Source organism: Hemiscyllium ocellatum, chromosome 16 (assembly GCF_020745735.1).
Source record: "Hemiscyllium ocellatum isolate sHemOce1 chromosome 16, sHemOce1.pat.X.cur, whole genome shotgun sequence".
NCBI classification, from domain to species: Eukaryota; Metazoa; Chordata; class Chondrichthyes; order Orectolobiformes; family Hemiscylliidae; genus Hemiscyllium; species Hemiscyllium ocellatum.
In genome coordinates this window covers 59919126-59991214 of record NC_083416.1, presented here as the reverse complement: position 1 = coordinate 59991214, position 72089 = coordinate 59919126, and the positions used below count along the sequence as shown (strand labels likewise).

Sequence of the window (72089 nt, the reverse complement as noted above, 5' to 3'; positions counted from 1 at the left end):
TGCCCAGGGCTAACACTCCCTCCACAGTTTCACCGCACAATCTAATCTGACCTTTCTCACCTTGCTACCAGTGACTATTCCTGAGAGTCCCAAAATTTGGCCCCCGCCACCCTAATTCATCCATATGCCTGCCAGCCAATCTGCATACTTTGCTGGTGTTGGATGAAACCTGTGACCTTGAATATGGAAATAACAATCAAGAGGTAAAATTTCTCTGAACTTCAACATCTGGTCTTGTAGCTCACTGGGCCTTCAAGAGCCCTCCTGCAACACAATCCCATTCCAGATTAATATTAGGGTCTTTAACCCAGTTTGTAAAATCAAGGGTGGGGATTGGGGGGTGGTTCTCTGTGATATAATTGAATAGAGAATTGATTTAGAACATTTTAGTCATACAATCAGTGAATAAATTGTTCAGTCAATAATGAGTCAAGGAATAACAGTGTTATGGAGTTTGTACATTCTCCACATGTGTGATTTTCTGCCAGGTGCTATGGATTCATGCCACAGTCCAAAGGTGTGCAGGTTAGCCAGATTGGCCATGGGAAATGTGGAGTTGTGGTGATTGGATGGGGATGATGATCTTTGGAGGGTCAGTAGTGACTCGAAGGACTGAATGGCCTCTTTCTGTACTGTGAGGATTTTATGATTCTGTAAGTCAGAAACGTTATGGTAAAGACTGCATTTTTTCGACCTTGTGTAGATATACAAAGTCTAAAGTAAGTGATAGTCAAGTATTGGTCTAATATCAGTTGTGGGGGAAACTCTCTTAATAAACAATTCAACATCAAGTGGCAATATTTTGAAAATTCTTCAGAAAATCATGGAGAACCAGTGCAAATTTACAATATGCAACCTCCATTTAAAATGAATGTCATTTGTGATGAAATTACTGGTTGAATATATAAAGGGAATGCATCAGCTGGGATACATATCAATTTAAGAAGATATTTATGGAAGTTTTTCTCATGCGTCTTATTAGAAAAATTGAAACATTTGGCATGGGAAAAGCTAACAGACAAAATGGGCTAAGTATTCTTCTTATGTGTTGTAAAATTCTCTAGCTCTATCTTAGCACACCATTTTAGAAATGCATAAGTTTTTAAAATTTAAAATTTCATTTTTATTTATCAAGACCTTTGCAACACCAGCATTAATAGTTTAGCTTCAGTTTTGTGTTAATTCCATTCCTTCAACTCCCATATTTAGGCAGAATAACTCTTCCAAATCACTGTCCTCTGTGCTTTCACCAGCACTCATCACTAATCAGAAATGAAATAAAAACACTTGGAGAGGTCTTAATGGATCCTAATGGTGAGACATCACGCTCTTTGAAAATGCCTGTGAGGTTTCTAAGTTAAACTTGTTGCTCTTCTTGCAGATTCAACATTTCCATTAAATCTATTATAATTTATTTTTACTTTCTTCTGAGTTTTCAGTGGTCAGCCTTTCAGTTGATATCTTAACGCAATGATCATTGGTGCAGTTAAATCAAGATCAAAGGTATCATTCCTCTTAATTATTGATACTCTATTTCATGACATTCTGATGAAGTAAGATCAGCCCAAGCAATATTAAAGTAGTTAAACTAATTTAAATTCTGAAGTATATCAGCAAATCTGCACCACTAGTAAAATTCAAAATAATTTTTAAAACTTGTTTGATTGAGAATGGATTATTGAAATTTAAAAAGAATACAATTTCCAAATAATATGTCATATTTAATCAAATGGGTTTCACCAGGGCCACTTAGTCCCTGACCTTATTATAGCTTTGGTTCAAACATTGTCCAAAGAACTGAACTCCAGAGATAAGGTGAGAATGACCACCTTTGTTATCAAGGCTACATTTGACCAAGTCTGGCATCAAAGAGTCCTAGCAAAACTGGAATCAATGACACAATCACAGGAAACTCTCCACTGGTTGAAGTTGCACCTGGCAAAAGGGAAGATAGTTGTGGTTGTTGGAGGTCAGTCACCCCATCTCCAGAATGTCTCTGCAGATGTTCCTCTGGATAATGTCTAGGCCTACCTGTCTGCAACTGTTTCATCAATAAGCTTCCCTCTAACATAAACTGAGAGTGAGGATATTTGCCAATAATTGCACAATGTTCAGCACCATTTTTGACTCCTCAGATATTGAAACTTACTTGAGACTGAACTGGATAGTTGTATCAATGCAATGACTACAAAAGCAGGTCAGAGGCAATTCCTGTTGTAAGTAACTGACCTCCTGACTCATCAAAGCGAGACCATTATCTACAATGTGCAATGATGTGGAGGAGCCGGTGTTGAACTGTGGTGGACAAAGTTAAAAATCACACAACAGGTGGACTATAACCTGGTGTTGTGTGATATTTTTACACTGTGCAAGTCAGGAATGTGATGGAATACTCTCCACTTGCCCAGTTGAATACAGCTCCAACAACACTCAAGAAGCTTGATACAGTCCAGCACAAAGCAGCTCATCTATTTGGCACCACATCCATAAGTACTCACTCCCTTCATCACTGATGCTCAGTGGTATTAGTATGTTGCATCTGAGATCTAGCATCATAATCCCCATTCCTAAAAAGGACATTAAGGAAATAGTCCCCCCAAATCTAATACTTCCACATTCTGTATAGTTTACTAACATAATGTAATCAGCCATAGTCCACAAAGGACCATAGATATTCCTCTCAAGTAGAGAGTTACAGTTGATTGTGTACAGCATGAGAGTAACCAATCTACAAACATGAAATAAGGTGAGGAGGCTGGCCTCAGTGTTTTACCACAGCCAGTATTGCAATCAAATCCATGCTATTGGTTTCTTTTGCACCATGCTCTTGTCAGCTAGCCAACGGATCTAACTGACCCCTTGTATGGTTTACTAAAGCAAAGGAATAGAGTGCTTTTTTTAACATTAGTCTGAATACTTTGGAAGTGTATAACAGTTTTAATTCTGCATAATCTCTCCCTACGCAGATAATATATGCAATGTCTGAGTCAAAAATCCTTCTGATCTTTACTCCTGCTGTCAGTGCAACTAATGGTGTCTTATCTGTTCTGAAACTGGAAAATCTCTACTTAGTAACCACTTTAGAAAAATCGCCAAATTCTAGTGGAATCAACAATCTTTAGTTACACCTTACAACATTTTTCAGTTCTCAAAACATTTGAACAGATTTATAATTTCTCATTTTCTAGTGAAGTAGCATCAATGGCAAAAGCTGTCACAGACTAACATCCATTTGCTGCATTCTTGACAATGGATTTCAGCAATCTACTGGCAGCAAATGATATTTAAAATGATCCTTTCTAGTATAAGCTGATTAAGAATCTCTTCCAATTTTGAAGCCTGTATTTCTACACTGGGTATGTTTTTCTGTGCATTTATGAACTAAAATAATTCTGTATTATTAGAACGTCTGCACTGTTCCCTGGGGATTTGAAAGATTTCTTTACATGTGTTCTAAACACTATTTCAAATTCAGTGCTGCTGATTTGATCCTCTGGAAGTCTATTGTTATTCATATTTTACATTTCTAATTCTGTTCATTCCTAAGGGACTATAAAATGTTATAGAATTAAAGGAGCAAACCTGAGCTAACTAAATGCAAGTCTTTATTCTAAAGTTGTGATTTTAGAAATATCAGCCTTCCAACTATACAGAAGCAGCAAGAAATCAAGTGTTTTAAAGACGAGAACTAGCACATATGCTAATACTATATTAATATTAATAATTTTGTTGTGGATCCTAAATTTATTTTGGGGGGTAAACAATTCTAGTACATATGATTGTACAGAATCAGTTGTAACAGAGAAATTATATTTGTGTAAGAGTAACATGATGTGGCTTCTTTAATTTTATTCATAGAAGTCATACTCAAGCTTAATTTAAAATTTAATTTAAATTTAAGGAGACACATTTGCCATGACAAATTCAGCAATAAGCAAAAATTAATCAGGAAATATGCTTTAGGCTTTCTGGACATCAGACTAAAACAAGCATTAGATCTCTTCATTTGTGGTAGCTAGGATCCTAGCTCCCATTGTCTATATCCTAACTCACACCAAATCCTGTTCAGACAGAATGAAAAAGAAAAGTGCTGGAAAGTCTCAGCAAGTCTGACAACATCTGTGGAGAAAAAACAATGAATTTTTTTGTCTAATCTGACTTCTTCAGAAGGCCCCGTTCAGCCATCTCTAGTTCTTACAGAAACACCATGGCACCAAATCTGACAGCAAATCAATATTAAAATCATCATCTTTGTTTCAATGCCTCATGGCCTAACCCTGTAACCTCCTCCTATCTTCTCTGATTTTAATCTTTCCACTATCAATTGCCATGTACCAATACACCTGCCTTGGTCCTAAGTTCTAGAATTCCTATTCTAAACCTTTGATTCTCTACCTTGTCTCTCCTGTTTCAGATAGTTCTTAAAACCTATCTTGTTGACCAAATCTTTAGCTATTTATACTGATAGGGCACTCTATGGGTTGGTGTCAACATTTTAATTTACATTGCAGTTAAGTAGTGGACTAGGCTATTTTATTGCATTAAAGATACTGTAAACATGCAAGTTGTAGTTGTAGTAGGTAAAAACAAGGACTGCAGATGCTGGAAACCAGATTCTAGATTAGAGTGGTGCTAGAAAAGCACATCAGTTCAGGAAGCATCTGAGGAGCAGGAATATCGATGTTTCGGGCAAAAGTCCTTCATCATGAATAGAGGCACAGTGCCTGCAGGGGTGAAGAAATAAATGAGAGGAGGGTGGGGTTGGGGAGAAAGTAGCATAGAGTACAATAGGTGAATGGGGGTGGGGATGGAGGTGATAGGTCAGGGAGGAGGGTGGGGGAAGGTACCAAACAGTACAATGGGTGAATGGAGGTGCGGATGAAGGTGATAGGTCAGAGAGGAGGGTGGAGTGGATAGGTGGAAAGGAAGATAGGCAGGTAGGACAAGTCATGGGGACAGTGCTGAGCTGGAAGTTTGGAGCTGGGATGAGGTGGGGGAAGGTGAAATGAGGAAACTGGTGAAGTCCACATTGATGCCCTGGGGTTGAAGTGTTCCGAATGGTAGGCCATTCTGTTCAGAATTTCTGGACAGGAAAAAAATGAACAATTCTTTTCTTTTAATATGGAACTCAAAGAGTTTGTGTGACTTGCATGGTTATGTGGACTGTAAAGCAGTGCATCATGATTGTGGTTAGTATAATTTCATAGTTTAGAAAATGGGCTCTGTTAATATAATAATAATGTACCGAGAACATGTAATGAAGCATTATACTCATCACTGCTGATTTTGATGATCATTGAAACACTTTCAATGAAAAGTTCAGCACATGGATAGGTGGGGCATCACATTATGTAGACATCATAAACATGGACAGCATTTACTCCCATCCCTAATTGCTCAGAGAACAGATAATAGTCAACCACATTGCTGTGAGTCCGAATTCACATGTACTTGGTAAGGATGTCAGTTTCATTTCCTTAGTGAACCAGATGATTTTTTTTCTCCAATAGTTTTAATATTTTCACGATCAGCATTAGCTTCCAAGTTCTAGAATGTTATTGAATTCAAATTCCACCATCTGAAGGATTAAAATCTGAGTCCCCAGAACAATTCCTGGATCTCTGGATTAATAATCTACTCATCAGCTTCCCCTTACATTGACAATGACCATTTTAATCACTTGTCATCAAGCATGGTAGATAATTGTAATGATTGGAATGTAGACTAGGTGGATCCCATTGATTATGAATTCCTTGATTTGGGCTGTTAATCTGGGCCAATCTGGGTGCCCTGGCTGACAGGTATAAACAGGAGTGTCACAGAGTCTCCTCAATCTAAGGGATTGGCTTTGAACTGACTGGTTTGAGTCCATACACTGTGCACATGTAAATAAAAATTGAATTGAATTGAACTGAATTGAATTTATTGTCATGTGTACCATAAGACCATGAGACCATAAGAAGTAGGAGTGGAAGAAAGGCTATTCAGCCCATTGAGTCCACTTCACCATTCAATAATGGCTGATGGGCATTTCAACTCCACTTACCCGCACTCTCCCCATATCCCTGAATTCCTTGCAAGATCAACAATTTATCAATCTCTGCCTTGAAGACATTTAACATCCCTGCCTCCACTGTGCTCCATGGCAATGAATTCCACAGGCCCACCAGTCTCTGGCTGAAGAAATTTCTCCTCATTTCTGTTTTAAATTGACCTCATCTAATTCTGAGGCTGCGCACATGTGTCCTAGTATCTCCATCTGACGAAAACAATTTCCCTGCATCTACCCTTTCTAAGCCATGCATTATCTTGTAAGTTTCTATTAGATTTCCCCTCAACCTTCTAAACTCTAATGAATACAATCCCAGGATCCTCAGCCATTCATCATAAGTTAGGCCTACCATTCCAGGGATCATCCGTGTGAATCTCCGCTGGACACGCTCCAGTGCCAGTATGTCCTTCCTGAGGTGTGGGGCCCAAAATTGGACACAGTATTCTAAATCGGGCCTAACTATAGCTTCATAAAGTATCAGTAGCACATCACTGTTTTTATATTCTAACTCTCTTGAGATAAATGACAACATTACATTTGCTTTCTTAATCACGGACTCAATCTGCAAATCAACCTTTAAAGAATCCTGTACTAGCACTCCCAGATCCATTTGTACTTTGGCTTTATGAATTTTCTCACCATTTAGAAAAGAGTCCACGCCTGTGTTCTTTTTTTCCAAAGTGCAAGACTAGCATTTGCTCACATTGAATTTCTTGGAGCATTCTCCTAAACTGTCTAAATCTTTCTGTAGCCTCCCCAACCCTTCAGAACTACCTGCCTGTCCACCTAACTGCATATCATTGGCAAACTTTGCCAGAATGCCCCCAGTCCCTTCATCCAGATCATTAACCAATAAAGGGAACAGCTGCGGCCCCAACAATTAACCCTGTGGGACATCACTTGTCACCAGCTACCATTCCGAAAAAGAACCTTTTATCCTGACTGTCTGCCTTCTGCCGGACAGTCAATTCTCAATCCGTGCCAGTAGCTCACCTCGAACACCATGGGCCCTCACCTTACTCAGCGGCCCCCCCGAGGCACCTTATCAAAGGCTTTTTGGAAGTATAGGTAGATAACATCCACTGAATTTCTCTGGTCTAACCTACTTTTTACCTCTTCAAAGAATTCAAATAGGTTTGTCAGACACAACCTCCCCTTACTAAATCCATGCTGACTTATTCTAATCCGACCCTTCACTTCCAAGAATTTAGAAATCTCATCCTTAACGATGGGTTCAAGAATTTTACCTTCAACTGAGGTTAGGTTAATTGGCCTATAATTTTCAAACTTTTGTCTTGATCCTTTCTTGAACAAGGGGATTACAACAGCAATTTTCCAATCATCCGGGACTTTCCCTGACTGCAGTGATTTTTGAAAGATTACAACCAACACCTCCACTATTTCTTCAGACACTTCCCTCAGAACTGTAGGATGTAGCCCATCTGGGCCAGGTGGTTCATCAATTTTTAGACCTTTTAGCTTTTCAAGTACTTTCTCTTTTGTAATGGGGGCACAGTGGAAAAGCTTTGTCTTGCAAGCAGTGCGGGCATATCTCATAGTTAAGTAGCATAGATAAGTCAATAATAGGTAAACAGCGGCAAAAGAAAACACAGGTACAGGCAAATGTTAAGGGTTTGTGAGCCCATTCAGTATTCTAACAACAGTATGGTAGAAACTGTTTTGAAAATGGCTGGTGAGTGTGTTCAGGCTTCTGTACCTTCTCCCTGATGGTAGAGGTCGAAGAAAAACATTACCAGGGTGGGGTGGATCTTTGAGAATGCTGGTGGCCTTTCCTTGACCTCAAGATGGATTCTATTGATGAGAGGTTAGCCTTTGTGATTGTCCAGGCTGAGTTCACCACTCTCTATAACCATCTTCGATCTTGAATGGTACAGCTGCTATACCAGGTCGTGATCCATCCAGACAGAATGCTCTCAATGGCACACCTATAAAAATTGGTATGGGTATCCGCCATCATGCCAAATTTCCTCAGCTGCCTGAGGAAGAAGAGATGTTGTTGGGCCTTTGTAACTAGTGCATCCACATAAAGAGTCCAAGAAAGCTTGTTGTGGGTGACCACTCCCAGGAGATTGACACTCTCCAATTGTTCCACCTCTGTGTTGTTTATGTGTAGGGGGGCATGAGTAACATCCCGCTGAAAGTCAATAATGAGTTCCTTGGTTTTGCCGGCATTGAGAGCTAGGTTGCTCTCAGTGCACCATTTTTCCAGGTCTTCCACCCTCCAGTCTGTAGTTTGTTTCATCGCCACCTGAGATTCGGCCGACTATGGTGGTGTCATCCACGAACTTGTAAATGGCATTAAATAAAAAGTATCTTAGTGATGGGGTATCAGTTTCCGTGCAGTTATTTCAATAATGAACTCACAGATTTGTCAGCAGGTGTTGAGAGTCTGACAATCCTCCCCAGAAAGGCAACTGAAGACTTGCTGAGGACAGCTGGCAAAAGTCATTTCAAACATTCCCTTCCTTTCAATGGCAGCAGTGAAGTATAAAAGTGGAGAATGAAACCTTTTTTTAATTATGTATTTCATTTTCCTTTACCTCAGAATGCTTGCCAGAAATCATGCAGAGGAAGTGATTTCTGGCAAGCATTCTGAGGTAGCAAGGCTACCTAAACATTTTACTGGAAAAAAACATGAAGACATCCCATTCATACCATATACCCAACAAATTGCTTCTCCTGAGTTAACGTTAGGAATTTGTTTCTTATCACATATGACAACATCCTTGTTTTTTATTTTCCTCAAAACAGTGTTCATTTACCAACAAATTTCAAAGTACTGGATACACTAATTCATGATTTCTTCAATAACGTCTGATGCACACAATTAAGTTGCTGTTTATGTATTTAAAAACAAAATCTGCACATTTGTTTAACAACAAATTTAAATTATTTTTCAAAACCACTGAAACACAAAATGACAATTTTAACATTAAGTTTTATTAAATGATTTTTAGAATATTTTTAAATGTCAGTATATTCCTCTGCCATGATGAAGTAAAAACTAGAAAATAATCATGCCTTATACACTCAGTAACAAACCAGCCTGGCACTAACATCATGTCACCAATTAACAGGTGGATGAGATTTCCTACTCGCACAAAGTATTGTCAAAAATCCTGAAGTTTCTGGTTCTACTTTGAACATTAACATCAATGGGGTGGTTATGATGGATGCAATGGGAAAGTTTGACTGAGGAGCACACAGCAAGGAACCTCAACTGTTTATATAAGAAAATAGACACAACTAAATCAATTGTAATTCCAACAATAATTGGGTGAACAGTAAGTTGAAAACAAAATACACTCACAAGCCCAGATTTCAAGTCTAAGTATTTCACTATTTTAATATAACAAGGACTTTGAAAGCATTGTCTAAGTTTTTATTTATATACATTAGTGGGATATGGACATCACTGGCCAGGCCACCATTTAGCACCTATCCCAAAATGCCCTTCATAATACGCATGTGAGCTGGCTTCCTAAACCATTGCAGTCATTGGGATATCAAAAATAGGGTGTTTTTTTCAGAAGGAAGTTCCAAGGTTTGACCCAGTGACATGGAGAAACGACAATATAGTTCCAAATCGGAATGGTATGCAGCTTGGAGGGGAGCTTGCAGGCTGTGCTGTACCCATTTAATGTCCTTGTCTTTCTATGTGGTATAGGCCTGGGCTTAGAAGGGGCAATTGGAGGAGCCTTATTGAGTTTCTGCTTTGCATCTGGAGATGGTTCACACGACTGCTAGCATTCTTCGCTGAAGGGCTGAAGTGAATGCTGAAGATGGTAGATATGCTGCCAATCAAGAAGGCTGCATTCTCCTAGTTGATATTGAATATCTTGAATGTTATTGTAACTGCACTAATCCAGGCAACTGGGGAATATTCCATCACATAGAATATTCTTGTGGATAATGGACAGGAATTAAAGGGTCAGGAGATAAGTTATTTGCAACAGAAAACCCAGCCTCTGACTTGATCTTGTTACCATGGTATTTGTATGGCTGATTCAGTTCAGTTTCTAATCAGTTGTAATCCATGAATGATGAAAATAGGCAATTCCAGCGATAATAATGTCAAGAAACGATGATTAGATGCTTTCTTGTTGGAGCTGATCATTGCCTTAAACGTGTGGTGGAAATGTAACTTGTCAGTCCAAATCTGGATATTAACCCAGAAGAAAACTATTCGTGGTCAATGGAAATTTACCAATCTTTAAAGGTCTCAAATATTGGTTGATTTGCTACATCTACCAGGTCGGTGCTACTGTTTAGTTTTTCCCTCTTGCTTGCCTCATATTCTCAGGCTATTTAGTCTAGTTCTATCCCAGCTGGGGAAGTCATCCTTCATCAACCCTGTTTTAACAGGTTCCTAATCCTCGTCCACTTACGGATGATTCTTGGACTTGAGGATTTTATAAACAACACAATTGCACGGACGCAGAGTTTGGCTCAACCACAAACTTAATGTTTTATTGAATCCATTAATGCCTCTAATGCAGTTTCCTCTCAAATAACAGAAGCAAAAAGTTAAACTAACTAACCCCAGTTCAAATCCTTCTGTGATTAACTGAACAGGTCACCTCCAATCCCAGCTAAGCTCTTCTGCAATTTGACTATGGTACAGAATTAACTCAACAACATCACCATGATTTGTTTGCACCTTACTAAAACATCAGTAAAACACCATGTTTCTATTTCTAAACCTTTATAAAGATAACTTCTGATCAGTCTCTCTATGATTTCGCTGAAATATTTACAATGGTTAGTTCATTTAATGTTGATTGTAGGTCAGATTCAGGCTGACTGATCTTGACACTTCCAACTGCCGTGAAATCCCTTTGACTTGTCTTTTTTATTATGATTAATACCGCAGTCTTAAACCATATCAGCTATTGTCATTCTGCAGTATCATACAGTATTTAGCACTCTTTTATCTTTAGTTTGTTCAATGACCTGATCTAGACAACACTGCAGACATACCGAGCTCTTATTATTTCAACAGTAAAAAAACAAAACAATGACATGATGAGAGATCGCTGGCTTCAAAGTTGATGGGCAAGTAAATACTTCTCTCATTCATGACAGCAGCGAATGGTGCTGTCTAATGGATGTTGTCTGGGGTCATTTGTTTAAGATAATGGAGTTCTCAAGTTCTTAATTATGTTATATGATGATAGTTGTGCTGTACTATTGTTTATGATTCAACGCCTGAACTGAATCAGACAATGGCAGGTACTTCAAAACAGTGTTGTGATATTGCTCTATTTTTCAATGTCTTTGTTGTATAAATTCTGAACCCAAGGTTGAATAAATTACTTTCTACATTGCCTGCATCCGGCCACCAGCCTCTGTATGTCTGCACTGAGGATTGCCTTCCATTCTGAAATACAAGTGTCCATAAGTTTTGCAGTTTTTCATATTTTATAAGTTTCTCTAGTGGAGAGGGATTCCGATCCTACATCTCCCCACTATAACCATTGTGTAAGTTACTATGAGAATTCCACATTATTTTTCTAAACCATAGAGAGAACAAGCCCTGTCTCCTCAATTTCTCCTCAAAGGACAACCTAGGAATTAAGCTAGCCAACTTCCCGAAATGGCAATTATCCTTCCCTAGGCAAAGGGACCTCAACAGCACAAAGTACTGAAGATACAGTCTAACCAAGGTTGTATACAATTGAAGATCAGCACTTTTATCCTTGTCTTCCATTCTTTTGTGATAAATAGAACACTACAGAACAGAACTGCAGATGCTGGAGATTAGAGTCAAGAGTGTGATGCTGAAAAGCACAGCAGGTCAGGCAGCATCCAAGGAGCAGGAAAATCAACATTTCAGGCAAAAGCCTTCATCGGGAATGAGGCTGGGAGCCTCAAAGGTGGAGAGATAAATGGAAGGGGAGTGGAGCTGGGGGTAAGGTAGCTGAGGGTGCAGTAGGTGGATGGAGTTGGGGAGGGTGGAGCAGATAGGTAGGAAGGGAGATGGACAGATGGGATGGGTCATGAAGATGGTGCTGAGCCTATGGTTGGAACTGGGGTAAGGTGGGGGGAGGGGAAATGAGGAAACTGGTGAAACGCACATTGATGTCATGGGGTTGGAGAATGCTGAAGCAGGAGATGAGGCGTTCTTCCTCCAGGTGTCGAATGGTTACGGAGTGGCAATGGAGGAGGCTCAGGACCTGCATGCCCTCAACAGAGTGGGAGGGGGAGTTGAACTATTCGGCCATGGGTTGGTGGGATTGATTGGTGCGGGTGTCCCGGAGATGTTCTCTGAAGTGCTCTACGAGTAGGCGTCCTGTCTCCCCATGTAGAGGAGACCGCATCGAGAGCAACAGATAGAGTAAATGACATGTGTGGAAGTGCAGGTGAAACTTTGATGGATGTAGAAGGCTCCTTTGGGGCCTTGGACGGAGGTGAGGGGGGAGGTGTGGGTGCAGATATTGCAATTCCTGCAGTGACAGGGGAAGGTGCTGGGTTGGGGGAGTAGGTTGTTCGGGGGCATGAACCTGATGACGTAGTTGCAGAGGGAGCAGTCTTTACGGAAAGTGGATGGGGTGGGGAGGGAAATGTATCTATGGTCGTGGGGTGTATTTGCAGATGGCAGAAATGACCGAGGTTGATACAATATATATGGAGGTTGGTGTGGTGGAAAGAGAGGACCAGGAGGGTTCTGTCCTTCTGAGATTGGAGGGGTGCGGTTTGAGGGTGGAGGTGCATGATGCCTATTCGCAGAGCAATTCAGAGAACAGCTCCAGGATATCTGCACCAATCAACTCCCCTCCCACTCTGCTGAGAACATGCAGGTTCTGGGCCTCCTCCATCGCCACTCTCTTATCACCCAACTCCTGGAGGAAGGATGCCTCATCCTCTGCCTTGGGACCCTCCAACCTCATGGCATCAATATGGATCTCACCAGTTTCCTCATTTTCCTTGCCCCCACCTTACCCCAGTTCCAACCTTTCAGATTAGTACCATCCTCATGACCCACCCCATCTGTCCATCTTTTGCTTCCCACCTATCTGCTCCACTCTCCCCTCCGATCTATCACCTTTACCCCCACCTCCATCCACCTATTGCACTCTGAGCTACCTTCCTCCCAGCCGCAGCCCCCTCCCATTTATCTCTCCACCCCCCAAGACTCCCAGCCTCATTCCTGATGAAGGGCTCTTGTCCAAAACATCGATTTTCCTGCTCCTCGGATGCTGCCTGAATGGCTGTGCTTTTCCAGCACCATCCTCTTGACGCTACAGAACAGAAGCAAGCTTTTTGGTCCACCATGTCTGTGCCAATCATGATGCCATTGCAAGCTAATCCCATCTGCCTGCATATGGTCTCTATCCCTCTATTTCCTGCTGAATCACTGTTGCTTCAATACCATCATGCTATTTCCTTCCCATATAGCTTGCTGAACTTGAATGTTAGCTTTCAGTAATTTATGAGCAAGGACTACTGGGTTCCTTTGAACATAAACATCTTCCAATCTCTCACCATTTAATAAGTACTCTGCATGCCCATTTCTCCTGCTGAAGTGAAAAAGCTCACACTTACCCACATCACATTCCATCTGCCACATTTGTCAACTCGCTCAGCCTGCCTAAGTCCCCTTGAACCTCTTTACATTATCACAGCCCACAGTCTCATCTAGTTTTGGGTCATGAACAAACTTGGAAATATTACATTTAGTCCCCACATCCAAATGATTGCTATAGCTTGTGAAAAGCTGGGGCCCAACTACTGATTACAATGGTACCACATCCTGCCAACCTGAGAGTAGCCCATTCAGCGTTAAATGTTTACATATTTTGGCCAAGTATTAATTTTGGGGAGTTTCACGGAGGTTTTCGCTCTATGAGCTTGTTGATATTTAACATATGATTCCCTGATGCTCACTTCATCAAGTATGCACACCACTTCAAGGCAGCATTCTGATACAAACTTGCACTCAGCTGTGGAGGAAATTCTCACTGGTGCTGGAATCTTATAGCATTCATGCTGTGTGCATGCACCATGTATAAACTCCAGCTGCACACACTGTTGCTGTCAGCCTGGTCTGAACTAGACCCCAGGTCAGTGTAATATCCACAGTAGAAGGAAGGTACAACAGTGCCACAAAAAGGTAATAACCTTCACTCAGCAAGAGTAAGTGCCTTCATCCTCTCTTTCTCTGCTCCCTCACTCTCTCACTCTACTGTTGCATTCAGCTCTCACCAAGGCTCATGGTCTACCACTCTCAGTATTAAAGGCAGATCTTTACTCAATGGCTCACACTCAACCCATCCCCCGAAACCATGAATCCTTCCTGAACTCTGTGTTTCACCCATGACACCACATCATCTACTGTGACTTAGAATGGACCAGCATTTTATAGACTGTCTATAGTCTCCCTTGACTGGATTAAGGACTAGTTCACTTAGACTTTCTGACAGGGCCACTTGGTTGAAGCACATGTGTGTTTCCTGTGTAAGACATCACTACGTGCAATAGGCATGACATTGACAAAACACAGTGCCATACAGCATAATGCCTATCCCCTTGACTATTCATTACTGGCAAACATGGCAGCTTGGCTTTGTATCTGCACTTAAAAGCAAAGCAAGACAAAACTACCATGGGTCTTTATGTTCTGAATGAAGCAGCACTGTGCAAAAAGTCATGGCAAAACACAAATGCTGTGTGTATCCAAACACAAACAAAATAAGAGCTAAGAAAGCAACCAAAGACCGCTGAGATACATCCTTTCCTAATTAAAGAGATAGATGCCCCCCTGCATGCAAAATAAAGCTGCATTATGATATATCTCTGTATCTGAATCCCAAGACTCTTTTAAATGCTGCTATTTTCAACTGTTTTGCTGTTTAAGTGATACAGTCTTCTTTCTGCTTTAGGTCTAAAATGAATCATGTCACGTTTGTCTACACTCCTATCCTTTACATATAATGCCTGAAGCAACATGACCATACATTTTAACCCCACCCCTTCCTCCACTACCACCCCCAAACACATGTAATCTACTCAGTGAGGCAACAAAAAAGATGACTTCTTACTGCTCCTATGACAAATGATCATACAAACAGAGGCAATTCTTATACTTAGAGTATGATGAAAACATTAAAATGCTGGTGCTTATGAGTTTGACACATAATATTTCAAGTTTTCTTCCTTTTGGTCAATGCAACACCCAATTAGAAAGTTTTATGAGATTCACATTCATCTGGAAAGTAAAGTCACTTGCAAGGTTTATAACAGTAGCCAACACAAGATAATTGCCCTCGTTGTGCAGCTCCAGGGAACGATCTATCAAACAAATATTATTGCTGTTCTTGAGTTTCCAAAAGTCACCTTTCTTCAGGAGGCAGATGTGTTTATTTCTGCTTTGTACATTCTTCTTCTTCGGTGTTGAATAGTGTATAGTGCCTTTGAACATCCATGAGATTGCTTGGTCAGCATTTTAGTTCAGGCATAGCACCTACTACGCCATGAGTCATAGCAGCAACACATAAGTGGCATCTCATAGCAGATTAAATATTTTTGGAAACTTGCATTGATAGTGATTGTATGAATTATGAGTGCAATAGTGCAATAGATACTAATGTGAAATAATCATAAATTGGGGTATACATTCCACCCAGACATTAAATGCATGAAAGCCATTTGCTTAGAAATTGCTGAACAATATTCCAATAGCAGCATGAGAACTGTTGATTGGTCCATGAATTCCAGGGAATCATGCACATTAGTGGAAATCGTGTTTTCTTGAATTGTGATGGAGCTTGCTCTGTGTCAAAGTTGATGTGTTGTCAGAGATAGTTTAACAATACATCACTCACCTGATTAATTGCTCAGGGGCCACATAGCAGTTTGGTTGTGGTTCCCCTCAGGAGGCTAGAAAGCTAGTGGTGATATAGCAATTAAAGAGTCATTATATTGACTTCCAGCATTACCACAATACTAATTGCTGACTGTCCTTGTGGGTCATTGTTCACATGGTAACTCAAGTCATTAACCACTTCAACGGATAACCATAGTTTTGGAATGCACTGCTGCTTTTTCCAACTTACTCAGCCTTTTTTTGATCCTCAGTAAGCTCTGGTGACTGGCAGCACACTTACAATATTATATAATATAATTGGTTGTAATACTACTGTATAATATTATTGTTCTGTTCTGCCCTTTGTCTCCTTAAATTCACAAAAATTGGAAATCAATGAAGAACTTCTTCTATTATTTAAATGATTAATAAAAAGCCATTTACAAGCTTTAAATGACATTGTTAAGTAGTCACTGGTAAAATAATAAACTTATGATTTCTTTATAAAGATCCTTTAATCATGGTGAACATCTCATCATAGAATGACACCATAAACTGGTATGGCTGTACTATTTGTTTTTGTTGCCCTTTCCTAACAATGTCCATGATGGGGAAATGTATTGAAAACATTTCCATTTTAGCTTTTATAATCTTAAATTATTCTTCTTTTCATTGATTGTACTTGCCTCCCAATAGGAGCAAAGGTGAAAGATTAGTTGATAAGCTATGTATTCAGGTCGATGAGGTTAAATTGAATTTCTGTGTTAATGTTAAAACCTTATTTGCAGACATTGCATACTACTGTTTCAGTGAAAGACCACATTTTTAAATATATACAAAACAAAATATGATCTATCAAGCTAGACTTCACTCTGTGAGCTAACTTGTCCAGTAATAATATTAACTACTACAATAACAATCATGAGCTGTATGGGAGTTGAATTCATTCATTTTAAGAGGGTCTGTATTCTTTCCAGAAAAAAAAGAAATGGGTACATGGAGGTTTGGAACATAAAACCGCTGTGTTGCGATGCAGATGGAACATAAAACCGCTGTGTTGCGATGCAGATGGCTTTGAATGTTGCTACGAGTGAAGGATATAACGTTGGATGTTTTGAAATTTTTGATTGAAGCTAAATTGACTGAATGCAGAAGTAAGAGCAGGGTCTGATAAGGATGAGATACTCCAAATGATTATTCAACATTTACAATTGAAAGAAAGAAACCTGAAAATGTGGTTTCACAGCTGGAATTAACTAAGATAATTAGAAAGGAAAAGAAATGACTTTAAGAGAGAAAATTAAAAGAAACGACTTGAGTTAGAAGAAAATGGAAGGACACGGAATTAATACAATTTGAACTCCAACAAGATAGGGAAGGTGGATAATATGAGTTTATCAAAAAACACTTAGAGTAAACAAGGGAGAAAAAAATAATAATTCAGAGGATAATGCTGATTCCAATGTGGAATTTGACTTAATGAGAAATCTATTCTTAGAGTGTTAGGTTATTCAGAATTGGGTCCAATAGTAGTTTGCTTCATTTGAGAAGGTAACTGGACAGATGAAGTGGCCAAAAGTGGTTTAGACTTTAGTACTAGAGTGTTTTGACAGGTACAGCTATGAATTTGTATCCCGGTTTGTCAGAGAACGATATGCAGTATACAAACAGACAACCCCTGATTCTTATCAGATGATTCACAATGTTTATCGATTAAAATTTTAACACTATAAAGAAAGAAATCCAATCAGAGATTTGTAGAATTAACAAAGGAGAAGGAAATGCTGTAGGTCCAGTGGTGTGTAGAGCTGGAGAAAACTGAAAATGTAAATGAAGTTATGATTATGGAAGAATTCAAATGTATTATTCTGTGAACTTAAAAACTATCTTAGAATTGTTAAAGATCAGCTGAAGTTCTGGAGAGTAATCCCATTGGACTCCTTGTCAGAGGATGCTGTTTAATTTAAATGTTATTTGTGTGTGCTGTAATTGCTGAATTATACATTTGAGTTATTTTATTTCTAATATTGTCCACAAAGGCTCATTGGAACTGTCTCCAAAGCATCCAGGCTGATAAACTGCACTCATTGCTCTAACACTGTATTGAAAGTATCCACAGGAATGGATGAGAACCCCATGTGTCTGGAAGCCCAGGGACAGTTCACATTCCAATAGATGTGGAACAGCCTTCTAATGTGGAATTTCCAGTCAAAGGTGCCCTCAGGTTGAGGCAAAAATGCAGGAGACCCTCAGTCACTCATCTTTTATGGAATGTTGTGTAAATGAGAGTGGTGTGGTGCTATATTCCATTTGGAGAAGGCAGCTCGAGTGCCATGTAACGATGCTCATGATATCTTCAATGCAAGATTTTCTTCCTCAGGTACCATAAGATGTCTTTTCCACATCAGATACCCACAGGCAGAGTCTGTGTTAATGCTGTTTTGTCTGGGTAATGAGTTGTGAAGTAAATTAGAAGCTTGGTCATGTTAATATTATATTTGCAGTGTTGACAATGGAAGATCAACGCAGCACTTAGTAATGAATCTCACTTGGTTACTGGGAGATGGAGGTTTCAGCATCACCACATTTGTTGTCTTGGTCCTTTCCTGCTAGGGCTATTTCCTCATAATGGAAGAGGAGACAAATTTCAGGCACCCTGTCTTGACTTTTTCTTCCCCATTGTGTGCCATTTTCTCCTGGAATAAGACAAAGGGAGGGATTGAGTGAGATGCAAGTGGCTGGTACAGGGTACTGTTAGTGGTGGGGAGGAAAGCTGATGAAATGTTGCACGTAAGTGTGTAGGGAGCACAGAGTAACCTGGAGATGAGCATGAGGGAAGATAGCTTGTGAAATTGTGCAACTAGTATAACATGGAATCTTGATGGAAAGTGGATGCAGTCACAGAGTTGGGGGGAGTATGAAGAAGCAGAAAGAAGACGTTGGCATCACCCTTGTGCAGCGAAGTCATGAACCATCTTCCTGCATTGTTGGGCATTCCTCCAGACCATTGACATTGCACTGAACTGGGTGGCAATTGTAGAGCAAGCTGGCAGGGTCTGCTGTCCTGGTCTCCTCTGGCCATCCTGAGGAAAGAGGACAATCCTTCTTTTCACCAACTCACCCACCAGGACATTCGGGTCTCTGTTGGCAAAAAGGGGTGCCAATTTCCCTTTTCAGACATGTCCTTTAGAATTACGCAGCGATACTTTCTGAATGGCAGTCCCTAGATTGCATAATTTGACCTGGTGCACAGCTGCAATATAAATATGGCATCAACCTGGCCAGAATCCCAGATAGTCATGGCACTGGTGGGAGCTTCTACTACAATTGACTACAAGATAGTGTGCTAGATATGCTATAGAAATATGGAACATAGACAATGAGTTAGCAGCATCGAGTTGCCTGGAATAAATTGCTAGAGCTGACTGCAACACTGTCCACAAAATTACCTGAAATTGATACTTAGCCAGATTTTGATAAAATTAAGCCAAACAAGCTTCACAAAAATTCTCAAAGTGCATGACTTTTAAAGAATCAGTTCAAATCTCTAGTGGTCCTGAGGAAAATACAGGTACGTCTCCATTATTAACCCATCTCACTATCCCTGTGAGTTTCTGTCAGCTTTTTCATGATGTTCTGTGTTTAAGATTTATAGTCAAATGGGAAAAGAAAGGTTTGTAGTCACTCCTGCCTATATCTTCCATGGGACATGGACTGTCTGCTGTACCATACCATTTTTTCATTGTTACCGCCTGGTAATTGAACAAAATAAGATATTAATCCTTCGCGTATCATTATTTTGCCATTACCAACAAAGCACATTATCCAATCCTGGTCATACCCACATTGTGATTCCTATGGCCTTATTTAATCCAAAAAGCCAGGCTTAACTTCATATTATTTTCCATATAAACCGAAGCCCAAAGGTTTGAAATTATCATTGATGTTCTGAACCCTGTTTACAGTTGATGTTTACATTTAGATTCTAAGTTCCCAATGTAGCCTTATCAATGATCTATAAAAGTCAAAAAAGATAATTACTTACAATTTTACCAATTGTCCTAATAATATTCAGAAGTATAATACTGCATGAACTTCCTTGTCAATATAATCATGAAGTACAGTTTGATTGCCTTTGTCTATAGTCGTGTCCAATTGCAAAATCCATTATCAATTTAATATTTGAATACATCATTGTTCATTAGTCTGGTGACTAAAACATCGACACAAAGTGAAGGCTAGAATTAGTTTGGTGGAGTTTAGAAAATTTATTCTGTGTTTGAGCAAGCAGAGGTACTTGTAAAAATAGGAGCTGGTGTACTTCAAATCATTTATGGACAGTGCTATTTGTATTGCAGGAAGAAATATTTTTATGTCAACTTTTTAAAAAAATATGATACAGCAAATTGATCTAAAAGTAACTGAAGGGTGCTGCTGCTGATACAATGACTCAGGAGTTGACCAATAATTTAAGTTTATTATCATCAACTAGTTCAGTAGCAACTATAAGAGACTGAAATATATTCAAGAACTTGTGATAAACTCTATAATCCAATAAAATCTCTTATCTCTCGCATCAGACCCTAATACAATCTTTTCAGGATTTTAAAGTTGTAGTATTCTCATTTTGACCAAACAAGGCAATTATATTAAAAAAAAATCATAATGCAATTACAGGTAACATGGCACAGGTTGATGGCTTGGCCCTTTTTGCCTTTTCTCAAAATGTCTTTATATGTTTTGTCTCCTTTTAAACCCAAGAGTTCCGGCAAAGGCATTACTTTTGTTACAAATAATAGACACACTGTTACAGTAAGAATGATATGATCAGAGACAGCAAATTTCAAGTAAATTTGTTTGGGTAGAGAAAAGGTTTATTTAAAAATAAGAACAGTTCATAGCAATTCTAAAGTGAAGCCTGAGCGGGTCAAAGAGGAATACCACAGCCTTAATGGGATTTATTGCATCTGGGTACATTATATCGCTCACCATTTGACAAATGTACGAACGTCATTTGACGCTTTAGCCAAGTACTTGCCATTAGTCCAACAGTAATTAGCAGCCTTCCAATATAATAATTGTATTCAGCAAGGAAGACAAAATGATTTCAGAGAATAGGGGGTTCTGTCCAATTGTTTTGTTAAAAATTCCAAGCTTTCTGAATAAATTTGAATTCTGTACCTCACTTTACGTCTCAAAATTATTATTTAATATAATTGGAAAAAATGATCAACGAATGACAGAAATTGCAATTCAAGGCTTTCAAATCAGTCAGTGTTTACTACAACAAATAGAAACTATGATAGTCAGTTCCTAAGCCTTTAACACTCCTTTAACACTTCAAACTTCACTGACCGGGCTATTTCAAATTGAACTTAAAAGTTTGGGATTTTTTGTAATTTAACAAAACCCCCTGGTATCTGACTCTGCAAAGCTCTTTATAAAAGCTCAGTTAGGATACTTCAATTTGGTAAAGTGTATTTACTCTATACATTATTTATCAATTCACATTTACATCTATAAATTGAGAACAAAGATGTGATACAAAGCAGTTATTGCATAGCAAAAAAAGCTGACTAATTTCATTAGATTATTCACAACAATGTGCAAAAGACGCATGAAGATATAGGGAGTAACACTTAGATAGCAGTGGTTCAAAACGGCAGCATTCTTTTAAGATGGGACTGTCTACAAATAAAAAGAAACTTTTGAAACAGACAGCAAAAACGTCTGAAGCATTTACAAGAAAGAAGAAGGAGCTGCCCCCACTCTCCACCAAATAAAATAAAATTCTATACAATTTTATCTACACAGGTTATTTAAAGTTATATTTCCACAGAAACTAGAAGCCCTTACATCTGAAGTATATTTTTCTTACAGCAATATTGCTAAAATATAAGGCAGTTATGAAGATGAGGGATTTTGTCAGCTTGACATTGTTATACTTTCGAGTCCTCCTTCAACACTGCACTTTTCAACTACAAAGGTATATTGTTTGTAAATAAATATTTGGATAATATATTTACAAACTGGACTTAATTAAAGGGGAAGTATGTATTACCAAATTGCACCTAAATTCTTAATTGTCAGGAAAAGAAATGTCTTTACATCAATTGGTGCCTTTCAGTCTGACAGAGCTTACTCGTGTTTTAAGCTTTAGAATGAACTGTTCAGAGGCTGCCTGCAAACTGAAATTTTAAGCAGATCGCACATGACATGTCTATAAATTTTGCTCCATTGACATTATCAATTTAGATTACTTAATATGGCCTTATCGTTCCTATGAAACATGGCGCTGAAGTTACATCAAACTGAACTCTGCACAAAACACTGTTAACCAGGCTGTCTTTGTGCCAAAACTCAGGAATACCAATAAGTATTAAAAAGCTTCTTTGGATTATTTGGAAATGTTGGGGTAATTCATTAGAACATATTTTTCATCATCTTCCTTGAATTAAATGGAAGAGATAAGAATTATTTCACAATTTGTTTTTTTTTAAATCACTATAATATATGCCGGTGTGCCCAGTACTGATTTGTGCCTTTTAGTTTTCAATTGGTTTCATTGTTTGCTCTTTTTGATATAAGAAGTTCTGAAACTGCACAACATCACAGTTTTTTTGGTTGATGGTACTCTCCAAAATGAATCACTCTACTTGCTATAATTGCTATTTGGATATTAAAGAAAGAGTAAATTTTGAAAACAAATTCAACAGAAATTTCCTTTCAGCTCAGGTTGATACATGGGGATCCAGCATTGATTTTTTTTAAAAAAGTCCTTGTATAACCAACATATTAAAGACTTGAACAAGACTTTGCCCTTGAAGTTGATCAATTGAACAAAGTGGTGTTGATTGTGGGTGAAGATTGGAGAGCAAAAAGTAATTTCACAGAAAACAAAGCAAAAAAAATCCTTCAGCACTTTTAAAAAAAGATGTTTTTGAATACTTGCGTCAATTAATAGTTTATCACATTTCAATAGTAACTTCATAAAATTGAAATGTTGTGCAGTTTATAAAGCTAATATTAAAAAGCTAATTTATTATCTGATCTATGACAGTGTTCTCCAGTGATTTCGCTGAAAATTGAGCTTCCCTCTGCACTGATCAAACACTACCTTAAATACATTCGTACTATTTACTGTGTATTGAGTTTCCTCAGCATATTCATAAGATAGGCAGGATTCAATTTATAGAAAACAGAAGTTAAATCTCAGTAATACTTTGAAAAAGAACAATATCACCTCAAAGTTTTCAGCCCTGTTACATTTTGTTAAAAGTTCTCAAATTATTTATATTCAAATTTTAACTTGAGTTCTCATTATTGATCAAATATGGATGGACCAGTCCATATTAGAATATATTGAAATTTTGTTTAATGTTCTTGGAACATTGACCAGAATCCATGTTAAATTATTTTGCAATTGAATGAAGTTAAAGCATTTCATCAGCATGTAGCTCACCTCCAGCAATCTACACGTAACTTTAGTGACAGCCCAATGCATGTTGCTGCATGATAGTTTTAGCCATATGGCTCCAAGTGACAACTCCTGAGATGTGTGCCAGAAGATAGACAGAAACACATGATCAAAATGTGTCATTATTGTCAATGACAGGGCAGAGAATGTACACATGATGTGATAAAATGATTTTGATATTCACAGTAATGCAGTGGATAGGGGGCTTGGGTGTGGAGATATGTAGATATAATATGGACATGGTGAAACCAGAGACATACAAGAATATGAATGAACAACAATATTACATTACATCTAGAATATCCTTACAACCTGTTCAAAATATCTTCATTTCCTTTCTTGCCTGGTTTATATTCCTGGATTTCCCATTGAACTGGGATTTCTCTCTTTTTCTTAAATTTTCATTGCTTTAATTAGTTCAAATTGTTGGTATGAATTAGGGTGGATAGGATTTACATATCAAAGTTGAGAATGAGAGATCCATATAGTGCAATGTTACCAATGGCAGTGAAAAGGGTTTTGCAAAGTCATCTTTATATTTAGAAAACTTATATTTTTATTTTTTTTGTGTTGGTGTCTAGCACCCTGATGAATATCTGTTGTAAAACATTGCCAAACAGTCTCTAGAGAAGGATTCATGGATGTCATTCAGTTTTCTTAGCAATACAAGTAATACCAATGGGCAAAAATGTAAGATTCCATTCTTATATCGAAAAAAAATGAAGTACAACTATAAACACAAAATCTGGGGATGCTGGAAATCTGAAAATAAAGGAAAAGTTTCTGGAAATACCCAGCAAATGGGGCAGCATCAATGGAAACAGAAGCAGAGTTAACACTTTTTCTTAAATATGAGTCACATTTGACTTAAAACATTAGCATTGGATCTCCACAAATGCTGTCAGTAATGCCAGGTATTTTCAGCACTTTGTACTTTTATTTAATTACTACAAGCACATTGCCACCTGAAAGTCATGAAAATCAGTTAATTCAAACATGAACAAGGATATATTTGTGCAAGAAAACATTGATAAGCTTTGAACGGAAGACCACTTGGAGTGCTGTGCTGTTACCTTTTATCCTGTTTTTGTATTTTAAAACTAACAAGGGGAAAAAAACAAGACATTAAAATAACATTATCATATCTAATAAGCTGAAATCAATGAAATAAATCAATTTTGTGATCTCTTAATTTAGGGAGCTTTTAGTTTTCAAAAGAATGCTTGCATGGTTCTTTAACCCTTTCCAATGCAAGATTTTTCAGTGGTTTTCATTGGTATCTTCCCTGGCTGAAGAAAACGGAAAAACTACCTTTATTGATATCTTTGAAACAGAAGTTAAAGGTTATGTAGAACTTTTGCTTTCACATCCATATATCACTTAATATCATAGAGTATTTAGGATCTTCCAGGCTTTTATATAATGCTAATGTAAATGTTCTTGTCATTTAAAGCAAAGAAATAAGCAGCTAATTTAACAGTTTTTTGGAAGGAAGAGGGAGAATATTTCATAAATTAATCTTCGCTTCACTTCTCAAGGCAAGAAATTATTATGTACCAGTTGACAGCACACAGTCCTCACATTATGGTCTTATTATTCTATAATGAACTGCTCAGGTCATGAGCCCCACTGACTATTTTAATATCTATTGCCACTTTGGTGCATAAAATTAATTGTATTCAAAACTATGTTTTGCTCATGTATTGTTATAAATAGGTGGTTCATATAACATGAAAGGAAATATAACTAAGCCATATACAACCTTCACAGTATAAAGTTCTACATTTGAAAACTTCTTTCCCCAAAAGATCCTGAAAGTAAAGAAAATAATCTATATAGTTTGCAGCCAGTGTCGATCATGGACTTTGCCTGACTATGGAAAAGCTTCTCACTATTCCTGGTCAAGAGCCAGAAATGATTAAGACTATTTTACATAAACCCTGCTGTGAGAATAGTTAAAATTCAAATTTGTTCTGTTATGGACACACTGCTAAAAGAAAGTACTTGTAAAATGAGAATAGCTAATTAATAATAATTCTGTTCGGTCAGTTGGATCACAGAAATAGACTGGTCTCACCACCAAAGTATAATGCTTTATACACTTATCGAGAGACAGCTTGTGAGTTCTTTCTGACACTGTCAAATAGATAGTAGGATTTTTTGTCTCGGAAAGGGCTAAAGAAAAAAGATAATATGCAACAAATTGAATGGCGAGCTATAATTTGTTAGAAGTTTCATAGAATTTCCCAACAAGTGAAATTATTTTCAAATCTAAGCTTTTTTTCATTGCTTCCTAGTTATGCTCATCATCACCTTTGATAACTAATTCTCGATTCAAGTAAGTAGCCCAATAAACCAAGTTGAAAATGCCAAACATTAATGGAAATGCTATTCTGGCCAGTCTGTCAATTTTGCTGACACTGTTGAAAGTTTTCTTCGGTTCTGGAGGCTTTTGCTCTGGTTTGGGTTCTTTGGATTCTGCACCGGCACTCTTCGCAATAGTTGCCAGACCTGCATCCTTTGCAATGTTTGGGGCAAAGTTCGCTGATGTTGCTGTGTAGGTGTTGTTTTTCTTCAATAGAGCCTCTCGATCTTTTTCCTTTCTCTGTGAAACACAAATCAAAAAAGTTGGGTTCAATAAATTGTCAATGTGGTAATTTCAAAAGGATATCCAATTTTAACTATGCCATTACATTAATGCAGCACTCACTTTGATCTTTGTCTCTCAATTATGTTCACTCTCTTTTCAAATAGAATACAAAATCCCTTTTAATCTTAGTCATGCTAAAGTAGGATGTTTCATTAATTCAATGACATTGCGCAAAACATAGGGAAAGGTGACTGAACCATTTAATTTTCTCCAGTATTCAAGTCTCATTTCTGTGCCCAGCCTGAACCGTTAGCACATTTTTCTCCCGCACAAAAAAATTCCTGTCTCAATATTTAGCCATAATACATTTTACAAAAAAGCTTCTCAACAATCTGGTTCATATTATGTAAATAAAAATACAAAAGCTCATTTTACCTTTTCAGGAACTAAGCTTTTTCCATCCCAAGCCCAACTCCTCTTTGTGAAGTAGTTCACTGTAGCAAATTCAATAAGTGCTGAAAACACGAAAGCATAACAAACAGCAATGAACCAATCCATAGCAGTTGCATATGCAACTTTGGGGAGTGAGTTCCTGGCACTGATGCTCAGAGTTGTCATGGTCAATACAGTTGTGACCCCTGAATAAGACACAAAAAAAACTCTGGAATAATTTATTGTAATGTTTAACTTTGCTTCATTTAACACTCAATGAAAAAAACACACTGGATTTATTAATAACATAATACAATTATGATCACTGCAGATTGAATCTTGTAATTTAGTTGCATGCACATATTATTGTGAATTTAGCACTCAGCCTTGCTTTCAATTTTCATACAAATTATCATTATTTTAGCAATGTATAAAATGTATTTCCAAACAGCAATATGCTTAGTAATAAATGGGTCTATGCAATAATCTTATTATATGCTACTAATTCATACTGTACCATAGGAGTTAAACTTCTTTCAGTGATAACTTTAACACAGAACTGTCATGTTTCTCCTGATGTCAATTTTTAATTTTATCAACACAAAAAAAGTTATCTTAACGATCTGAGATATACCTTGATACTAAATCTATATGTGTGATAAGATGGTCGGTGCAATGATATAGAGGAGATTTTCTAGCTAGAATTGTGCTGAACAATATTGATCTGGATCTTCTAAACAAAGGCAATCATCAGATTGAAGCTCCACTTGAAATTTTCTCTAAGATGGCAGTACTCCACATTTCTTTGTCTTCCCAACCCGGCTTCTCCAGAAATGCGGAGTGCAGCATTCATGGTGAGCTCTATTGGATTACAGTAGAATCAGCAGAAGACAGGACACATCCCCTTTTTTATGACATTGGTTGTCATAAAGCAAGCTTAATTGCCAATAAGAATAAGTGAAAAGGTGTATGAGTGAATGGAAAAATGCTGGAGTAGATTGGTGGATAGGTTCGGTTGGTGAGGTAAGTGGTTAGGAAGGCAGGTTATATCAGAAAGATGATGGATGGAACCTCGGGTATTATAAGCCTGTTAAACTATCAACCTTTTGAAAATTGTTATAAGCATAATTAATATAAGGTGACTGAATAGCTTCACGACTTCCAGTTGATCTGATAGAATTAACATGATTTTGTATGTAGTAGATCATAAGTTGATGAAGCTAACTGAATTTGTGAAAGAGATGACTAAAATACTGGATAGGGTAAATCTCTGGATGTTATTTAGATGAAATGGCAGAAAACATATAAGCTGAAGTTTGTAAAATTGATTGAGAACTATTGACCTAGTCAGAAGTTAGTTGAGCAAGAGGAGACAGAGAGTGGAGCCAATGATCTGATATTCTAATAGGAAACATGCAAGTAGCGGTGTACCACAAGGATGTTTGGACTTCAACTATTAAATGTACAATGAAATCATAATGGATCAAATTCAGGTAAACTAAAACTCTAGTTATTTCAAAACCATCAGCCAACCATTGCATTGGCAGCAAATGCAAGTGAAGCCATAAGAAGCCATATTCTAAACTGATAAATCCAGATTAGCTGAACTTGTGAAAGCTTGAAGATGAAGGGCTTTTGCCCAAAACATTGATTTTCCTGCTCCTCGGATGCTGCCTGACCTGCTGTGCTTTTCCAGCACCACTCTAAGCTAGACTCTGGTTTCCAGCATTTGCAGTCCTCACTTTTGCCTAAAGCTTGACATATGACCAGTCAGAGCAGAATTTGGGGTCACAAGAGTGTGAAAGCATGAATCTCTGCAAGCCATCATTGACATCAACATCTTTGTGTGAAGGTATTTACAAAGACTGCGAACATGGCTCAAGCTGTGAGCAAGTTAAAAGTGTTGTCAATTGGTGAGAAGGTGAAATTGACACAGCAAGTGGAAAGAGTTGAAAAGTGTGGTATTGTAAAAGCACAGCAGGTCAGGCAGCATCTGAAGAGTTGGAGTGTCAACATTTCAGGCATAAGCCCTTCATCAGGAATGTTGGAGAGGGGGAAAAGGGCTGAGAGATAAATAGGAGGGTGGGAGTGGGGTGAAGGTGATTGGGCAAGTGATAGGTAGATACAAATGGGGAGTGAAAGTGATAGGTCGGAGGGGAAGGTGGAGCTGATAGGTGGGAAGGAAGATCAACAGGTAGGACAGTTCAAGAGGGTAGTGGTGAGTTGGAGGGTTGGATCTGAGATGAGGTCGGGGAGGAGGAAGGATGAGGAAACTGGTGAAGTCAACATTGATGTCGTGTGGTTGGAGGGTCCCAAGGTGGAAAATGAGGCATTCTTCCTCCCGTTGTTGGGTGGCTTGGGTTTGGTGGTGGAGACGGCCCATGACTTGCATGTCCTTAGCTGAGTGAGAGGGGGGTTGAAGCCGTTACTACAAGTGGGAAGGTATGGCATGAAATGAAAAGTGGATGCAGCAAAGTAGTGGGAGATTCCACTATCACATTTGTCAACCATTCTGAAACACAAGGTAATCATCTCAGAACAACTTGGCAGATCGGCATTCTCTTGAACAAGTAAGAAGGTATGAACGGCTGCTCATCCCATTTTGAAAATACTTAGCTAACATGGTTCAAGGCAGCCCATGCAGAGAATGTATCCATCCCGAGTCCATTCCTGCAGGGAAGGGTGGCCATCCTGACAAAGTGGGCCCACAAGGAATTCATTTGCACTAATAAATGGTTGGACTACTTCAAGACAAAATATAGCTTCATCTTCTACACAGTAAGCTGTAAGGGCGTAGTGGTTACAGCAGCAATGACAAACGTTTGGTTCCATAATGGTCAGCTAGAGAATGAGAGACATTGCAATCATGAATGAAACTGGACAGTTTTAGCATCTTTTGCTAAATCACTCCTTGATGATTAAAGCTGAAACATGTAACGGTAGAAATCAAAGTAAGGAACACTGCACTGAAAAGCAGCTATGGCTTGTTAGGAAAATCCAAGAAGCCACTATGCTTCTTCATGAATGTGAAGACACGACACAAGCAGTACAAGGCTTACAAATCCAGGTGAATGATCTCCAGCATTTGTGAGGCATGTATCAAGAAAGTGGACAAGACATATCAAAGCAAGCTCCAGTATAAACAACTGCCCACACATCCAGATATTCATGGACTCAATAATGTCAAAGTCTTGTCTCCCAACACGATGACCAACCAATGGATTAGGAACCTGAAAAGTAATTGCTGATGGTAGCTGATCTTTCAGGTTATTGAAACCATCAGTAAGAAACAAGAATACAAATGTTTGTGAGGCCATGCTCATGATGAAGGAAGTGTGGAAGATGGTGACAGAAGCCGCAATCACCAACTGCTTCTGCCACACCTAGCTCAATGAACTAACATTGCTCAAGATAGCAAGGATAAAGGTGAGGATAAGCAACTCATCGACAAGGCTCTTTTCACTCAGCTGTAAGAGGCAGACATAATGTTCCAGCAGAGACTTATACTGAGGTGGTTCACAGAATTGACAGATCAGGCATCTGTAGATATATTGTACAATCTTCAGTCAAGGAGGTGGATCATCCAGACAAGCTCAATGAGTGCCAGCCCATCCATTCATTAGTTTCCATGGCTGAAACCATGAAAGCCATAAAGAAACTCTGGAATTTCACACAGTAGCATGAAAACATTGAAAACATGTTTGACGCAATTAGAACATAGAACATAGAAATGTACAGCACAGGATAGGCCCTTTGGCCCAAGATGTTGTGCCGAGATTTAATCCTAATGTAAAATATAATAACTTAACCTATGCACCCCTCAACTCACTGCTATCCATGTGTATGTCCAGCAATCGATTAAATATCCCTAATGACTTTGCTTCCACCACCACAGCTGGCAACGCATTCCATGCATTGACAACATTATGGATTGAATCACTCTCACCCAAAGACAGCACATTATGCAGAAAGGTTTACCAAGTGTTTCTGCAGCCAATTCCCAACATTTTCCAATTCTACAAGGTCAAGCAACTGTGAATTGTGGAGAAAGTGCAAAATTGATATCACATGTTTACTGTTTTATTGTGTTTTCATGTGCTTTTTATTTTGACATAGAACCAATTTGAAGGCAAATCAGGTTACACAGAGGTCTCCTTTTCTAGCCTGAAGAGATGTTTAACACAAATTTGTGAGCAGATACCCCTAGTATACCCCAGACATCCTTTTATCAACTTATCAGGATTTGACTGTATTTGTGCAAACTAGAAAGTCACACATCCTAAATAGCTGGTAACACAAAAATTGGCAGCATGGTAAGCAATGTAGATGGAAGCATAAAATTATAAAGATTGATACTGAAAGATTAAATGAGTCTGCAAAACTGAGGTAAATGGATTTCAATGCTGGCAAAGGTGCGATATTCCAGGATCTAAAAATGATAAAGCAGGATATTATGTGTTCACCTTATTTTTAAGAGAATTTGCCTTTAAGGAGGCTATGTGCTGTGTGTATATAACATTGCAACTTTGCCTGATAGTCTGCTTTGGGTTTATAAGCTGTGTACACACAGACATCAGTTTGCTGTGACACCTGCTTCAGAACTTATAATGTGTTTTATTTTGTTTTAAATAAATCAACCCATGGAGCTCGTCAATCCCTAACGAGTGATTGATCATTAGGCCATTATCATTAATGCTACATGTTGAACAAGAGTGGGAAACATCATACTGATGAGGCCTATAATGCTTGATCAGTCAACAAGAAAGCTAATCTACAGCTAAAGCTAATCAACAGTCAAACTAATTTATGGTTACATGGGTAATTATATCAAACCACATTAAGGAGGGATCTTATGGTGCAGTGGTAGTGTTCTTTATCTCTGAGCCAGGAGGCCTGGATTCACATCCCTCCTACTCCAAAGATGTGTAATATATCTGAACAGGTTGATTGATTAGAAATTATTATAAATCATGTGAAAGTGCATGAGACAGCCCTCAATGTCTTTGTTTGTTACTAACATATTTTGTTGGTAAGCAGACAAATCTTTATCCAAAGGCCAGTTTAACTCCCTTGAAAAAGGCAAGTAATCAGGCTCTGTTTGATCAACAGCTATCAAAGGTCACATTATCTCAATGTTCCACAACATTCCCCAGTTTAAGAAGGATAAAACCTCTTAACACAATTTAAAATGCTTAGAAAGCATGAACTGCACACTTTTCACAGTTTTGCAGTATTCTTCAAGATTAACATTGTTGTTGTTGCAAAGATTGCCGTTGTAGTACTGAAGCTGTTGAAGTTTCTGCTGTTTTATGGTATCTTCACAGAGCTGAATGAAGATATTCATTTTTCATGATGGCTGAAGAATAGTCAAAGGATTTATAAGTTGAAACTGCTTCATTCAGAAGATTCAACATTTTGGGGAGTGCAGAGAGCTGTGATTCAATTCTTTTTGACTGTATCAAAGATGACTGCATCATTTGAGTTCATCTCTGTATTTGAGGATTTTTCACATCAATTTCAATATCTTGAGGTCAGAGTTTTACTCTTTATCTTTATCCACATATTTGCATTTTAATAAATTAAATCAATATGTCTGTTACTGAATAAAAGTTTGAATTTATCATTTCTACTATTGAAATAACAAAGATTTCACTAACATTATTGTTCAAGCTCTGATAATCCAAATTTCAAAAATCTTTTTGTTTTCCCAATTGATTTTTCTTGTAGCCTTCGCCTGATGTATTAATGTAACTTGCTATTGTTAACTTTTTCACTGAGTAGATTGTCCAGTAATTTGTTAACTAACCATTAAAGCCTTAACTGTGCTCCCAAGCCTACTGTTTTTTGTCCTTTCCCTTAATCAGGTAAACTTTGCTTTGGGTGTTCACCTATCAGCCTCTTTGAGATTAATCATATTTGAGCTGTTTCTCGGGTGAGTTTTCTATTTAAGCAATGTTTCCTTCATGGCAGCTATTCAGCTCTGTGGCTTTTCTGGTTGCAAATATTTCTCGATTAAAAAAAATGCTTCTGAATTCTTCTCTTCTCCAGATGCCCTCAGATCTGTTTTTGATCTTCACCGCTGACAGAATTTTCTAGGCAGTGAATCCCAAAGTTGTGACCACCTTTCAAAGTGTGATTTGATCTCACACTCAGAGTTTAGGTTCTGAACAAACTGATTGAGGAGAAGGCAAGTTCAAGAACCAGCTTCAGGCAAAGAGTTCAAATATGAAATAATTACTATGGAATACAGCAATACACGGTAATTATTGATGTACCAGGTACTAATATTAGGTAAGGAATAATCTGCCATCTTCGTGTGTTCATGGACAGGTGCTCATGTGAGTCTTCACATTAGTGCTGTGGAGAGCCCAGTCTCTAGTGTAGAGTATAACCTAATGACATCTAACTCCACCCACACTGTGGTATTTATATTTGGAGATGTTCAACTCTGTGTCAGGTGGATTTGCACAGCACATTAAACAAGGAGTTGTAAATCACTCATGTCATAGTCTTTTCAGAAGTAAATGCTTCTTAGGATGCTGTAGTGAAAGAACACCAGCAAGGCAAGAGGAAATGAAACATTCACAGAAGCAGCAAATGGAAGCAAAATAGGCTTTAAAAATACATTTTAAAAAGTTGAAGAGGTTAGGCTGTTATTAGAACAGTTACAATTAATTGTTAAATTTGTTAAATTGTTAGTTCTGTGGTTGATATAATTTTGTTTACCTTGAAGTGTTACAGGGCATAAGTGATGGGTACATTATGGTTGGACACCTGATATGATCTTGCAGATTGTCCAAACAGACTTTACAGGCTGATTGGTGTACCTAGTTCCTACCTAGCAATGATCAATGTAACTGGCTCTACAGAAAATACTGCACTCGTGATAATATTGCTACAAAATGCTATGCTGATAGTAGATTTCAAAAATGCTATTCCATTTGAAATTCCACTCCACACAAAAATCTGAATGAGGAACAAGAGTAGGCCATTAGGCCATTCAGTAAGATTATTGCTGATGTGATTACTCCACATTCTTGTCTACCCACAATAACTTTCAGCCCTTTTGTTTAAACATTCTATCATAGGATGTGGGTGTCACTAGAAAGACCATCATTTGGTGCCAATCCTTAATTGCAATAGAACTTTCACTAAGGTTCGCCACTAGCCTCAGCACATCACTACTGTTGTTCTCACATCAACTTGCACACCATTTTAGCCTTCGATGCTTTACTTTGGAGTTGAGGGACACACATGACTTGCACATTTTTGCTAGGTCACAGGGACACATGGTAAAATGGTGACCATGGTAGGGGCAATCAAAGCTAGCATAATGAAGCCAATTGTGAATAAGAGGAGACTGGAGGCTCTACAATTGAGACACCTTGGGAGACAGAGATGTTCTAGTTTTGGAATCTTCCACAGAAGGAAACATTCTTTCTACATTGACCCTTTCTAGGCACTGCAGGATATGTCAATTAAATAATCTCTTGCTCTTCTAAACTCCAATGGATACAGGCCTAGCCTGTTCAACTTCTGCTCAAAAGCCAACCTATCCATTCCAGGTATTTAGAGTAGTAAACTTTTTCCGAATTGCCTACACTGTCTTAAATAAGGATGCCAATACTATACACAATAATCTACATTCATTCCACTGTTTCCCTGTAGAGTTGAAGCATAACCTCCTTACTACAATTCCCCTAGCAAAATACGGATAACATTCTATTAGCTTTCCTAATTACTTGCTACATCTACATGCTAGCCTACTACAATTCATGCATTAGAACACCATGATCCCTCCACATCTCAAAGTTCTCAGTCTTTCAATATTTAAGTAATGTTTCTTTATTTGCCCACCAAAATGGTTGATTTCAGTTATTTTCATTGTTATACTGTATTTGCCAGATATTTGTCCACTCACTTAATCTATCTCTTTGAACCCTCCTTTTTCCCTCAGCTCAACTTAGTTTCCTACCTGCTTTTGTGTCATCAGCTAATTTAGCAGCCATACTCACTGCTCCTTCATCTAAGTCATTTATATAAATTGCAAAACAACTGTAGTCCCAGCACGGATTCCTATGACACACCACCTGTTACGTGTTGCCAACCAGATAATTATTCATTTTAGCTAGCCGAACTTCTATCCATGCCTCTACACCAAGTGCTCTCAATTTCTATTAAAATTTTTGATGTGGCACCGCGCCAGATCCCATCAAAAACATTGTTGTAAATACCCTTACATCCTTAGACTGCAGTGGTTCATGACATCAACTCATCATTACCTTCTCAAGGGCAATTAGGGATAGGCAATAAATGCTGGTTTAGCTAAAAATGCCCATAACAGATGAAAGATAAATTTTAATAAAACACACCCCCAGTTCCCATTTATCCACAGAACATTACTTCTTCAAGTAATGTTGTGTGGATAAATGGGAACTGTTGGTTAAACAGAGGTGGAATTTTTCCTTCCCTTCTGTGCCATTAGCAATGTTGGGAAAGATGGGAAAATACAGAAAAAATGAAAAAAATAAGAATTTTAATGTGATAAAATCTTTTGTGGCTTTTCATCTTAAGCCTGAAATGGCATCCTTAGGGTCTTGTCAAAGGCATTACTTCCACGTATTTGCACCTCATTAATATCCCAACTTGTCTTATTTATGGACCACTTCCAACTCTCCTCTCCATCCTTGAGAAACGGAATGGCTCAAATTCCTGATATGTTGATCAGAACAGGTACCTGATGGCAACAGCTCACTGAATGCCTGTCCTGACAATCAAGCAACTGGTTCTTCACAACAAGTGTCCCTGTATGCTCCTTAGCAATCATATTGCACAACCTTACATTTACTAAAGTTCACCACTAGCCTCAGCACATCACTACTGTTGTTCTCGGAAAAACTTCCACACCATTTTAGCCTTCGATCCTTTATTTTGGAGTTGAGGGACACACATGACTTGCACATTTCTGCTTGGTCACAGGGACATATGGTAGAATGGTTACCATGGTAGGGGGCAATGGAGCTAGCATAATGAAGCTGATTGTGAAGAAGAGGAGACTGAAGGCTCTACAATTGAGGTGGGTTGGGAGACAGAGGTGTTCAACAGATCACAGCAACTCTGGCTAATACATGCAGAGCACCAATTAAAGATTCCCTGTCATCATCAAACTGTCATCTGCTGCAGCAGGATTTGTACTCAGTAGAATTGAGTTGCAGTCACATCTTAGTAGTTATAAAGATCATAGTTGTCCTGAATTTTTATGATACTGGCTTGTTTTAAGAAACACCTGGGTACTTGTGTCATGGCTCCTAATCCTCAACTCATAAATGCATCCTGAAAGATAACAGAAGACATTTTCTCCATCTTTCAGTTTTTCATTTCCTTTCCTCATGAAGAGGTGAGTTATGCCAGCATTACTGGCTTTCCCCAGGTTCAGGACACTCTTAGACAGAACTCATGTTGCTTTGAGAGTGCACTATCACCAACCTGCAAAGTTCATTATTAAAAAGGTTTTCACTTCATCACTGCTCAAATTATCTATGGCCATCCATCCAACTTTTGGAGGTGAATGCTAAATATCTTGGGAGCTGCCATAACTCTTTACACACTAGAGAACTCACAGGTTTCTGTACTCTTGCAATGTCCTCACACTATACAGGGATGGCTACTGGGAGACAAGAGGTGCCTCCACTCAACATAACTCATGGCACCTTCACAAAACCCTCAAACAATTTCAGATCAAAAGTGTAAAGCTACTCATGGTTCCACCCAACCACAATGGAACAGACATAAGCCACCGTAAGATGAGATCTCGTGCATGGACTGCTTCAGCAGGGTTTTGTACTCTAGCCCAGAAAGGATGTGTCATGTCACTCTTGGAGGCAATAAAGGTAGATGCTGATGCTGATGAAATGTGTGATCTACCACAGTCTTCTGAGGATGAAGATGAGAGGTTCAAAGGTTGAGCAGAAGAGCCATCCAAAACAGCATGGCAGTGCAGTGCAACTTTGAACTTGAGCAGTCCGAGATAACCTCACTGAAACTCATTTCCAGATTGAATGAGCTGGGTCTAGAATGGTTTGACTGTTTATCAATCTGGCAAGCAGTCACCACTTAGTACAGTTAATATGTATTATTTTTCCAGTCTTTGACTTGTATATTTGATACGTTTGGCTATTTTAAAGTACCTACACATTACACATCCTAATCACCATTTGGGAATAAGCAGTTATTGTTCAATGATTTAAAATGGATTACAATAAGGTTAGGCAGCTCTTAAGACTTCAGTGAGCATACCATATCTGAATGTAATGAAGTTAAGTGTCTCATGATGGCCAGTAGTTTGAGAGGTAGTTTGATGAATCTCCTTTTGACTCTTCCATTATTAGTAAACTTTAATGTTTCAAAGTGCCTGCAGACTGTTAAATTATCCTGAAATGCTGGAATATCCTGAGGGACAGCTTTGAACCTGTACGTGGTAGTGTTTTGTACAGCTTTTCTCAGCAGATGATGCACTATAAGGGAGAATATACATGTGAACTGTCCATTGTACATCTCCCAGCATTAAACTGCAGCTGAGTTCCTTGACAAGCTCATATAAAATGATGTAAGGGATAATCACATCATTCTAGGTGGTCACTCTCAAGGTAGATAAAAGTGTAGAATGGGGTGTAAAAGCAAGGCCCTTGGCAGCATCCGAGGAGCAGGAAAATCGATGTTTCGGCCAAAAGCCCTTCATTCTGATGAAGGGCTTTTGCCCGAAACGCCGATTTTCCTGCTCCTCGGATACTGTCTGACCTGCTATGCTTTGCCAGCACCACTTTAATCTAGACTCTGGTTTCCAGCATCTGCAGTCCTCACTTTTGCCTAACATAATCCTTGCACACTGCATTTAGCCTTGGGGATGTCCTTACCAATGTGCAATGCCTTGGCTCCAGGGCTCAGTGCCACAATTCAAGGAGCTCTGATATCTAAGGCTATCAGCAGTCAAGGAGTTGGGTACTTGTGAGAATTGAGAAATGCTTGACCATTACAACGTCTCTCATCCTTGGATCATCTGAAGAGGCTGCTTATCTCTCACATGGGTGTGAATTAACAAGGTACAACAATGAAAATTACACTAGAATATACATGGCCCAAGTGAAGGTATTTTTACAGAAGCAAAAGGTTATTTATAATAATGCGTCAATGACTTCAGTAAGTTTTCTGTTCTCGCCATCTTATCATAATCGATACTCTGTTCTGATTTCCACAGATGGGTTGAGGGAGACTATTCTGTAGCTCAAGATTTCCGAAGAAGACTTATTGAAATATTAACTGTGTTTTTCACTCTCCACAGATGCTGCCAGTCATAGAGATGTACAGCATGGAAACAGACCCTTTGGTCCAACCTGTCCCTGAGTTTCTCCAGCACTTTCTATGTTTGTTTCAAACTTCCATCATCCACAGTACTTTGCTTTTAAAAGAGTGAAGGTCTGTGCATATAAATAGTGGACACAGACTGTACTGGACCTAGGTCTTCACAGCAGCCAGCAGCTCCTACATGGAGGCAGTTAGATACATGTTTGCTGGAGCCAGCACAGTGCTGATAATATTGGTGGGCCTATCCATCCTTCAAATTAGTTGACTGACTTTTTCAGGCAAAATTGCTGCCAGCGATTCCTGTGCATGTCTGAGCATTATGTCAAAGTCATTAAAGGCCAAGCCTATCAGATTTGTCTTTAGCCTGAGGTTTAACAGGTTTCTAGTCTCCGACAGTTCTCATAATAACAGAGACCTGGGCTGATTCTTTCATAGCCAGCTATAGAAACATGTCAGTGATGTACTCACTGGATTATTGCTCCTGAGTCTAATCTAGAAAACATACCCACTGAAGTGCAAGGCGAAACAACTCTAAACTGATGGAGGGTGCAGGTGAATGCCTTTTGAAAACATCATCTGAGGTTGAATGGCTTCCTTCTCAAGAGGTGGTGGTGGAGTTGTGTCTCCAACATGATAATCCTCTTATTCAAGGTTCATTGGGTGCTATTAGTGCCTGCAGCTGTCTACAAGGATAAACCCTTGTGCAGGATGAATTAGAACTGGTGGTAATGAGAGTACAATTCAGCAGAGCAAGAATAACTTTACTAGATTGGTTTCTCATTTAGATCTCTCTGACCCACACAATTGTTCCTCTCTGGATATTTCAAGAATGTCATCTCTTGAGGAATCTGATATCAGCCAGCTGGTACTGTGGCTCAGTGAGAAGGCAGTAAGGCTTATTAAGTTGGAAGGATGAAAGGCTTGAAAGCTGTTCAATGCACATAATGCATGCAATAGTGAGAGTTGTAGTCCATGAACCTTGGTCAGAGGTGTGTATAGTGGCAGAGTTAGAGTAAGTGGTGGCCCTTTGAATGGAAGGTAGTAGAGAGAAGAAGGTGGAACTTATCCTTGCAAAGTACAGATCATTAACCTTCTCTCACTGCTTGACATCTCAACTTGCCTATGGCACAGCACTGACCTGGGCAGCTATTTAGGTCCAGGCTGGCTAGGTTTGTGGGTGTGGCCTCTTGTGGCAGTCCACAAAAAAAGAACAGACCTTGTCTCCTCCACCTTGTCCATCAGCATTTTCAGTTCACAGTCTATGAAGTAGGCAGCAAGTGTCTCGGGGCCATCACATTTGAGTGGCACAGTAGGAGGGCCAGCTCTTATTTGCAACTGAGTTTTTAACATGGTGACAGGTGTGCGAACGACAGAAGGTCCCAGCAGTGGTATGTGCTTATGCTTCTCCTGTTGTGAGATTTTTCTCAAAAAGGCACTGAAGACATGGTACCATAAATAATGAGATTCAGAGCAGATGATTAATTGGGAAAAGTCACTCAGGGCCCTGGCAGAACAGCCAACATCAATGGCATTCAACAAAATCCTTTAACTGCAAATGGAAACATTCTGCCTACGATTTCCTTTTCATAAGCCCAAATAGAGTGCTTTGAATTTTCCAAAATGCCCTGCTTTAACATCTTTAACAATGGCTTTAACATCCTTCCTGTGACCTGTAATTTCCTACTTTCTGTCTCACTCCCTTTATGAATAAAGCAGTTATATTTGCTATTCTCCAATCCAACTCAAGGGAATTTAGAAAATTTAAACAACTCAAAAATTATCTCATTGGCCACTTCTTTTCAGACCCTCAGATGAAGCTCATCAGGACCCAGCCTGCAGCTCTGACAATTTGCTCAGTACCACTTTCTTTAGTGATTGTAATTTTCCAGTTCCGCACTCCCTTCCAATTCTAGATCTCAAGCTGCTTCTGGATGTTACTTATATCTTGGGTACTGAAAACTAATGCAAAATATCTGTTCAATTCATCAACCCATATCCATGATGAATTTCCTGCACCCGTTTCTATAGGGCAAATGTAATGATTTGCTTTTTTAAATACAGTATTTGTTGAAACTTTCACCATGCTTTTACATTTCTTACTGGCTTTCTTTCGTTCTCTGAGATTTCACACCTTACTAATCTTGCAGTCATTCTATGCTTTTTAAAAATATTCTGTCCTATTTATTGATTTTTTTTTAAAAGATTGGCACTATCTTTAACTTTTTTAGTTTACCAGAAATGGTGGCTCCTCCACTTGGAATTCTTTTCTTTGTGGAATATATTTTTGTATATATAGTGCATTCTAAATCAGGTCTAGTATAGGTTGCTTTTTAGTTTCTTCAGAATGTGCTATTCTATGAAACTATCCCAAAATAATTCCATAAATTCCTTACTTAGGCTACCTTTACCCAATCTGACTTCTCCAACTTTATGGAAATTAGAATTCCCCCATGACTGTCACTATACTTTTCTAACAAGCTCACATCATTTCTTCTTTTATACTGTCTCCTACCATGGGATTTCAGGTAGGGGGCCAATACACTACTGAACTGAAAATGTGTTGCTGGAAAAGCGCAGCAGGTCAGGCAGCATCCAAGGAACAGGAGATTCAACGTTTCGGGCATAAGCCCTTCTTCAGCCAATACACTACTCTAGGAAGTGATTTCTTGCCTCATATCACCCAAACTACTTTCTTGAACTGACACAGAAAATAGGAATAGGCCATTCAGCCCTTCAAGCCTTTTCTGCCATTCAATATGATCACGGCTGATCATCCAACTTGACAGACGGTTCCTCTTTTCACACCATACCCTTTGAATCCTTTATCCCTAAAAACTAAATCTACTTCCTTCTTGAAAAGGTTCATGTTTTGGTTTCAACCACTTTCTATGACAGAGAATGCCACAGGCTCCCTCTCTCTGGGTGAAGTAATTCCTCCTCATCTCAGTCCCAAATGGTCTACCCTGTATTCTTAAACTGTGACCCATAGTTCTGAACAGCCCACTCTTGAGTAACATCCTTCCTTCTTTTTACTCTGTCTAGACCTGCTAGAGTTTTGTAGTATTTTCTGAGATCTTCAACCATTCCTTTAAACTTCAGTGAGTATCAGTCTCTCTTTATAGGTCTGTTTCACCATCCAAGGAACCAATCTGGTAAACCTTCATTGCACTCCCTTCATAATTTAGGTCATCACTTTCTATTATGAGAATTAATTAATTAACTAAAGAAGTAAAAGAGACATCCTTCTACCTTTTCCTCACTTCCTGTCCTTCCTAAATGTTTTGCACCTTTCAATATTCAGGATCTAATCTATGACATTCTGAAGCCATCTTTCGAGCATGGTTATTAGATCTTACATATTATTTCCATTTGCACTCTCACTTCATCTGTTTTATTTTGAATGTTATATACATTTAGGTAAAGATCTTTCTGCTACATCCTTTTATTATTTTTCTAACTTCTAGCCTTATCTGTTGATTTTCTTTTAGGTGTGTGCTACATATCCCATCCTGCCACAGTCTGTTTTTCATTTCTCTTATTGATAACTTTCCCTCTGTCTCTACTCTTCGATTTATCACATCTTTCTAAATTTGACTCCTTGCCTCCAGTATTTAGTTGATTTGCCTCTCTACTTTATTTTATTTTTACACACCAGTCCCAGCATGCATCAGGTTGAGACCATCCTAACATTAAACATTTCCTACTACTGGTGCTAGTGCCCCACAAAGTTGAACCCACTCTACCACACCTGTCTTTCAGCCATGTATTCATTTCTCGAATCATGTTCTCCCTATGAAATATTTCCTAGGGCCCAGGTAATAATCCAGAAATTATTACTTTGAGATTGTTTCTTAATATGGTGCCTAGCTTCTCCTACTGACAATGCAGTATCCTTGTTTTATATCATTGATAACTACATGGATTACAAATAATTGGATACCCCTGCTACTGAAGGTCCTCTCCAGTTCTGGTCGTATCTCCTGAAGCTTGAACTAGGCAAAGAACACTGTCTTCTGAACTCTTATTCTTTGCTGCAGAGATTGACATCAACCCATCTGACTATTTTGCCATCTATTGTTGCTACATTTCTTTCCAAATTCTCCATTCGAATGTATCCCTACAATATGGTGCCATGGTCAGTTAATTCATCAAAGGTGCAGTCCTCACTCTTATCCAAACAAGCAGAAAGAACCTCAAACCTGTTGGGCAATTTCAAAGGCTGAGGCTACTTCACCCTTGCCATTTAAGTTTCCTTACCTCCCTCCCTTGCAGTCAGAGCTCCTTTCTAAGACTAGAGACCCACTCATGTCCAAAGGGATGTCACTGCCTCCTGGTATAAAATATCCATATAACTTTACCCCTTCTTGATGTATTGCAGCTTCTGTAGTTTAGTCTCCAACTCATAAACTCTGAACCAAAGCTGTGTAAGCAGCAAACATTGACTGCAAGTGCATTTGTATGGAATATACTTGCACCCAGAAGCTCCCACATGCCGTAGCCATGACACACCACTTGTCCTGGCATCCTTAATACATTTTAATTAATTTATTTATTTATTCTGTTATCTATTTTCCTTCTTTATACAGTTTATTACTCCTGCATCAGGACCCCATTATCAACATGCTGTTTTACATTTAAATTTGATTTGAATAATCTGCTCTTCAAAATGTGCTACTATGTAAATAGTTTAACTAAACCTAACTGGACGAAATATTTCTCAGCATCTCTAGGCTAACAGGAGAAAGTGAGGACTGGAGATCAGAGTCGAGAGTGTGGTGCTGGAAAAGCACAGTAGGTCAGGCAGCATCTGAGGAGCAGCAGAATTGATGTTTCAGGCATAAGCCCTTCATTAGGGATGATGCTTGTGGGTCGGGGCTGAGAGATAAATGGGAGGATGTAGGGTTTGGGGAAAGGTAGCTGAGAAAGCGATAGGTGGATGAAAGTGAGGGAGAAGGTGAGTCTATTTAGGTTACTTGGACAAGAAGTACAGAAATAAGTAGGTCCACAGAAATTTAACTCATTAATATATTAAAGTTTAGTGAGATAATATTCAAGCTAAATTCAAACTTTTCAGCTATTAAGTATTTTATCCCCGTACAAATGATATATGTTTGGCGGTGATTTTCATGCTCATTGAAGCAAGAATTGTTACACTAAAGTTGGGTGTGAATCAAAAGTAAAATAATCTTCATTTATGGGAGTCATTTACGAGACTTTCATGAATGATGTAAAATCTTATTCACTGGTTGCTCAGGTTGGGAATCTGTGTGTACACTGTCCTTAATTCCATTTTGAAAGGCAGTAAACCAAAGCCAGTAGACCCACAATCTACACAACAGTGCAGCCTGTGCTCCTGTCGGCAATAAAAATTCAAGTAATTCCCCTTGTGGTTTTTATTTTCAGTGAGTCAAGACAGATCCATCAGAGGTTAAATGCAATCCTAAGGTATGACCAATTAACTTCGAAACGCATCACATCATAATGACACACCCTTTGAATTATGATTGCTGAATCAGTCGAGAAATGTGACTGCAGTCAAATTTGTGCTGGTTTTGTGCTAAAGGTTTGGACAAGTGCTGAGCTTGAGCATGTCTTAACCGAGTTCTTATTCATTCTAATCCATAGCACGAAGATATTAACAAATAAATAATAATGAAATTCAGTAAAAAAGGAATATCATGAGTAACAAATGCACTTTGTAAAATGGGGTCGCAACTTCTATAGAATTGATTAAAACTGACATTACATGTATAGTTATAATTTTTACCATGAGAAGTAGAATGTTTTTTTGAAATAAGAACATAAAAAAAATAGATTAAACTTATCTTGATATAACTTAAGATAAACATTCAAGTATTTGGAAAATATTTGAATAAAAAGATATTAAATTTGTTTGTTGGCGGGTTTTTAGAAACAACTCACCAAAGACGGTTCTTGCAGGGACAGACTCCCTGTTTAACCAGAATGATACTTGTGAGAGAATAACTGTCATGATGCATGGTAAGTATGTTTGAATTACAAAGTAGCCAATTTTTCTCTTCAAGTGAAAGTGAGCAGTCATAACGACGTATTCACCTAGAAAGGATAAAACACTGAATTTAAACAATATAACAGACAAAATAACACCCTACACACAGACATTAATGCTCAGTAATAGCAAGCGTAGGTTGTTCCTTCACATAAACTATCAATTTGGTGGACATAAAATGTTCCATTTAAATAAAATATCCTTTAAATTGTAATATAATTAAGACTAACAATGCTAGAAATGTTCAGTCTCATTATTATAACTATAAATTCAATCAGAAAGATCACGTGCAGAAAATATTAAAATACTTACAGTATAAAATTTATATAATACATTTATCTATAATATAAAGAGCAGAATATATACAAAAGTGCTACATAAATAAATGAATTATTTGTGAACCCAAATAAACATTTTGGGTTCTGAAAAGCTAACTCACAGGTTAGATTGAGTATTCTATATCCCCCATCTATACACTTTAGCTGCCATTTGTGGCTGAAGAAATTGCACTCTCACATTTGAATCACAAGGTGTAAATTGAAGGGCAGCTTCAGATAATTGAGTACAATGTCTTGATGACACTTGGCTCTGTTGATTGTGCCATCTTTCAGAAAAGATTTTAATTGAGAACCGATCTATCCTCTCAGATGAACGCTATAAATCCATGCTACTATTTTTAAGAGGTGCAAGGGAGTTCTTCCAATGTTCTGACTGCTATTAATTCATCAACTAACTCTACTGAACAGATTATCTGGTTATTATCATAATACTGTCCGTGAGGACATGCTGAGAGCCAACTGACTAATGTGATTCCAACCCACTGCAGTGACCACATTTCAAATTTATTTAATTGGTTGTGAAATCCTTTGGGACAACCTACTACCTACAAAAGCAAGCTTTTCTTTAATTTCTAACACCTTTTTCTAAAAATGTTCTACAATGTTTCTGAAATATACTGCATATTGATAATCTGGAATTACAGTGAGTTAATGCACCCAATATAGGATCACTACTTTATATCAGATATTTATATCTGGAGCTTGCTTTCTGAAATTGAAAGATCATGCAGTGCAGTGGGATTTGACAATGTCAGATTTTGCTTCAACATTCTGCAGTTCTAGCATCTTTATGCTAGGCTAATAATTAGAGAATTGTCAACCATAGAAAGCAGTAAGTAAATGGGACTGAACAGTTAGATGTACTGAAAATGTCACATATATCAGAGCTGAGTGATGTCAAACTGTTTAATAATATAATGATTTTAAATGCCAATCGAGTTCACATTTGACATATCTGCCACTTGATCTTCATCTCAATCAGTCACTCAACTTAGATTGTCCTGTTATTGTCAATGTGATCACTGCTGAATGTAATATCTACAATATTGTTTTAATTATTGAGTTTGCTTATACTAAGCACAGAGTGGAAAATGACAAACTTTGAAGTTTGTATTAGCTCAATAACCGTGTTACCAAATGGACAATGACCCAAGCAACATCCTCAGTTATGGCTGGTGAAAGTGAGTGTTGCACATCTCTTGATTTTAGATTCATTTCATGTTAAATTTAGCAAGTGGATTTGGTTGACGCTGTTCCACAATTTGATAAAATCTGGAAAGTATCATCATTCCTGCTAGCTACCATAGTCCTCAATCCTTGACATTCTTGGAAGTGGCACTTCCCCAACTTCCACCTCATCCCTAGATCCCACCCCAATGCCCTATATGGACTAACCTGAACTGACATTTATATGCAACTCCCATTACTGCAACCTGACACCCACCCCTAAATTGATCCAACACCTGCCAAGCTTCCCCTCAGCCTCTCCGACCTGACTTCACCAGACACAAACCAGCACCCACTCTTGACCCCAGCACCCCAATGTGACTGCCAATGCCCAGCCCAACCTATCTCTTCCTCCTGAGATGAACCCACCCACCCCAACCAAACCAACAACAAACCACAGCCGGAACCAATCCGAGACCACACCCATCCCAACCTGATCACTGACTCAACCCACATCCTTTCAATACTACAATGTATGGCGAATACCCTGCCACCTATCCCACATCCCCACTACCAACTTAACCCAACTCTGTACATTTCTGACTTAACCTCCCTATCCAATTTGACACCCCCATAATTCATCGACCCAACCTCCTCAACTCAACCACCACCTAACTTGACCTGACATCCTGATCCATAGTTCTGAATCCCGCCACCCATGCTCCCCACCCCTCATGGTGCAGTAAAAGTTGCATGGTTCTGACAACGATCTTCCCTGCTGCTAGATTTGAGAATACCTGGACAGGTATAAGTCAGAAGGCCACTATCCAGGAATCTTCAGTGCAAAAGTCAGCAAAAAGTAATTTTAAGTTGATTGGAATTTTTCAGCCAATATCTTGGTTCATAATGAATTTTATTAAACATTTATGAGGGTTTCTTGGAGTCATAAACGAAAGTATATTGTGTCAAGCTTTCATTGCACTATATTGTGATGGTCAGATTAGAGGGACTTCTGCATTTACAGACATAAGCTCATAGGCAAGTTATGTTATTAGTATAAAAGACTGTGTTACTGAATAAGCATATAGCGTTCCTGAATAATTATATGATTCCTGTTTATAATGTGACTGAATATGCCTGTTCTGTGTGGCTAGTATTCTGAAGAGGAAGTATTATTCATTTTCACTCTTTCAATATAACTTTTAAAAACAGAAATGAAATCACACAAACCAGTGAAAAGAACAAGTAAATACAAACCTGTACTGGATTTAATAATGACTGTCCCCACGCTTTGTCCCATTAAGTCATATTGATTCAGACGGGAGCCATCTTCAGCTACAACAACTGATTGGGATGCTCCGTGTGTCCACGTGTACATGACCTCTGATGTTGTGTATGCATCTATTTTGATAACAAAAGATGAAAAAGGTTAATTACAGAGTTTCTCATAACATGTGAATGCACAAAAGCTAAATTTGCACAGATGACAATTGTAATAATACAGTCCATTGGCTAATTCACATAATCTGTCACAATTCAACAGCTTCTTGTTTCCCCACATCAATTTTTACCAGACACTTAAAGAGCAGCTAAACACAAATGAGGGACTTCCCAAATAGATAACAGAAAAGAGTATACTGATAGATATAACAGCAGCATAGTGCATATTGTTTTAATTAGCAATTATACTGAAGTTATAGTATAAATTTGGAATCAGTGTCAGAGTATCATAAAACCATTAGACATAGGAGCAGAAGTTAGGCCATTCAGCTGTCGAGTCTGCTCCATCATTCAATCATGGCTGATAAATTTCTCATCCCCATTCATCCACCTTCTCCCCATAACTATTGAATCCCCTGGACAATCAAGAACTTATCAATCTCAGTCTTAAGTACACTCAATGACATGGCCTCCATAGCCTTCTGTGGCAGTGAATTCCATAGAATCACCACACTCTGGCTGAAAAGGTGTCTCCTTAACTCGGCTCTAAAAGGTCTTCCCTTTATTCTAAGGCTGTGCCCTTGGGTCCTAGTCTCTCCTAACAATGGAAACATCTTCCCAACATCCACTCTGTCCAGGCCATTCTGTATTCTGTAAGTTTCAATTAGGTCCTCTTTCATCCTTCTAAACTCCATTGAGTTTAGACTCAGAATCCTCAACTGTTCCTCATATGTTAAGTTTTTCATTCCTAGGACCATTCTTATGAATCTCCTCTGAACACAGTCCAGGGCAAGTATATCCTTCCTGAGATCTGGGACACAAAACGGCACATAATACTCCAAATGTAGCCTCGCCAGAGCCTTACAGAGCCTCAGAAGTACATCACTACTTTTATATTCAAGTCCTCTCAAAATAACTGGCATCATTGCATTTGCCTTCTTAGCTACAGAACCTGCAAGATTACCTTGATAGAATTTTGGACTAGAGCTCACAAGTCTTTTAGCACTTCAGACTTCTGAATTTATTCCCCATTTAGGAAATAGTCCATGCCTCTATTCTTCCCCCCACCAAAGTGCATGACCTTATGCTTTCCTACATTGTACTCCATCTGCCACTTTGCCCACTCTCCTAACCTGTCCAAATCCTTATGCAGCCTCCCCGTCTTCTTGCTACTACATGTCCCTCTATCTATCTATGTATCATCTGCAAACTTAGCCAGAACGCCCTCAATTCCTTCATCTACATAGTTAAAGTATAAAGTGAAAAGTTGTGGTCCCAACACCGAGCCTTGCGGAACACCATTTGTCGCTGGCTGCCACCTTGAGAAGATTGAAACTCTTTAGAAAAGAGAACCTAACCATCCCTACTTCATTCAGGTAGCTTCAGTACTGAATTTGGATTTAGAAAACATGTCAGCAGGAAGTGCAGTGTGCGCATATGTTCTTTCTATTTCTCCCTATTTCAACATGTCTTTTCCCTAGAGTGCAAGATTTCAAGATTAAGGAGCATATTTTTAAGGTAAGAGGAGAAAAATTTTAAAAAGACATAAGGGGCAATTTTTTTTACACAACCAGTGGTTCATGTGTGCAAAGAACTTTCAGAAGAAGTGGTGGATGTGGGTACAGTTACAATGTTTAAAAGACATTTAGATAGGTACATGCATAAGAAATGTTTGGAGGGATATGGGCCAAGTGTAGGAGGGTGGGAGTAGTTCAGGTTGGCATTATGATCGGTATGGACTGGTCGGATCAAAAGGTTTGTTCCAAGCTGTATGAACATATGACTCTATAAAAGAACAAAATGCTGAGAACCATTCAGTGGTTCATTTTTCACTGTAATGACTGATCCAAGTTCAATGTGCCTTCTTTAAAATCTGAAAAATCTTTACTTGAAGTTAACCGTCAATCATCATTAACTGCTGCACTGTCTCCAGCAATACCTCTACCAATCAGATTCTACTTGCCAAGCAATCAGCATCCTCCCCTTATACAATGTAAATAATTTCTCCTTAACTTGTATTCTTTAAAATTGTCCTGATGTGCACAAGATAAAAAGCATTGACAAAATGTCTCTATTTTAATAATACATAAGAAACTGAATATTCTAGCACTGAAGAATCAAACATATTTATTACAACTCACATAACTACAGTAATCCTTTAAGAGCCTCCTAAAATTATCAATCACATTGTGAACTCATATCAATCACATTTTGCTGGGAGAACTGGTTTTGGAGCTTTTGAAACTGAGTAAAACTGAACTTTCAGGAACACATAGCTGATACTTTCATAATCTACACCAGTTGGTGTGTCAATTACTGCAGCCTAGCAAAGGTTTTGGTTCTCCTTCACTGACAACTGGAATCATCTTTCATATTTTAGAACTTGAAATTTAAATAACTTCACATCATGACACTTACTCAGTCATACCTACCCATTACAGCAATTCACATCTCCTCCATAAATGCAAGATGCCCATTTTTGTTCAAGGCAAATAGAAGCATGTTTGTGTTTTTAAAGGGTTCCACTGTGTATATAGATGATAGCTAAAGCCAATCTGCACCCAGAAAGTGCTGCTACAAATAGGTGAGGATACCACAGGTGACTGAATTTCAACAGGTTGTTGGCATAAGATTTCCATTCCTTTAATTTTCTTTCTCTGTGTGTTATGTGCCTGCTTTCAAAGATAGTTGCACAATTGTTTTTTAGTTGTACAAGGTGCAGCAAGCCTATACAATTTTCTCCCAGAACTCAAAAGGTTCTTCAACGTGAAGTACTTTCCTTCCACAGCCATTAGTGTACACCCTGACTTAAGCGTTCTGTAAAATACACACTTTGGTGAGCCAGTCCAGGGAATTCTGGTTAAATGACCAGCCCAACTCAGTTGTGGCTGTCTCAAAGTGGTGTATGAGCAGGTCAGTATCTGAACATATGCCCTGCATGTAATTAATCATTGACTCTGAAGCTCATAGACTCTCTCTCTATAGGTGTTAGGCGACTCGATTCATTGTTTCTGGAGCAGTCAACAAAGACCTGACAACACTAATCCTGTTTTCCAGTTTTTGGCCCATAGCTCTGGAGGAGACAGTAACAGGAATGAATGTCAAAGTGCTACTTAAAAGTTACAAGAATTTCTGACTCAAACAACCTTTCAGGCAATAAGTTTCAGACTCCCACACCTCTAAATGAAAAAGACTACCTTTAACTCAGCTATGATAGGATTTGAGCCACATTTTCAAAGCTTGGGGATGGGCTGCTAGATTACAAGTGTAGTGACATTATTACCACCCAATCTCCAGCCTCCATTGGCTTCACTATCAATGCTCTTGATCCCGAATGAAAGCTTACCATTGACTCCTACTAAATGCTCAAATACTACAAAATCAGGCAAGCTTTTCAGTAAAGAGGTGATGCAGGACTACACTTGCCCTGCAGCTGATGACTAAGACCCCCACTGAAAATTAGACTCCTGATTTTCTAATATATTACTCAATAATAGAGTCATAGAGATGTACTGCACAGAAACAGATCCTTCAGTCCAACTCACCCATGCCGACCAGATATCCCAACCTAATCTAGTCCCACTTGCCAGCACCCAGCTCATAACTCTTCAAACACTTCCTATTCTTGCCTTTTAAATATTGTAATTATACTAGCCTTCACCACTTCCTCCGGCAGCTCATTCCATATACATACCACCCTCTGCATCAAAAGGTTGCCCCTCTTTTATATCTTTCCCCTGTCACCCTAAACCTATTATCTCTAGCTCTGGACTCCCTTACTCCAGGGAAAAGATTTTGTCTATTTATCCTATCCATGTCTCTCATGATTTAATAAATCTCGATAAGATGGGCCACATGGTGACTCAATGGGTGACACAGTGGCTCAGTGGTTAGTCTTGCTACCTCACAGCGGGTTCAATTCCCACCTCGGGCAACTGTCTGTGTGGAGTTTGCACATTCTCCCAGTGTCTGCATGGGATTCCTCCGGGTGCTCCAGTTTCCCACCACAGTCTAACAATGTGCAGGTTAGGTGAACTGACCATACTATGTTGCTCATAGTGTTAGGTGCATTAGTCAGGTGTAAAGTAGGGGAATGGGTCTGGGACAGTTGCTCTTCGGAGGGTCGGTGTGGACTTGTTGGGCCGAAGGACCTGTTTCCACACTGTAGGGAATCTAATCTAATCTAAAAATCACCCCTCAACCTCCGATACTCCAGGGAAAGCAGCACCAGCCTATTCAACCTCTCCCCATAGCTCAAATTCTCTAACCCTGGGAACATCATTGTAATTATTTTCTGAACCCTCTCAAGTTTCACAACATCCTTCCGATAGGAAGGAGATCAGACTTCCATGCAACATTCCAAAAGAGGCCTAACCAATGTCCTGTACAGCCACAACATGACCTCCAAACTCGTATACTCAATAGAGTAAAAAGTGAGGTCTGCAGATGCTGGAGATCAGAGCTGAAAATGTGTTGCTGGTTAAAGCGCAGCAGGTCAGGCAGCATCCAAGGAACAGGAAATTCGACGTTTCGGGCAAAAGCCCTTCATCAGGAACCTTCTTCACTATCCTATTTACCTGTGACTTTATTTTCAAGGAGCTATGAACCTGCACTCTTTGTTTAGCAACACTTCCCAGGACTCCACCACCAAGTGTACAAGTCCTGCCAAGACCCACCCTCCCAAAATGCAGCAACTCGCATTGTCTTTGGCCTTATGGGACTAGATGTCCTATGAGGTTAAGGAGCCAGAATTCAGGATTTGCTTAATTTTATTCTCCTGTTCATCAATCTCCTGCCTCATCATGAAGGTGTTTAAACTCAAAGCAGATTGACGGACAAGTCATTGCCATTTGCACTATTGTTTCAAACTCCCTCCAGTTATGAATGTTTTATTAATTTATTAATTTTATTAATTAATGATGCTTCTTGCTTTATGGAGGGCTTCAGGTTTTCTATTTCACATTTTCTTTGTCCTTCTCTGAAGAGACTAACATGTCACCAGTTCTATTAGCTTTTAAATAATGATGGAAAAGAATAGACTGGATCCTGGATGACTAGAGAAAATGAGGTTTCAAGAATAAGAAGGAAGGATTTGTCAGGTATAGACAGCAGAGAGCAAGTGAATCCCTAGAAGAGTATAAAGGCAGTAGGAATATCGTTAAAAGGGATATCAGGAAGGAAAAAAAGGGAGATAGCTTTGGCAAATAGGGTTAAGGGAAATCCAAAGGGTTTCTACAAAAATGTTAAAGACAAAAGGGTAACCAGGGAGAGAACAGGACACCTGAAAGATCAGCAAGGCCATCTATACGTGGAACCAACACCTTACTGAAGTCTATACAAGAGATGGGGGAGATACTAAGCAAATATTTTTCATCAATGTTTACTTTGGAGAAGGATGTGGAAAATAAAGAATACTAGGAAACAAATAGCGGCTTCTTGATAAATGCCCATATTTCCGAGAAGGTGGTGTTGGATGTCTTAAAATGCATAAAGGTGGACAAATCCCCAGGACCTGATCAGGGCATCCTCGAATTCTGCGGGAAATTAGGGAAGTGATTGCTGGTCCCCTTGCTCATTGATAGTTGTCTCATTGCTCATTGTCTCATTGATAGTTACAGGTGAGGTACTGAAAGACTGGAGGTTGGCTAATATGGTGCCACTGTTTAAGAAGGTTGGTAAGGACAAGCCAGTGAACTATAGTCCAGTGAGTCTGACACTGGTGGTGGGCAATTTGTTGGAGGGAATCCTAAAGGACAGGATTTACAAATATTTGGAAAGGCGAGGACTGATTAAGGATATTCAACATGGCTTTGTGCATGGGAAATCATGTCTCACTAACTTGACTGAGTTTTTTGAAGAAATAACAAAAAGGATTGATGAGAGCAGAGCAGTAGACATGATCTATATGGACTCCGATAAGGCGTTCGACAAGATTCATCATGGGAGACTGGTTAGCAAGGTTAAATGACATGGAATACAGGGAGAACTAGCCATTTGATACAGAACTGGCTCAAAGGTAGAAGACAGAGGGTGGTGGAGGACGGTTGCTTTTCAGACTGGAGGCCTGTGACCAGCAGTGTGCCACAAGGACCGTGTTGGATCCACAGTTTTTCATAATTTACATAAAAGATTTGAATGTGAACATAGGAGATATGATTAATAAGTTTGCAGATGACACCAAAATTGGAAGTGTAGTTGACTGTGAAGCTTACCTCAGTGTGCAATGGGATCTTGATCAGATGGGCCAATGGGGCAAGGAGTGGCAGATGGAGTTTAATTTGGATAAATGTGAGGTGCTACATTTTGGAAAGGCAAATCAGGGTAGAGCTTATTCACTTCTTGGTAAGGTCCTGGGGAGTGTGGCTGAACAAAGAGGACTTGGAGAGCAGGTTCATCATTCCTTGAAAGTGGAGTTCCCAGTAGATAGGTAATGAAGATTGCATTTGGTATGCTTGCCTTTATTAGTCAGTGCATTGTGTAAAGGAGTTGGGAGGTCATGTTGGAAATGTAGAGGACATTGGTTAGGCCACTTTTGGAATACTGTGTGCAATTCAGGTCTCCCTCCTATGGGAAGGATGTTGTAAAACTTGAAAGAGTTCAGAAAAGATATACAAGGATGTTGCCAGGGTTGGAGGGCTTGAGCTATAGGGAGAGGCTGATTAGTCTGGAGCTGCTTTCCCTGGAACATCAGAGGTTGAGGGTGACCTTATAAAGGTTTAGAAAATCATGAGGGTCATGGATAGGTCAATAGACAAGGGTCTTTTCCCTGGGGTGGGGGAGTCCAAAAGTAGAAGGCATAAATTTAAGATGAGAAGGTAAAAATTTAAAAGGACCTAAGGGGCAACTTTTTCATGCAGAGGGTAGTGTGTGTGTATGGAATGAGCTGCCAGAGGAAGAGGTTGAGGCTAATACCATTACAACATTTAAAAGGTATCTGGATGGGCATTTGATGAGGAAGGGTTCAGAGGGATATGGGCCAAATGCTAGTAAATGTGACCAGATTTGTTTAGGATATCTGCTCAGCATAGACAAGTTGCACCGAAGGGTCTGTCTCCATGCTGTACATCTCTAAGACTGTAGTTAGTGAATACAGCTCAATAATAAATCATGCTTCCATGAAACTCATTAAAATATTTTAAGCATAACATTTTAAATATTTATCCCATTAAATATATTTCAATTAAATATCAAACAATGAAAAGTTGAAGCCAATTATATTTGATACTTTTCTTTAAAATAAATGATAATAATTACTTCTAGTAAAAAAAGGTATCAACCTCCTAAAATAAAAGTGAACCTGTCTCCATTAAAAAGGCTACTGAGGAGATGGCTTTCTTGCATTTGTCCTAATAGTGAACAGTACTAATTAAAAGGGAATTATGGTAATATTTCTTTTTTCAAAACAATTAGGGCTGGACGTGGGCTCTGAATAGTCCATACCCTCTACTACTAAATTCATTAACTTAAGAGCCTGTGCTTGTACAAATTATACACAGCAAAGAACAGAATTTAACAGAAATTTCTTTACTTACAACTGCCAAATTTTAGAGGACATGCATGAGCATCCATTGGGAAATCTTCCAAATGCATAGGACACTCAGCACGAACTGTCAATCTACAAATAAAAAAATACACAATGTAAATACCTAATCCACACTTTGAAATCATACAAACAATTTTAATCTGCATTAACTAAATATAGATATTGTTTTTCTCTTTGAGATGTGATATTCTTGCAATTATGTCCAGATGATTGCAAGAAAATAAGCTTCAACTGCACTTTTCAACAAAAATCAAATGTAAGCATCAGTGAAATGACAAATATATTTGAAATAAAAAATGCAGCCAACCTATGAATAACATTCATACTACACAAGAAATAAAATAAAGCAGGGAGATTTTTGTTTTGTAGCATAACTTTGAAAGCTGCTGACAGTGCTGCCTGCACCCAGGCATCCTATTCATAGTAATGCTCCATGAACAAATTTCTCCTCCTGCACATATGTGAAATAAAAAGCAAGATCACATGGAGTAGCAATGTTAATTTGCGTGATAATATTTCATTAATTCAAGCATTTGTAATTTATATTTCCAGTAAGCACACAATCAAAGATGTATCTACCTAGGCATTTGGGGGATTCTATAGCTCCAAAGTAACAGATGAAGCAGTTTGGTTACACTGGCCCAGATCTTCCAGTCTCCAGATAGTCAGACACTGAACATGTCAGTCAGGTATGCTACAGGAACTGTCAAGATCAGATACACTGAATAAATGGTTATTACCCCAGCAAGTTCAACCTTCCTGATGAGTGCTAACCAACATATATAACTCTGACAAAGCTTCCAACCCTGAGTTACTGTCAAAGGATTCTAATGTACCTACCTGAATTATTCATCAGAAAATGGTAGAGGAATTGAAACCTAGGTAACCATAAAACTGACACTCTTATCAGTTACACTGACTCCCCCTCTGAAACCCCCAATCCACTGAAGTTTGATGCTCCCCAACATCCAACATGGCAGCCTCACATCCTGATTCATACCTGGAACCCAATTTACCCTTCCAAAAATCAAACCACACCCCTCCCACCCTCACAGAAATCTAATACTCTGCATACTCTAAACACCTCCAACTTTTGATTACCCAAATGCACCCCTTTAATATGTGATCCCCTAAAATCAAACCTCAACTGTCCCCCTGGATAACCCAGCATTCCCCCTCTGAAGCCCAACCCAGTCCCACTAACTTGAACCCTTTCAATCTGACCCACTCTACCCCATTATCCAGCTATTAGCCAGTTGTACCCTTCATCTTCTATCCTACTCACTCATCTACCCAGTTGTCACTCTATGCTCATCCACCTATCTGCCACACATATTCCACACTCATCTGCCCTCCTAATCCCTCCATTTCCTTTCTGCCACCCTATTCCCTGATCCATTCACCATCCAACCTACTCTACCACCTGCCACTCTACTCCCCACGTTCACCGACCACCGTACTTTCTCACCTATCCACCTGCTACCTTATCTCTTACTCAATTGTCATGTCACCTCCTCACCCACAAAACTGCCACACTACCCTCTCACCCACACTGCACTCTACCCCCTTATCCACCTTGTATCCTATCCCCTAGAGCACCTGCCATCATAATCACATTGGCCACCCTGCCTCCTACCCTGTCACCCATTTTCCCACCAGTTGCCGTTCCTTCACCTGTCACCTGAGCTCATCAACCACACACTTGCCTCCTTGTTAATCAACAACCTTCCTCAGTACCCTTCACCCACCTGCCACTATGGACCCTCACCCACTTTACTTCACACAGCTTCAACCACTCAACTGGCACATTACCACCATATTCCCCTCCTACACTTCACCTTCACTGACCAAACTGGCACCCTACCTCCTCATCCACCCACCTGCCAGCCTAGCCCCCTCCACTGTCTTACCTTGCACACTTATCTTCTCTCCTTGTAAAAGATGCTGATTGATGCTGCTCAGAAGATTCAGTTCATGGTTTAACCACTGTGATATCCTATCAATGCAAATATAAGTGGGCCATAAATTGCAGTGCCAGGGCATTGAACAGTGTCTGTCATTGATTAGACTTGCCCTGTAATGTTTGCATGGAAAAATGCTAAACGTTCGAGATACTGATGGTGCAAGGAGAACCTGAGCAAACAGGGCAATTATCAGGGTAACTCCTTATCAAATAAATTCAAAGGATGTGAAATTAACAATGCTGAGAATGAAGGTAAAATTTGATTTGGCCAACTCAATCTCTCATCAGGCACACAAAGATAATGATGAGGTGGAAAAAAAGGATTGCACAAAGAGCGATTGAGAACAAGGGGAAAAGAAAATTCTAAATAAAAATCTTTAAATGTAGTGGATAATCTGCAGTGCCAAAGAGGCTGATTGGCAATAATTAATACTTAACATGTCATTAAATGGGTATTTAGTGTAAAATAACCAATGCTTAACACTCTATGATTAGCTTAGCTCATAACTATTGTGCAATAGTGATAATTTCACATCAGTCACAGGTTAATAGTGAACAAGAGGTGGTGTTTTCAAGATACAGCCCACCTCTGACATTAATTTAAGGATACCATTCATCAGTCCCTTGCCTAAAATTGTTGTACCATTTGTCATAAATGTTAATGAGTGCCAAAACCCCCAATATTATTTTGACATCAAAATATGGGACACTATTTTTAATAGTACCTGCAAGTCTAGGAATATGAATTACATAATCAGAATATAAATTGCTGTGTACATTAGAAACATAACCAGACTTATGCATTTTTGTGATAAATATAAATCTAATTTATATTTCACAGATTGGAAACAACAGATAAAACTTGAACTTTTCAAGTATTGCTTTGTACATAATCATTGATATATATTTTGACCTAATCATTTTTGAACATGGATAGATTTTTTTTTCCCTGGGCTTTGAATGTGAGTTATTCCTGATCAATCATTTTAAGCCAAATCAAAAAATTATACTCCAGTTATTTTCCAGTTGAAGAACTTTGTAAAATTACTTGTAATTAATCTGTTTGCATATTTAGTATATCTGGAATGCTATTAATGTTTTATATCATGAAGACTGATGCAAAATATTCAACTGTGATGCAATGTCCTTGCAAGAGTCTTACTGTCTGTCTTGGTATTATTTGCAAGTTGTCTCTCAAAGTTTATTGTCTCCTTTTTTAATTATTTCTTTGATCATCTTTTGTTGGGTTTTAATACCCTCCCAATCCTTTGGCTTACCACTAAGCTTTACCCGATTTAATGTTTTTTTTTCACATTTAAATTGATATGATCCTTAACTTCCCAGGTTAACCATGATTAGTTTATTCCCTTTCCAGAATCCTTCCTTGTCAATGGTATATACTTTTACTGTGACTCAAACTATTTTTGTTCAATGTTTGCCATTGTTCCTCAACTGTCCTTGCTGCTAATTTTCCTTTCCCAAATACACTCCAGCCAGCTCTATCTTCATTCCTTTGTAATTATTCTTAACTAAATTTAGCACATTTGTTTCCAATCCAAGTTTCTCACACAAACAAAATGTTAATTCCTACCACATCATGGTCATTGTTTTCAAAGGGTCCTTCACTCTGACATCATTTATTAAACATGCCTCATTGCATATTACATGATTCAAAATAGCCTGATCCCTGATTGGATCCATAAAACTTTGATATGGGAAATTCTAAAATACATTCTGAATTCTTCCTCAGGCATCATCTGTCAATCTGCCCCAATCTACATGAAGATGAAAATCACCTACATGTCTAAGTGTAAGCGTGAGGAAAGGATGACAGGCTGTGCTGAAACAAAAAGTGAAATGTTCTTCCAATATATTAATATTTAAAGTTTAGTGAAGGGTTGAGTGGGGCCTGTAAGAGACAAATAAGATAAACTGCTCACTAAAACAAAGAGAATGGTAGAGGTACTAAATCAGTATTTTGCTTCTATCTTTAACAAATTAGAAAATGATGGCAATAATAGAATTGAAAATATGGGTGTTGAGCAACTACACAGTAGAGTGATTGATAAAGAAGAAGTGTGAAAAAGCTGGCAGCACTCCAGGTAGAGAAGTCACCAGACAAGGAGCGGATGAATCCTAGATTGCTGAGAGACATAACAGAACAAATTGCAGACCTACTGGCCACCATTTTCCCAGGCCTCTCCGAACAGAAGATTAGTGCCAAAAAACCAGAGGATTGCAACTGTGACAGTTGTTTAAGAAAGAGACAAAGGATAACCCAGGAAATTCCAGACCTGTAGTTTGATGCCAACAAGGGGAGAACTGATGATAGCCATAGTACTGAATGAAGTAAATGTACACTTAGTGAAATATAAGTTAATGCTTATAAAGGGGTCAGCACAGATACTCTTGGCACATATATGTCTAGTATAAAGTTGTGAACACGGCTACAAAATGTTAGAAATAACTCAATAAATTATGTTTCAGGAGAAGATTAGTCAACTTGCTTACTTTTGCAATTGCTGACAAGAATTTGCAATGTGGTGTTGTCAAGGACAGTTCATGTCTGACAAATTTGATTGAGTTCTTTGACAAAGTAACACAGGCAGTGGATAAAGGTCATGCTATGGATGTTGTATATTTGGACTTTCAGAAAGTAAGTATCTGATACATTGTCACAGTGCAGGTTTGTTAGCAAATTAGAATTGTTTGGATTGATGGGTCCTTGGCAGCATGATTTAGAAATTGGCTAAAAGACAGGATTCAGAGGAGAGGCATAGATGGGCCTTTCTCAGATTGGAGATGGGTTTAAAATGGAGTTCCCCGGTGTTGGGTACCTTGCTTTTTCTGATTTATATAAATCTCTAAATTTGTAGATAATACTAAGTTAGGGAGACTAGTGAATTGTAAGGACAATGCTGAAGGACTTCAGAAGGATGTTGACAAGTTGGTCAAATGAGCAGACAGCTGGCAGGTGTTTCAATGCAGAGAAATGCAAGTTAATGCATTTTGATAGAAGAAATACCAAGAGACAATACAGGCTCAGTGTTACAACTTTGAGGGAATTACAGGAGCGGAGGGACCTTGAGGTTCAAGTACATAATTCTCTGGAGGTGGTCAGGCAAATTGAAACAATTGTTTAGAAGGCTTATAGAATCCTTGTGCTTATAAACAGAGGCAGAATATAAAAGCAAAGAAATGATGATACACCTCTACAAATCATTGGTCAGACCACATATGGAGTATTGTGTTCAGTTCTGAGCAACTTATTTAAGAAATGATGTTAAAGCCGTGGAGAGTGCAAAGGAAATTTACTGGAATGATACCAGGAATGAGGGACTTAAGATACAAGGCAAGTTTAGAGAAATTGGGCTTATTCTCCTGGGAGCAGAGAAAATTACAAGATGATCTTATTGATGTGTTCAAAATTATGAACAATTTTGACAGGATAAAGAAGGATATTCTATTTCCATTAGTTGATGTGTCAGTAACTTCAAGGCTGTCGGCAACACAGCCAGGAATAAAATGAAAAGAAACTTATTTTTTCAGAGATTTGCTAAGATTTAGAAGGTGCTGGCAGTGAGAGTAGTGGAGGAAGATTCCATACGAGATTTCAAAACAGAGTTGGATATATATCAGAAAGTGATGAATTTTGAGGACTATAAAGAAAGGTCTGGAGAATGGGACTAGCTAGTTACAGACATAATGGGTAGAATGCCCTCCTTCTGTATTGTAAATTCTATATTCTGTGAATTAATTCACTCCTTTTTTATATTCCCTCTTTACACTTTGTCCTACAGTATAACTACTATTAGGGGGCTAATAGATTACACTGATCATTATCTTCTTCCCCTCGCTCTAATGATATGGATTCTACATCTTCCATACCAAGATCACTTCTTGCTATTGTGTATTATTTCATCCCATACATTTCCCATAAAAAATCTACTCCACCACCCTTCCATTTCTGTCTGTTCTTTCAAAGATTTACATAGCCTCAAATGTTTAGTTCCCAACCTATATATCTAATGGCTATATGATCACACCTATTAATCTTTATTTGTGCCTTTAGTTTGCTTACTTTGTTGTGAATATTATGTCCATTCAAGTAAAGAGTCATTCATTTTGTCTTTTTGCCATTTCTCACCCTTTCTGTGTTCTTGTTGTTTTCATGTGTGTCTGGGTGTGGATTTGAACTGAAGTTGAAAATTTCACATCAAGAATCATTCTTTCCATTTTCATTTTTGTAAGATTCATTCACGTCCATTGTTTAATTTTCAGACCTATCATAAACACGTGTAGGAAGCATCTCTTGATAATCACTTTCTCCAATTGCTAATCATGCTATTACCAATATATAAAATTAAATTCTTGGCAGCAATTACTAAAGTACGTTGACTAACCTTCTCTTGAATCCGAATTTATTGAGTTACTTGTAACATTTTATCGCAGTGTTCAGAACCTTATTCTAGTCACGTATGTACCAAGAGTATCTAAGCTGACCCCGACTCTTCAGGATTAAAAAGTGTTCCTGCATTATCTCTTGAAGTTGGGTTGAGCCAACTCAGTGGAGAAAGATGTTCTGCTAGAGCTATTAGAACAGCAAACTGAACTTCCAAATGCAGGATAAAATAAGATTGGAGTGAAATTCTGTGGGAAAAAAGCATCATCTAATAATTAACCACCAGGTAAAATGGGGTGAGGTCACTTCTTCACACATCCAAGCTATAACTCTACCTGGTTTCCAAAATTTCTGCTCAACATCCTGGCATTCTTACTTTCTCCAGGCACATCAAAGGGTGGGACTCTGGAAGCTTCCAAATTAGAGGCTTCCTGTACAGGACAAGTGGAGGCTCTTCTTCTTTCAAGTGAAATGGAGATTTTGGAGACCGAGATGGATACAGGTTCCATCCTCATTTGCTATCCATCAGTGACACTCTCTTTAACATTAATGTGCCCTGTGAATATTTTCTTCCATGTTTTTATCATTAGTATCAGATAATGCTTGCTGATATGTTTTCCCCACTTCAACATGTTTTATGCTACTATAACAATGTATCTTTAAATTGAATGTATTAGTGGCAAATTATTGTCAGACTAACTGTAAATTATCACAAACAATGCAAGTTTCAGACAAAGTTGAATTCAAAATCTTTTTGTCCCAACACTACAAACATTTGCAGTCCTTCGCAACACCCATCATCTCCCCCGACCATTGAAAGCCCATGCCCAAACCATTCCAATAAAAATGTGAATTTCATGAACAAATATCTGTCCACTACAGATAGGCTGTGGATTATCATGTATAATGTTTCACTGATAACGTCATATTTGCCCATTACTATGCCCAGAAAAATATATCAGCTATCCTGCAAGTACAGACCTTTAACATCTATTAACACATAGACCACTATTGAAACAATATGACAGTTAAAGCATTTTATAATGTATATCATAAACATAGCAAATACCTGAGAGTGATTCTATCATCTACATAATCAAGTTACTAGCTAGAAACTATGCAAACATCATACAAGCCAATACATCCAAATTTATAGGAGCAATCTGTCCCCAATTCATCAACAATATCCCTCTTGACCAGAAATTAGGAAGCATGAAAGAGCATGATTGTGAAAAAAAATGCATCAATTTCCCTCTCCTCTGCAGGAAGACATCTGCTCTGTTCAATCACTTTGCAGCACAGCTAAAATCAGATCTCAATGGGCTAGGGACCTCAGATTGCAGCCCATTGGTCTTTGAAGCTGTCCCTCTTTGGTTATTATAATATAAAATTCTCATATATAAAATGCCTTCAAAAAACTATCACCTTTAGATTTCTAGTTTGCATCCTGTATATACTATTAGGTGGAATTTGAAGGAAATGACCTCTTTTGGAGCACTTTTACAGTACAAAACTCTAAACCCATGCCATTTCCTAACCTATGATGCTGAAGCACAATGAGGAAGAAAATTTCTCATTCTTTGTAACAGAATCATTTCAATTGACCAGGCTAGGATGAGGTAGTTTTATAAAACTGTGCTTGTATGAAGTATTATAATGTTCCATTCAACTGGAAGCAGCAGTGACAAACCACTATAAATGCCTGAGGAAACATCACAGAAGTGCTTCACAGGAGGCTCCCAAGCACTGAGGATGTCACCTACGCAGGGGACGAAACATCTGCAACACAGATTCCCAGCTTGGCGAACAGAACCACAACAGTTCCATTCTAGTGACAATATGAGTAGCTGAGTATAGCATTTTACATCTACAATTTTATTGGGATGGACAAAAAATTGTCACCTACGTAATATCTTATTCCATTTTTCAGAAGCATCCCAGAACAGCTTCACGTAGAATGAATTAACTGTTGTTATGTGGGTAAACATGGCAATCATTTTGTGCACAGTGATATCTTATAGAAGACAACCTTGTTTAGGACTGCTAATTATGAGGAAATGTTAGTAAATTCTAGGAGAACACTTTTTTTTAGTAATATTGTGAAATGCGTAAAGTACACCTGAACCATTGGGTCAAGCGGGTGATTGTTTAGTTTAATATTGGAGACGCCAATAAAGTAATAAAAGGAAAGGAAAAAAATCTGTTCCCAAATTGAAATTACAGATCAATGCAGTTAAAAAAAAATGGAGGACAGAAAATGGCGGACAGAAAATGGCCAACATATATATAGCTTAATTGTTTTTTCACAAAGGACTGAGGACATTCAGGAGAATTAATCTTGCTGAGACAGAAGTTTTTCTGTCTGCTAAATTAGTTACTTTGAATGCATTCAACACATGCTAGCCTGAAGAAATATGATTAATTTAAGGATTATGATTGGCCTTCTCTATATTGGGGAGACAGGCCGCCTACTTGCAGAACGTTTCAAAGAAACCTCTGGAACACCCACACCAACCAACTCAACCACCCCGTGGCTCAACACTTCAACTCCCCCTCCCACTCCACCAAGGACATGCAGGTCCTTGGACTCCTCCATTGCCAGACCATAGCAACACGACGCCTGGAGGAAGAGCGCCTCATCTTCCGCCTAGGAACTCTCCAACCACAAGGGATGGACTCAGATTTCTCCAGTTTCCTCATTTCCCCTCCCCCCACCTTGACTCAGTCCCAACCCTCGAACTCAGCACCACCCTCCTAACCTGCAATCTTCTTTCTGACTTCTCCGCCCCCACCCCCACTCCAGCCTATCACCCTCACCTTATCGCCCTCACCTTAACCTCCTTCCACCTATCGCATTTCCAACGCCCCTCCCCCAAGTCCCTCCTCCCTACTGTTTATCTTAGCCTGCTTGGCACACTTTCCTCATTCCTGAAGAAAGGCTTATGCCCAAAACATCGATTCTCCTGCTCCTTGGATGGCCTGACCTGCTGCACTTTTCCAGCAACACATTTTCAGCTCTGATCTCCAGCATCTGCAGTTCTCACTTTCTCCTTATTCCACATGTAAACGTCATTCTTAACAAAAATGGAGAAGTAAATGCTGGGGAAAAACTTAGCTACAGCTGCAAATACAGAAGTGAAAATTGTTTTCTGTACTCATGGCTAGTTTTAATGGAGATAATGGAAATGAACATACTTAATTATGCATAAGTAACTTAGATTAGACCATATTTAGTATCTGTCTGCTATTTTTATGATCTTCCCATTCCATTCCAAAGTCTTTGTACCACTTTATACATTACATGACCAGAGAAGGACTTTAAAAAATGCTAGCAGACATAGTTTCCTGAAGTACAGGCAGTGACATCTATTTGTTTAAACAAACATGTCACAAAGAATGACCAGCAATGTTTTTGGGAATGTAATTCTGTGGCAGAAAGTTTTCTTCTCTCACCTCATTGTGTATAAGAGTGTTCCATCTTCAGTTATCCTCAACAGTTTATTGGGCATAGTCATGTTATGCGCGACTGATTTTTTTCCATTGTGGAAGAAAGTGTCTGGTGTCCATATTCTGCTGGCCATCAAATTATTTAAACGAAGTATAGTCATGGGTCCTTTGAATTTTAACCTTTCATCTTCCCAGCTCTGGCGAAAAAATACATCTATTGTATATTCCTGCAAAAATGGACAGACCAGAATTATTTACATTCATACAACCATGACCAAAGAGATCACCACAGAAAACACAGGAGAAAAATGATGAAATAAATTAGATCGTTATAATTAAAAGACAACGCTGTCACTTCCAAAATAATTCAATATCAGTTACATGAATTTTCATAATGACCATGAGAACTGCGTAATAACACATTCATTTCTGAGTTCTGAGAACACCTATTTCCCCTTGATTTCACTGCTTCTCATTGAATCTTTTGACAGCGTATGAATCATAAAATAATGTTTATCTATTAATATTTTTCATGGATTCCACTGACTGGTTGGTTTCTAATGTATGCAGAATGACTACCTATCTCTTTTTCTGAAACAGCAGAACATGTTAAATAGAGATGAATTACATTCACACCACTCTCTAAAATCAGAGATGTTCCATTAATTTGCACTTCTGAAGATTTGATAAATATTGTGTTTCCTAGCATGAATCAGGAAAGCAAGGTTGGCCCTGGAAAACTAGTTTTAATTCTAAATGTTTTAATTACAGGAGGGAGAAATAAAGCATCTTAATTAACTTTTTTTATGATTGGTAGAGGTTTTTTATTATATATCAAGAAAAATTGACACTTACCATATCAGTATCTGAAACAGGCCCGAAGCTTGTTACATAGATATCAGTCTTGACCTGTGTTATCCGCTCTGAAGTATCAAAATAGGATAGTTATTACCTATCAGCATTTCGATCTGCTTCAAGTGACCATCAAGAGTATTCTGAATAGGAAGTTCCATTACTTTATGAAGGCTGTTTTGTATTAATCACTAACATTTCAAACATTTATCATTCTCAAATTAAAGCAAATATTTGAAACAATGATTGTCAATTATTATTTTGTGTTGTCTCAAATCATTAGGCATGTTAATAATTGTTAACAAAATTGAAATGATGGTGGGGTATATTGACTATAAAGTAATCTTTGTACTAGCAACATAAAAATGTCTAAGCACTTAGATTAGTGAAGCACAAATGTATCAATGAGCTTCTTCAGAAAAGAATGAAGCTGAGGAATGACCTTGTTGAATGACATTGTCCAGAAAGTGATCACACTTGCAGAAATTAAGGGGTATAAGTATAAAATATAATTACATAATAGTAAAGTAATATTTTAAAAGTCAGTAAAATTTATGAAGATGGTTTTTCTTTACCTGGCATGTAGTTATAATGTGGAATTCATCACCTAATGGTGTGATTGAAGCAGAAAATTAAAAGGCATTTAACAGGAACCTAGATAAGCATATAAAGGATATAAGAATAGAGAGAACAAGAAGGGTGTGGGTGCTGCATAAAAGCCTGCATAGACAATGATGTAGATGAGCCAGTTTCTGCACTGTATATTTTATGCACTGCTGGACCGCACATGTTTAAATCATAGGGAATTATGACACCACACATACAATTCAACACATGCACGAACATGAAATTACATTTAAACATTCAAGTATACACCAACAACTTGAACCTAAACCAAATTGTACCAATACGTCCATTGATAATTTTAACAATCAGTAATTTATTTTCCTGGTTCGTTTGAAAACGTTCAGGATAATTTAATTGCCGTCCTTCAGCTGTTTTGGGCAGTGCATGACTCATATGTTACTCTGATTAGAAGGCTAATGATTGAAGAAAAAGTGGGATGTGAAAGTGACAATGGACTTGTGGAAATCATTCCCTGACGTGTTTCTTGTTACATTGATCCCATGTCTCTTCGTGGATTTTAATTAACCATTCAGAGACTGATTCCGGTGTTACCACATAATATTGCAAACATTTTGATGGGACTTCTCTATCACCATCTTTCTCTTGTACTTTCGACATTAAAACGCTTGCACAAGGCTGATCTTTGGAACATCTGCCGTGTGTCCCGCGTGTGAAAACAGTACTCAAGGTGTGCTCAGACTTACTCCATAAACTCTGGACATGTTCAAAAACGGGGCTGTTTCTTGGGAATAATGATGTGGCTGCCCGTAAACTGTAAATCGCGTTAATAGGTCTGTTGTTTAATACTCGGCTACAATTTAGCATTTGTGCAACTGGACGTAGTTGTAATGCTATTTTGCCGCATTATTTTGCTGCACCTTGGTAGCAACTTGTGTGGTTTCCATAAGCTGCATTAGTCAGAAACGTAGTTTACATCTGTTTATTACTGCACCATGTGTTAGCAAAACTCATTACAGACCTCCCAAGCCTGGTCTCAGACGGTTGTCATATCCATCCAGAAGACTGTCGAGGATTCTTGTGAAGATTGTGATGTTGTTCTTGGCTTCATCAGACATTGCAAAGCTAAGAGGGAGCGATGAAATAAATACAGGAACGAGATAGATGGAATTAAACAGTCCGCGAATTTTCCAGTAGACTGTTGCCGTTCCTTTCCTTTAACCCCAGTAAACTATATTGGAGGGCATCACACAACTAAAAACCCACCCATCGGTCACTAACCCACTACCTAACCACTTCGAGAAAATAACCTTCCATAGATTTCAATCACATTTTGGAGTACTGGGCATTCAGCCTTAAGCTTGCTGAGCAATGGAATAACAATTAACTCAGTGGGACAGGAGATATCACCGTACAGGTTCAGTTAGGATATTTAAAAAAAATAAAATCACACTGAAAACCAAATAGTGTTTTAAGAGATGAGACTGAGAAATAATTCTTGATGTGGAGAGAATCCACTGATAAGGCTGGTATTTATTTTGAAACTGTAACAAGAAAACAAATAGTTTTAATGAAATAATTTTCCACCATTAACTTTTTTTCAAAGACCAACTGTGATGGCAATTTCAAAATCCTTCTTTGGCTGCAAATGATTTTGCGAAGTCCTGGGGTCAGTCATCAGAGACGCTATTACAAGGCAGGTTTTGTTTCATGCAAATAAAGATGGGACTAAGACAGATTGTGAGATTGGGTTTGTTGGGATGGTGTCTGGTTTACTTATCTGTGTCATGAAGTTATGTTTTAAATCCCTTAGTGAGTTACTGAATGTAATTTTAAAAGGACGAAAAAGGTTGGAATGTCTGGCATTTTAAAAGTAACAGCTTCGACATTACTGGAGAGACAAATCCTTACAGTAGTCCTTCACTTTCATTTCCATAAATTAATAAAGAGACCTTGCTCTACTTTAGATGGTATTTTCATTATCCTCAGCATTGTTATATTAGGAACTGTCTTGTAAATAATTTAGCATGAAAATGAAACACTGCTGATACTTGAAATTTGAAAGCAAATAGGGGAATGACAGAGAAACTCAGCAGTTCTGACAGCATCTGTGGAGAAAGAAACTGAGTTGACGTTTCAGGTTAGTGGCCTTTTATCAGATTTTTGTAAATAGTTTTGCGCCCAACAGAAACCTATATATTATGTGTTTTCGGACGCCAGATGTCTTAAAATCACAACGGAAAATTTCTCAGTAAACAAAAGCTAAACATTGAAGCAAACAAGAAACTTGCTCCAGTGCCCCAGCCTACGCCAATAATTGCAGCTGAATTCCTAATAACACACATTGTTTGTTTCAACATTAGTTATGAGAAGCAAGGGACTTTCCTTTGCATGGTGCCTTAAATGATTTGAAGACCTCTCAGGTGATTATACATCCAATAAAGTACTTTCAAATTCTCTAACTTTTTTTCCCAATAGTCGAAAACCTGCGAATCAATTTTGACTCAGCAAAGTTCCACAAACGCGGGAATGAAACAAATAACCAAATTGTCTGTTACGGGCATTAAGTACTAAAATATTTCCGAAAAAAGATTGCTGGACTCGAAACGTTAACTCTGTTTTCTCTCCACAGATGCTGCCAGCCCTGCTGAGTTTCTCCAGTAACATCTGTTTTCATGTCTGTTATTAGGTGTTGTTTTATGAATCAATGATAACTAGGTAACGTCCCTGTATTTGTTTTTCAAATAGTGGGGTCCACCTGAAAGTATAACGTTTAATTAAAAAGACAGATTGTCTGATGATGCAGCACCCACTCTGTGTTACATGGAGTACCAGCCGAATTTGTGCCATCAAGTATCATCTTACCTGTGACGTTTCTTCGAACTTTGAGACGACGATTAATAAACTTTTGGGAGTACCAACAATGGTCTGCTAGCTGCAGGGCCATTTATTTTCCAGCAATTGAAAGTTGTAATATGGATAATAGCTGGATAATGTTAAATCAACGCTTCAGGGAGCTCAAATCTGTTTGCAGTTTGATTTGGTTGATACAAAATGGCGAATGACAATAGAACAAGCAAAACGAGCATTGTCAGGCCAATATTGATTGACAGCACATTTTTTTTAAAAAGAATCTGCAAGATTATTCAAAACGCATTTTGTGCCTTGTTAGTAATGTATAATATGCATGTAATATTGAACTGCATATTGCAAAGAACGAAAATAGCGTGGAAGTTGCTTTTATTCTGTCATAATTTGAAGCATTCAGCAGGGGTCTATTGGCCATCTTAGTATATTTATAAAGTGGATTCAAATATCTGGTACAAGCGACTGGTGTGTGTGTGGCATATACTGTACACCAACCTGTCAGCGTTCAGAACCACTAACAGAAGAGCAGCTCTGGCAAATCAATTGACCTTTCACGGGAAGAAGAGGTCACGAGCCTCCTTTGCAAGTCGTATGACTTGTTTTGGAATAGACCATTGCTTTATGAAACGGCTAAACTGTACAACAAAAATAGACAGGAAGCAACGCCCTAATGGTCCAAATCTTGGATGCAGAAATTAACGCTCTGCAGTCTCGGGTTTGTGCCACTGGCTCTTAAACTGATATTTCACTTTTATTGAACTGTGAAAGGAGATCTAATCTGATCTGGATTATAGGTTGTAATGAATGTTTTACACCCCAGCAAGGCCTTCTTTTGTGGAATATTGTACAGCAACTCCATCTACAGGCCATGGGAATACTGACAGTGGAATAAAGCCTCAATACATAGTATCATGTTCCACTCATTTCCAAACAGAAGAAAACAAGAGACTCACTTGAGCACAAACATGACAGCGAAAGTTGCGTGTGTGTCAGGGTAGGGGGAGGACTGGGGGGATGATCATTTTTCTGGCTGTCAGTTAACAAAACAATGAGTTGCCCATCTCCTTTCGAAATTTTAGTGCGGGAAATCCTACCTTTAGCCTTGCATGAAGAACCATACACAGTAAATGCTCTTAACCACACTTCAGTTAAACAGCTACCAAATGGCAGGGTGTATGTGAGCAACATTTCGTGATGCCCATTCGAAGTTTCCGAATATTGCAGTTCCTTTCTTTGGGCGGAAAGATTTTTTTAAATTTAGAAACAAGTACTAGCTGGAGATAATTCCCATTTCCCACTTTCCACCTTCTGCGCGGAATAGTTTCACACCACTTAGATTAACAAACATCAATGCGTGAATCTACTGCTGTTATGAAGTTAGCAATCATCCCCCCCCCCCCCCACCCCGTCTGTTTCCCATCCGAACAAAATCTCTGTAACTCTGTTTTAACTCACGCTATTTAGCCTGTCGTCACTATCATGAAATGGCACGCTAAATGATTCTCGTGAGTCGCTTAAAATAAAAACAGATAGTCATTTAAACGGGTTGCCTCCAGCTAAGTTCAGACAGCAAGGGGCTGCTCACCTTGGGCGGAATGCTGCGTTTAGGAACAGAAACCAGAATATCGTCGACACGCAGCTGGTGAGAGCAGTCATTCGCTCCATAGCAATCCACGAAGCAAACACTAATAAATAAATTATACAGAAATAAATAAAGATATAAATGCATATACAGAATGCACACACACACACACACACACACACAATCCTGTAAAGTTACTGCGTCCACAGGTACCCCTCCCTCCCCCCTCCGCTGGAAGGGGAAGATTGCTATAGAACATACACTTTCCGTTTCAAGTGAAATAATTAGAAACCCCCTTTTAAAAATATGCATGGTCGAGGTTTCTGCAAGACTGTCGAGGATGCTCTAGGCGGGGAGAAAGGCGTAAATCACTGAGGGTTCGCCCATGGAAAAACTGAAAATATATAAATACATCTCCATATGCATGTTGGCATCACTTTGAGGGAAAGGCAGCGGCCATTCCTTACGGTCGAACCGAGTTAACCTTGTTGCATTCGACTGCGTTACTTAATACAGACGTTTGGTACGGCCACAATAATACAATCGTTTTGCTTTGATTAAGGCATGTGCATATTCTCACACTAAACACCTGACTAAGGTGAGCTGATCGTAGTTGTGCCACATCCTTAAAATATTCAAGGAGCAATCGAAGGAATGCACTCTCCACAGCAATTATAAACCTTTTACATCGCTCCCAAGCCCTTAATGCACATTATGGATTGATCTCAAAGCAAACAGATTAATGTCTATTGGGTCTCTGGCCAAGTTTCAAATAAACATCACTTGGAGAAAGCATCTCTCTCGCATATATAGGCAGAAATACATTAAACCCTCCTTTAACAGTCAGGGTATCTAAATGGATCCGATACGTTACCAGCTAAATGTGAACCGAGTTTTCAAACCATAAACTACATGCGGCATTTGACGCTACAAAATCAACGCTATCCAAAGCGATGCTGTATCTTGCAGAGAATGGAACAAAAATACACAGAAGGTACAATGCAGCGCCTAAATATTCAAACAAAACACGAGCTCTCCTGCAGGAGAGACAGGATAACGTGCACTACACCCAGCGGCTCTGAATGGGTTAACCAGCGACAGGGGGATATTGGAACAAACCGTTTCTTGTGATACAGCGGTTAACGACTCGCAAAGTTTAAAGTGTGAATTACTAATTTGATTACAACACACACACAAACAACAAAGCATCGGAATGTCGCGACGCAGAGACAGAGCTGAAGCATCCTTTTAAACCAACAAACCGATGTGGATTCTTCCAGTATTGGGAGCGGCGCTTCTCACCCCAGAAGATTGGGTTGGTGTTGTAAACTTCTCTGTCGAGTTGTTAAGCTGCTGACTTGAAATGCAAAACGCATAGGTCTCGCTGCTTGTTGGATTTTTTTTCTTTCCCTGCTCTCTTTCCCTCTTTGATGTTTTTTTTAAGGGGGGACCAACGTCTGAATCAGAAGCAGCAGACACACGATGCAATCTCTCCTGGCTGTGATCAGCATTCCCCAGCGGGAGCCGTCACAGTCTCGCTGCCTTCTTGGACGTGGAGAAGAAGCGGCAAATTATTTCATTTGCACGGGATCTACAGGATGGAGGGGAACTGCAGGTTGCAGGAAGCTTTACTCTACCGAACCTATACTAATGTGCCCGTCTGTAAACCGGATGTGAAATAAGCCGTGACTTCAATTCAGGCAGGTTTTTTTCTCTCTCTCTCTGGTTTTGAGTGAGGGAGAGAGGTGGATCCCAACTGAACGTAAACACGTTAAGAACCAATCCGCCGCCAAACGTAGATGTTCTCTCTCCGCCGCACAATTTAACTTGTCCTCGCTCATGTTAATCTATTGCCAGTTGATGGCTATCATACCCTCCTAACTTATAGTAAACCCAGGCATGAATAGAGTGTTCCACATTGGTCACTGTAACTGTAATTTAAAATGCACATAAGCACGCACACAGACCTACAAGGGTCGAAATCATGTTGTCTGCCTTCCAACAGTGTGGTGTCCAACATTGGGTATGTTTAAGGAGATTGTCGCATGCTCCTCATGAGTAAATTGGACAGTTTACCCGGAGACTAGTTGTTGTTTGAAATGCATTTAGTGCAGCTAATTTGAAATCTCAACACGT

General features: G+C 38.7%; 1 protein-coding gene across 2 annotated transcripts; it reads right to left on the bottom strand.

Moving 5' to 3' along the window:
- Positions 1–25648: 25648 nt before the first annotated feature.
- On the bottom strand, positions 25649–71587 carry LOC132823444 (gamma-aminobutyric acid receptor subunit alpha-1-like). 2 transcript variants are annotated; one of them, XM_060837311.1, is made up of 10 exons: positions 71216–71587; positions 69957–70056; positions 66525–66628; positions 64922–64989; positions 64073–64293; positions 54244–54326; positions 46529–46672; positions 43661–43813; positions 26381–26583; positions 25649–25960 (listed from the first exon to the last, which is right to left on the bottom strand). In XM_060837311.1, exons 2-10 carry the CDS (start codon positions 70034–70036, stop codon positions 25649–25651), a joined length of 1368 nt encoding a protein of 455 aa, XP_060693294.1. In that variant the 5' UTR covers positions 70037–70056; positions 71216–71587. The 2 variants fall into 2 exon arrangements, with proteins under 2 accessions (XP_060693294.1, XP_060693295.1); XM_060837312.1 differs by having other exon boundaries at positions 71256–71587.
- Positions 71588–72089: the final 502 nt, after the last annotated feature.

What these genes read in the sequence shown, in the direction of transcription:
- LOC132823444 (XM_060837311.1), bottom strand. Translation starts at nt 70,036, where the DNA reads ATGGAGCGAATGACTGCTCTCACCAGCTGCGTGTCGACGATATTCTGG. An exon ending in CCCTGCAAGAACCGTCTTTG is followed by an intron (nt 26,584 to 43,660) that starts GTGAGTTGTTTC and finishes TGTCTTATTCAG; the next exon opens with GGGTCACAACTGTATTGACC. An exon ending in AAAGCTTAGTTCCTGAAAAG is followed by an intron (nt 25,961 to 26,380) that starts GTAAAATGAGCT and finishes TGTGTTTCACAG; the next exon opens with AGAAAGGAAAAAGATCGAGA.